Here is a 72,089-nt window from a genome sequence, read left to right on the forward strand (position 1 = left end):
AAATACTGATCAGCTACTTGGAACAAAAACCTAAAGAGATTAACTGGAATATCAGTTGATATGCATGCAGCGTGTAGGCGCATGTTCTCACTGGCCACTAAACAGACAAAACCTACGATAAAAACAAAATAAGCAAATGCCCTGGAGTAAATAAATAAATAGCAATAGTGCATGAAACTAATATAGGGTACTTAGTTAACATAATTTTGATAAAAAAATGTAAAAGCCATCCCACCACGTCAAGGTGACCTTATTCGGGACAGTCCTATCCTCTAATATTAAGATCTTACAATATGTCAAGTGAAGTAATGTGAAAAAGGGCTGAGACCCGGCTAATGGACACCTAACCATGGGGAATTATGTGAATGTAATGTCCAGCTCAAGGAAAAGGAAAGTCACACCCTTATTTGCACAGAGCGCAAAAAATAGAAGTGTTAATAATTTATTTTTATTAATTAACAAAATGCAAAGTGAATCAATAAAAGAGAACTCTTAATCTAATCAAATTTGGTGTGACCACCCTGTGCATTCGAAACAGCATCAATTCTTCAAGGTACACTTGTACACAGTTTCTGAAGGAGCTTATTAGGGAAGTTGTTCCAAATAGGCATGGACTGACCCGGAAGGGAACTAGGGAATCCATCCAGTGCACTCCTGTGTAGGAGTAAGCCACTTATCCCCCAGCATGAGCAGTAGTTGGCCCAATACATGTGAATCACTATATACAGACAAAAGCAACAGGGTCAGCTGTGACATCACCTATTGTGAATGGTCAGTCCTTTGATACCATCTATGTATAGGTGTTACCTATCATTGTAATCCTGTCTCTGATGAAAGGGATCTTTGCTGAAAACTGTTCCTGGAAGAGTAGGAAGTACGAATATGGCCCTAGTAACCAGTGTGAAAATTGCAAGATTCCTTTTTCTTTTTAATAAAGAAAAAATGGCCAACATTCTTTTTAAATAAATGTAATACATAAAGGAGTTGTCCAGGCTTGGGCTTCAAGTCTGCAGTAACTCTATGTGACTGCAGACATGTGAGTCTTCTTAGAACGCACACTGTGTGCTGTCAGGATTCCTTGGTGTCGGCGCCTGGAGAGGGCGGTCATGTGACTGCAAGTATGCGATTTTCAAACTTCCAGTCACATTCCGAATAGACGTGTCTGGCCTCACTCAATTTATTTGTATTGATCGAGGCCATGCACGTCCAGTTGGCAGGTGACCGCATGTATACAAATTGGAACTAGAGCACTGGAGATTTCTGACAGCGCGCACTGTGCAGACTGTGAGGATTCACAAGTCTGCAGTCACATAGAGTCACGGCTGAACAACCTCTTTAAACCTGATTTAAACTATAGGTCATTTTCTCATAATAGCTGCCCCTTAAATTGGTTTCTCATTTAATCTAATTAATTTGTAGCCAACAATGTATTCTTACAAGAACTGTAGTGAGTTTTATTAGACTTGCAGCTTTGCATTGTCAATTGTGACTCCCAGACGTCAGCAGTGGATATGCTTTTCAGAAAGACAAACCAAATGCTGAGACTTTCCCAGTCCACAGAAACAATAAAGCTGTGAGTAAAAAATAGACAGTCCTCGTTTTATTATCCAACACAAGCGTCTAATGCAGCCAGATTCCTCCTGAGTGCTTAAATGGTATTTTTTCATCAGCCACTGCATAGATCCAGGGTTTTACCATTGATTTATTTTTAAATTGCTTATTTTTGAGAATTTTGTTATGAAAATGTTCTCCTCTGTTCCCATGAGAAGGGGTGTGCAGCCAAAACACATGTTCGTACGAGAATGCATCTTTCATTGATAGCCAGACAAGGCCTAATGCATAAAGGGCTTATTAAATAAATCGTTTATGAAACGCACGTCAATATAGAAAAAAAAAAAATGACTCGACTGTTTCACCTAAGCTTGGTTCTCTGTTCATTCTTTTGCACAAATGGCAACCATTGGCAATGCTATCTCAGGGGTCTAGTTATAGTTTATGATGATGAGGCGTGGATGAAAATATGAAACTAGTATGGATGAAACTTGTGCTTCTATTTATATAGGAGCTTTAGATTTTATTGCAAAATATAAGAGGGTTAGGATACACATTTCTATTGCAAGTATATACACTGTAGGTATGTGTAATACAGCCACAGATATGATTTAAAAGGGTTGTCAGCTTTATCTTTATTTTACCAAGTGTTTTGGAGACATTTGTGGCACTTATTAATAAATAAAAGGAAGTACCACTTTTTAGTGTCGCCTACCTCACAGACTGCACAGCTTACCAGACCTTTCCATCAGACTCCTCTGATCAGAACATTGCACATGAGAAAGCTGTTTTTTAACTGGAAAAAGATGATAAATCAGTCTGGTGACATCAACTGCCATTAAAAGAAGAGGAGAACTGTATAAATTATTAAGGGAGAACGAGAACCTGTATAAATTATATATTAATAAGTGCCACAAAATCATGTCCAATGCACATTTGGTAAAATATAGATAAAGTAGATGACTCTTTTACCAAAATTGTTAGAAGTAATAGGAAAGCAGTAGGAGAAGTAGCAAAGTACGAGCGTTGGAAAGGAGTGAAGCAATCTGGCTAGTCCATCCATCACAGTCCCTACAAGGACCATGTTTCACAGATGTCTGAATGAGGATTTATATATCCTCTTTTTTTTGCACCAGTATTCATAAATGTCCTCCATAGTTTTGTCACCAGTTGAAATATCTTATTTATAGGTCCTGTGTATTTCTGTGCTGAATGCTTGAATTGGTTTTCTGGTAATAACTTTTCCCTCCCCATCAACTTCCGGCAAGTTAAAATAAAAGTCTCAGGTGTTACTCATTGGCCTTTGGTCCTGTGCTGAGTCTCGGCTGCTGCTTGGTCTTTGTTGACAGGCTGCAAGAGGGATGTCATCACTACAGCTCACGTGGCTGCTGCAGCCAATCACTGAATTCAGGGGATCGTACCGTCTACACCAGCAGAGCAAATAAGTTTATTATTTTAACCTAGAGGAAGCTGATGAGGAGGGAAACGTTTTTCTTGGAAAACCTCTTTAAATTACTTGTCCCACATTTACATATTCCATTTCTCTATTACAATGGGCGACAATAACACATTTTTCATCACTTCCAGTACCGATATGGACCACTGCAATAGCAGTGTTGCAGTGGGTAAATTAAAAGTTAGGTAATGCTTTTTTATTTCATAACATTCCCTACTGTTTGTCATGGTTGTAACTCGCATACCTCCTCAGTGCCACCTTACTCACTGTGGTCACTGCTCTGCTTCTCTTTGTGTCAGGCCGACTCGCTGAGTTTGTCTCTTACAGCACTCCTCAGCATTGCTGCCTCTATTTGCTTTTTTCCACATGGCTATAGGAGGGTCAGGCCAGATCCTGCAGGAATTTAATCCTGCTGTGTCCTGTAGGGTTTCTATTTCCCAGCAAATCACCAACCAGCAGGTGCTATATCAGCAGCGCCGCCCTTCACACCTTTGCCTGAGCTTAGCTTCTAGTTGGCGTTTGCATCTAGTTCCTGTTAAGGTGTTCTGTTGTTTATCCCTCCCATTACTGACCCAGCTTGTCTTCTCATCCTGTCTGTTCTCTCCACTCCTGACCTCGACTACAGATCCTGAACCTGTGCTGCCCGCCCTGACCTCACACCATCTGACTACATTTCTGTCTTGCCCCTTTGTACCTCATATACCTACTCTGACCTGTGGGTCAGCTACTGCAGTCCCGGGGACTGCACTGGGGTGATGCCTAGTGTCTACTGGCAGCCCAGCCTATCCTCACCATCAAAGGTTCTAGTGAAGACCCTGTAGACACTTAGTCATGCCCCTCCAGGGTAAGCCCAGCCCGCAGTGGGTCCACACCCACCAGCATTACACTGTTGGTACACTTTTAATAATTCTTAGAAAACTGCTTAAAAAGGATTTTATGTTACTCCTGGCATGTAAAGTAAATACTTGTATTTCTCCTAAAAATCACCAACAAGAGCAATTGATTTAAAATTGTAAATTGTGCTTTTTCTTTGTTATTCCTCCTAAAAATGTAAAAATAAATTGACAATCTGTTATTATCAGTTCAGGGCATGTCGTTGCATACTCTCATACTTCCCAGTTGGTGTTCACAGTGCTAGACTTTGTAGGAACACGCCCCTGTAATAAGGGGAATAGTGATACCCAATTGTCAATTTATTCCTAAAAATGAATACAAATAACTGAGGAACATAATAATAATAATATTTTTAATATAGCGCTTACATATTCTGCCTCACTTTACAAATCATCAGATCATTATAGAGTAACACATAATTCAAAAATTCAAACAAGAGGAGTGAGGATTCTGCTCACAAAAGTTTGCAATCTATGGTGACATAGGGGTGGCACAAAAGGTAAAAGTGCTTGTGCTGTATGTTCCAGCCATCGTTGATAATAAATAAACTTAAAGCTGCATGAACTGGTCATGAGCCTGTATCTGTCTAAATATGAAGATTGGGACTAGATTCCATTAATAAATGTAAAAAGAGAAAATGGGTAAAAAAAAATGGGCACTGAAAATGAACCTGATTGTCTGGCGTAGTGCATTCCAGAGACCTCGTGCAGCACAAGAAAAATAAAGGAGATTAAATTGGGATGTTTGGACTATGGAAGACACTCGACTTGAATCATTAGCAGCATCGTGAGCATAGGTGAGTTGGTAGACGGAGATGATAGAGGAGATGTAGCTTGGTGCAGGACTGTGGAGAGTTTTTTGGGTGACTATTGTATGTTTAAATTGCATTCTGAAGCGGGTGCAGAGTTATGAGAAAATATGCTCTGGAACTGTTATTAAATCAGGAAATTGATTACTTATTAAAACATACACATATAATAGTAGACATGACAACTCCTCTTCAAATGAGGTTCTGTAGTTGTGTAAGTTTGGTTCAATACAATTGCTGGAGGTCTGGGTGTTACTGCCAAAATATGGATACTAAAATGTTATGGCCTACATATACAGTGGTGTGAAAAAGTGTTTGCCCCCTTCCTGATTTCTTATTCTTTTCCATGCTTGTCACACTTAAATGTTTCAGCTCACAAAACAAATATAAATATAAGACAGAGATAACACAAGTAATCACAAAATGCAGTTTTTAAACGAAGATCTTTGTTATTAAGGGAAAAATAAATCCAAAGATACAGGGCCCTGTGTGAAAAAGTGATTGTCCCCTAAATCTAATAACTTGCTGGGCGACCCTTAGCAGAAACAACTGCTATTGAAGTGTTTGCGATAACTGGCAATGAGTCTTTTACAATGCTCTTGAGGAATTTTGGTTCACTCATCTTTGCAAAATTGTTGTAATTCAGCCCCATTCGAGGGCTTTTGAACATGATCCTTTTTAAGGTCATTCCACAGCATCTCAATCGGATTAAGGTCAGGACTTTGACCAAGCCACTCCAAAGTCTTAACTTTGTTTTTCTTAAGCCATTCAAATGTGGACTTGCTGGTGTGTTCTGGATCATTGTCCTGCTGCGTAACCCATGTGCACTTCAGCTTGAGGTCACAAACAGATGGCCGGACACTCTCCTTCAGGATTTTTTGGTAGACAGCAGAATTCATGGTTATCATGGCAAGTCTTCCAGGTCCTGAAGCAGCAAAACAGCCCCAGACCATCACACTACCACCACCATATTTTACTGTTGGTGAGATGTTCCTTTTCTGAAATGCTGTGCTACTTCTATGCCAGATGTAATGGGACAGTCCACTGAGTATTCTCCCAAAAGTCTTGGCAATCATCAAGAAGTTTTCTGGCAAAACAGAGATGAGCTTTAATGTTCTTTTTGCTCAACAGTGCTTTTCATCTTGGAACTTTGCAATGAATGCCATTTTTACCCAGTCTTTTTCTTATAGTGGAGTCATGAACACTGACCTTAACTGAGGTAAGTGAGGCCTGCAGTTCTTTGGATATTGTTGTGGGGTATTTTTTGACCTCTTGGATGAGTCATCGCTGCGCTCTTGGGGTAATTTTGGTCAGCCAGCCACTCCTGGGAAGGTTCACCACTGTTCCATGTTTTTACCATTTATGGATAACGGCTCTCACTGTGGTTCGCTGGAGCCCCAAAGCTTTAGAAATGGCTTTATAACCTTTTCCAGACTGATAGATCTCAATTACTTTGTTTCTCATTTGTTCTTGAATTTCTTTGGATTGCAGCATGATGTCTAGCTTTTGAGGGTCTTTTGATCTATTTCACTTTTTCAGGCAGGTCTTATTTAAGTGATTTCTTGACTGAGAACAGGTCTGATAGTAATCAGGCCTGTGTGTGACTAGGGAAATTGAACTCAGCTTCCCAAAGATGTGATAAACCACAGTTAGTTTTTGTTTTAAGGAAGGAGGGGGGCAATCACTTTCTCACACAGGGCCCTGTAGGTTTGGATTTCTTTTTCCCTTACTAATAACGACCTTCACTTAAAAACTTCATTTTTTGTTTACTTGTGTTATCTTTGTCTAATATTTACATTTTTTTGTGATCTGAAACAATTAAGTGAGACAAATATGCAAAAAAAAAGAAATCAGGAAGGGGCCAAACACTTTTTCACACCACTGTATGTTGAGCGCTACATTTTAAATATTTTTTAGCACAGTAATACTTTTCCCCTGATGTCCTGGTGAGACTCCAAGCATCTGAAAACGCATTGCTTAAGTACGTGAAGTCTGGATACCATCTGAATTGGGCTTTACCAGATCGGACTGCTCACCAGCTTTTAGCACCGCATGTGTACGTCTGTTACAACGTTTCATTAGCCCTTTTTTTCCAGACTGAAAGGAGCTTAATTAAAAGCAGGCGATGCAGTCAGTGCTGCCTAATCACATGGTTCATAATATTTATTTATCATGGCTGCCAAATACCTCTCTGTGTGAAGGCTGGTGTTTATATTTGCCAAGAGAGGCATTGCTTCCTTTTCATAAGTCTTGTTTCTTATTGGCATGGTGAATTCTCAGCTTTCTATAATCTGGTTTTGATGCACACTTTAACTTATTGGTGACATGTCATGCAATCTTGCTTGGTTATCTAGTACAATGTATATGTAGCACCCCGAGGGCTCGGCTGCTACAGGGGTATTGCACCTCAAACCAGAGGTGTGATATTCCACTCCCGGGTAAGGATGGAGTATGGACCAGGGCTCGGTAGGCTGCATGCACCACACACACCCCATTTCCGAGGAACAGACCAACGGTGCTCCTACTAGACAGAGTGCAGGCACGACAGCTTCTGTTCCTGGCTGGAGTGGGGAGGGGAAAGTACACCCAGTGGTGTAGGAGCAGATAGGGGTGGGTTTCTGAGCATAGGTAGGAGCCCATTGGTTGCTAGTCACCTGGGCTCACACATAGAGGGAGGTATATAAGGTGGGCACCATCTTAGAACAGGGTTCAGTTCAGGCAGGAGGAGAAGAGGAGAGGAGCTCAGCCAGAGAGGGCTGACAGGGAGCTGTGGCTCAGTCTGGGCCCAGCTCCGGAGGCAGGCCTGGAGTGGAGGCCAGAAGCAGCAGAAAGAGAGAGGAGAAGGAACAGAAAGGAAAGTAAGAAAGGAACTGGAACAGAGGAGGAAGGAAGCAAGGAACACAGAGAAAGGCCCAGAGACACGAAGGCAGAAGGAACCCCATATGCCCAGGAGATACAGGGTGAAGGGTTGGCAGAGCAGGGTACCGGAACCCGAATTGGTGGAGGCGACTAATCCTCAGCCAAAACCGGAGGTTGTGACCACATCTTGGTGCGACCCCTCACTACATCCACCAGAAAGGCATACCGTATAGGGTCAGGGAAACCGGAGAGAGGTTTCGCCAACAGAAGGCCCGAGGAAGCTGGACAAAGGTGGGTCACTGGTGGGGACGGCCAGTAGAAAGGAGGAGAGGGGAGCTCTGAACCACACTCTGGAATTGCCTGGGAGTTGACTGAGTCCCTCACCTGGTGGACGCAGCACGGCTTGGGCAGTCATCGCCTGCAGCATTGACCTGAATAACAACCGTGAGTAAAGCTTTGGAAACTGCAATTACAAGTCTCTGTGTTTCATCGCCGCACCAGCACCATCAGTACTGGGACACTCACACCATCACTCCCATCATTATCCACACTAGCTGCCCTGAGGCAATACTCCTCCCGTGGGGAGTTATCCCATACTCGGCTGCGCAACCAACATCAGCCTCAGCGGTCGGCAGCGCAGCGGCGGTCCCCACTGACCGCAATCCACGGGTGGCGTAGTCGGACATTTGCTATAACTTAAGACTGCCACTGGTTTGACCACCCTGGGCACGGACCGGGTCACCGCCACACGGAGACTACAACCCCCCAGCATCCTACAGCGATCCGGCTCCGGGTATCCCCTGTACAACACAGGCCCAGGGGGCGCATCATATAATGTATTATTATTATTATTTTTTTTCATTTTAAAAGGAATCCTTCATGTTGAGTATGGTGTCTGATATGCTAGCAGAAGGTTATAAAGCAGGAGAATCTGAGCAGATTGATATATTGTTTTGTGAGAAAAGATTATGTACAGGTGCTTTTCACAAAATTAGAATATCATCAAAAAGTTAACTTATTTCAGTTATTCAATACAAAAAGTGACACTCATATATTATATAGAGTCATTACACACAGATTGATCTATTGCAAGTGTTTATTTCTGTTAATGTTGATGATTTTGGCTTACAGCCAATGAAAACACAAAAGTTATTATCTCAGTACATTAGAATACTTTATAACACCAGCTTGAAAAATAATTTTAAAATCCAAAATGTTTTGGCAGTGTGGACAGGTGCCAAGTCCTGCTGGAGAATGACATTTACATCTCCATAAAGCTTGTTGGCAGAGGGAAGCATGAAGTGCTCTAAAATTTGCTGGTAGACGGCTGCGTTGACTTTGATCTTGATAAAACACAGTGGACCTACACCAGCAGATGACATGACTCCCCAAACAATCACTGATTGTGGAAACTTCACACTAGACCTCAAGCAGCTTGGATTGTGGCCTCTCTACTCTTCCTCCAGACTCTGGGACCTTGATTTCCAAATAAAATGTAAAATTTACTTTTCATCTGAAAACAACACTTTGGACCACTGAGCAACAGTCCAGGTCTTTTTCTCCTTGGCCCAGGTAAGATGCTTCTGTCATTGTCTATTGGCCATGAGTGGCTTGACACAAGAAATGCGACACTTGTAGCCCATGTCCTGGATACGTCTATGTGTGGTGGCTCTTGAAGCAATGACTCCAGCAGCAGTCCACTCCTTGTAAATCTCCCCCAAATTTTTGAATGGCCTTTTCTTAACCATCCTTTCAAGGATGCGTTTTTTTCGGTTGCTTGTGCACCTTTTTCTACCACACTTTTTCCTTCCACTCAACTTTCCATTAATATGCTTGGATACAGGAATCTGAACAGCCAGCTTCTTTAGCAATGACCTTTTGTGGCTTACCCTTCTTGTGGAGTGTGTCAATGACTGCCTTCTGTCAGCAGTCTTCCCCATGATTGTGGAGCCTACTGAAACAGACTAAGGGACCTTTTTAAACACGTAGGAAGCCTTTGCAGGTGTTTTTTGTTAATTATTGTATTTTACTGAGATAATGACTTTTGTGTTTCATTGGCTGTAAGCCATAATCATCAACATTAATAGAAATAAACACTTGAAATAGATCACTCTGTTTGTATTGACTCTATATAATATATGATTTTCACTTTTTGTATTGAAGAACTGAAATAAATTAACTTTTTGATGATATTCTAATTTTGTGAGACAAACCTGTATATCTTGCATTTTGATCATGTAAATCCATGCATTTTCTATGATTAGGAGTCCAGTAGACTGTCCTATTCAGTAACTAACAGCCTTATCTGTCAATCATGAAGTAGGACGACTCAATGTCAATTATACTAATTTTGGCTGTATAGAATAGGGCAACTATTAAAATAATAATAATTTTTATTTCTATAGTTCCAACATATTCCGCAGCACTTTACATTATAGAGGGAACTTGCACAAACAATAAAGACATAACAGAGTAACGCTGTCAAGCAGGGTGTGGGAAAGACTTAGTGCAACACAGAGGGAAGAAGGAAAGGGAGCCCAGACACTCGGGAAAGGGGGAGTGGAGACCTCCTAGTCTGGTCTAGTGTCACCCTGTCTCAAGTACTGTCCCTATATTGGCTCTTCACCAATCACCGCACGCGTGCCTCGCCCTGACTTCCCCTGGCGTATGGCTAAGGCTAGGGAATGGAGGAGATGAGCACTAATCAATCTCAACTAAATTCTATAGACAACAAGGGTAGACAAACAGGAGGGGATTGCTTAGCTTTAGATGACTCCAGCCAAAGGCGCACATGGGCTCAAGCTCCAGAGAGGACAAAGTACTGCTCTTGCTAAAGCCTCACAAGTAGTAATGAATATCGCCGGCACTTCCCTCTCAGACACACCAGGTATTTATACACTCAGGGCAGGGAGCTAATTAGCCAAAGGAGGTAGCCGCTGGGTCCTAGAGACAGACAGCCTCTAAGAAGATGTCTGTAATACCAAACGTAGAGATCTCCTGCAACCAACTGCAGGGCAACTGTCTGTCACCTCTGACACACCCGTGACAAACACATAGTTGAACACATACCAAGAAGAGTGAAGGCTCTGCTCACGAGCTTGCAATCTATGAGGAAATAGGGGTGACAAAAGGTAAAAATATAAAGTGTTTGTCATGTACGATCCAGCAATCAGTATAATAAATAGGGACATTCAAATAACGATGCATGAACCAGTCACCAGCCAGTATGTTTACAAATACAGATACAAAGTGCTACTGAGTGCATGGAAGAGAGAAAAGGGGATAGTTACAGTTAGGTCCATATATATTTGGACAGAGACAACATTTTTCTAATTTTGGTTCTAGACATTACCACAATGAATTTTAAACAAAACAATTCAGATTCAGTTGAAGTTCAGACTTTCAGCTTTCATTTGAGGGTATCCACATTAAAATTGGAGGAAGGGCTTGGGAGTTTCAGTTCCTTAACATGTGCCACCCTGTTTTTAAAGTGACCAAAAGTAATTGGACAATTGACTCCAAGGCTATTTCATGGACAGGTGTGGGCAATCCCTTCGTTATGTCATTCTCAATTAAGCAGATAAAAGGCCTGGAGTTGATTTGAGGTGTGGTGCTTGCATTTGGAAGGTTTTGCTGTGAAGTAAACATGCGGTCAAAGGAGCTCTCCATGCAGGTGAAACAAGCCATCCTTAAGCTGCAAAAACAGAAAAAACCCATCCGAGAAGTTGTTACAATATTAGGAGTGGCAGAATCTACAGTTTGGTACATCATGAGAAAGAAAGAAAGCACTGGTGAACTCATCAATGCAAAAAGACCTCGGCGCCCACGGAAGACAACAGTTTTGGATGAGCACAGAATAATCTCCATGGTGAAGAGAAACCCCTTCACAACAGCCAACCAAGTGAACAACACTCTCCAGGAGGTAGGCGTATCAATATCCAAATCTACCATAAAGAGAAGACTGCATGAAAGTAAATACAGAGAGTTCACTGCACGGTGCAAGCCACTCATAAGCATCAAGAATAAAAAGGCTAGACTGGACTTTGCTAAAAAAACATCTGAAAAAGCCAGCACAGTTCTGGAAGAACATTCTTTGGACAGATGAAACCAAGATCAACCTCTACCAGAATGATGGAAAGAGAAAAGTATGGCGAAGGCGTGGTACAGCTCATGATCCAAAGCATAGCACATCATCTGTAAAACACGGCAGAGGCAGTGTGATGGCTTGGGCATGCATGGCTGCCAGTGGCACTGGGTTACTAGTGTTTATTGATGATGTGACACAGGACAGAAGCAGCTGAATGAATTCTGATGTATTCAGAGCCATACTGTGTGCTCAGATCCAGCCAAATGCAGCCAAACTGATTGGTCGTCGTTTCATACTACAGATGGACAATGACCCAAAAGATAAAGCCAAAGCAACCCAGGAGTTTATTAAAGCAAAGAAGTGGAATATTCTTGAATGGCCAAGTCAGTCACCTGATCTCAACCCAATAGAGCATGCATTTCACTTTTTAAAGACTAAACTTCAGACAGAAAGGCCCACAAGCAAACAGCAACTGAAAACCACCGCAGTGAAGGCCTGGCAGAGCATCAAAAAGGAGGAAACACAGCGTCTGTTGATGTCCATTAGTTCAAGACTTCAGGCAGTCATTGCCAACAAAGGGTTTTCAACCAAGTACTAGAAATGAACATTTTATTTACAATTATTTAATCTGTCCAATTACTTTTGGTCCCTTTAAAAACAGGGTGGCACATTTTAAGGAGTTGAAACTCCTAAACCTTTCATCCAATTTTAATGTGGAAACCCTCAAATGAAAGCTGAACGTCTGAACTTCAACTGCATCTGAATTGTTTTGTTTAAAATTCATTGTGGTAATGTCTAGAACCAAAATTAGAAAAATGTTGTCTCTGTCCAAATATACAGTACAGACCAAAAGTTTGGACACACCTTCTCATTTAAAGATTTTTCTGTATTTTCATGACTATGAAAATTGTACATTCACATTGAAGGCATCAAAACTATGAATTAACACATGTGGAATTATATACTTAACAAAAAAGTGTAAAACAACTGAAAATATGTCTTCTATTCTAGGTTCTTCAAAGTAGCCAACTTTTGCTTTGATGACTGCTTTGCACACTCTTGGCATTCTCTTCATGAGCTTCAAGAGGTAGTCACTGGAAATGGTCTTCCAACAATCTTGAAGGAGTTCTCAGAGATCCTTATCACTTGTTGGCCCTTTTGCCTTCACTCTGCGGTCCAGCTCACCCCAAACCATCTCGATTGGGTTCAGGTCTGGTGACTGTGGAGGCCAGGTCATCTGGCGTAGCACCCCATCACTCTCCTTCTTGGGCAAATAGCCCTTACACAGCCTGGAGGTGTGTTTGGGGTCATTGTCCTGTTGAAAAATAAATGATGATCCAACTAAACGCAAACCAGATGGAATAGCATGCCACTGCAAGATGCTGTGGTAGCCATGCTGGTTCAGTATGCCTTCAATTTTGAATAAATTCCCAACAGTGTCACCAGCAAAGCACCCCCACACCATCACACCTCCTCCTCCATGCTTCACGGTGGGAACCTGGCATGTAGAGTCCATCCGTTCACCTTTTCTGTATCGCACAAAGACACGGTGGTTGGAACCAAAGATCTCAAATTTGGACTCATCAGACCAAAGCACAGATTTCCACTGGTCTATTGTCCATTCCTTGTGTTCTTTAGCCCAAACAAGTCTCTGCTGCTTGTTGCCTGTCCTTAGCAGTGGTTTCCTAGCAGCTATTTTACCATGCAGGCCTGCTGCACAAAGTCTCCTCTTAACAGTTGTTGTAGGGATGTGTCTGCTGCTAGAACTCTGTGTGGCATTGACCTGGTCTCTAATCTGAGCTGCTGTTAACCGGCGATTTCTGAGGCTGGTGACTCGGATAAACTTATCCTCAGAAGCGGAGGTGACTCTTGGTCTTCCTTTCCTGGGGCGGTCCTCATGTGAGCCAGTTTCTTTGTAGCGCTTGATGGCTTTTGCAACTGCACTTGGGGACACTATCAAAGTTTGCCCAATTTTTCGCACTGACTGACCTTCATTTCTTAAAGTAATGATGGCCACTCATTTTTCTTCACTTAGCTGCTTTTTTCTTGCCATAATACAAATTCTAACAGTCTATTCAGTAGGACTATCAGCTGTGTATCCACCAGACATCTGCACAACACAACTGATGGTCCCAAACCCCATTTATAAGGCAAGAAATCCCACTTATTAAACCTGACAGGGCACACCTGTGAAGTGAAGACCATTTCCGGTGACTACCTCTTGAAGCTCATGAAAAGAATGCCAAGAGTGTGCAAAGCAGTCATCAAACCAAAAGGTGGCTACTTTGAAGAACCTAGCATATAAGACATATTTTCAGTTGTTTCACACTTTTTTGTTAAGTATATAATTCCACAGGTGTTAATTCATAGTTTGATGCATTCAGTGTGAATGTACAATTTTCATAGTCATGAAAATACAGAAAAATCTAAGAATGAGAAGGTGTGTCCAAACTTTTGGTCTGTACTGTATATGGACCTAACTGTAGTTTGATTAGTGAGGTGAGGTGATAGGCTAATCTGAGGAAATGTGTTTTTAGGGCACAATAAAAACTGGATACTGGGAATAAACTGGATTGTCTGAGATAGTGCATTCCAGAAAACTAGTGAGGATGAGAGAAGTCCTGGAGTGTGGGAAGTTTGTATTTTAGAGGATGTTAGTCTTAGTTCATTACTGGAATGGAGAGAAGGGATTGGCTGGTAGACAGAGATGCGAGAGGAGATGTAGGACGGTGCAGACCTGTGGAGAGCTTTGTGGGTAAGAGTAATAAGTTTATGTTTTACTCTGTAGTGGATAGGTAACCAGTGCAAAGACTGGCACAAGGTGGAGGCATCAGTGTAGCAGCTGGGAAGAAATATGATACTGGCTGCTGAATTCAGGATAGATATGAAAGGGACAGTTTAGTGAAAGGGACACCAATTAGTAGAAAGTTTCAGTAGTCCAGGCGAGACTGAATCAGAGCCACCGTAAGAGTTTTTGCAGAGTCAAAGTAAGAAAAGGTCGAATTCTAGAGATGTTTTTGAAATGTAGATGACATGAGCAAGCAAGTGATCAGATATAGGGAATGAATAAAAGATCTAAATTAAATATGACCTCAAGACAGCGGGCGTGCTGCTGTTGAGTTATGATAGTACCACACATGTAAATAGCAATTTCAGGTATAGGAAGGTTAGTAGAGGGAGGAAAGACAAGGAGTTCAGTTTTTGATGGGTACAGCTTTCAGATAGAGGGAGGACATCATGTTAGAGACAGCAGAAAGACAATCACTGGTATTTTGTAGTAATGCAGGGGTGATGTCTGGAGACAATGTGTATAATTGGGTGTCATCAGCATAGAGATGGTACTGAAAACCAAATCTACTCATGGTTTGTCCAATAGAGACAGTACACAGAGAAATGAGGAGGGGGCTTAGGACTGAACCCTGAGGAACCCTGACAGCAAGTGGAAGGAGAGCCGACAATGGATACACTGAAGTAGTGGCCAGAACCAAGAGAGAGCAGTATTCATGAGGCCGATAGAGCGGAGCATATTGAGGAGGAGCTGGTGATCCACAGTGTCAAATGCAGCAGAGAGATCCAGAAGAATCAGCAGGGAGTAGTGACCATTAGATTTTGCTGTTAGTAAATCATTAGAGACTGTAGTGTGTAATGAGCCAAAGTGTGTCAATAGATTAAAATGGAAGCCTAGCTGTGCAGCTAACGACAAATGCCACTGTGTACCTAGACATAGACAGAAGTAGGCCCCTGTGCAGGAACAGTATGAGGGCCCTTTGCAGTCCAATCATATGTTTCTGACAGAAGCCACTTGCTGTATTGGATGTGAAAGTTGGCCTCCTTACCTGCTAGACCTCTGTGGGGCTACACTGGTTGCACCGATGGTATGTGCACCCAAGCTGTGACATACTTTGGAGGAGTAGGTCAGGAATTCCTCCCAAGAGATGCCTCCAACACTGAGAAACTTTAATACACCGTGGACCTTCAAATGCAGCCCATATCTTCATCAAATGGCCTCCACTAAGCTGGGTTTGGGTGAAGATATGAGCACACTCACATACGACTTCTATATGGTTGAGTGAAGAACTCAGGTCATGGCCACAAATAGAGGCTTATATGATGCCTCCAATAACTGCACTATGACTGAATATCATCTTTTTATATTTATTAATGGCCCCACAAAACTGTAAAGCCATTTCTACACGCTTGTCAACTATAGGAGGTAGGCTTGCAAGACTACACTGTGTATAACCATGTCCGTTTACAGGCCATTCTCCTGTTTTCACCCTCTAAATGTGTATCTGGATAGTGGGGCTCCCAAGATTATAAAGAGGAAAGTTTCTGGAAGGGTATATCCCAAAAAGTAGGCAAGTTTGGCTCCTGATAACCAACATTAAATACAGATGCATTTCACAAAAAGAATATCATCAAAAAGTTAATTTATTTCAGTTCTTCGATACAAAAAGTGAGACTCATATATTATATAGAGTCATTACAAACAGAGTGATCTATTTCAAGTGTTTATTTCTGTTAATGTTGATGATTATGGCTTACAGCTAAAGAAAACACAAAAGTCATTATCTCAGTAAATTAAAATAATTAAAAAAAACACCTGCAAAGGCTTCCTAAGCATTTAAAAAGGTCCCTTAGTCTGTTTCAGAAGGCTACACAATCATGGAGAAGACTTCTGACTTGACAGATGTCCAGAAGGCAGTCATTGACCCACTCCACAAGGTCCCAGATTTCCAATTTTCATTTGGAAATCAAGGTCCCAGAGTCTGGAGGAAGAGTGGAGAGGCCACAATCCAAGCTGCTTGAGGTCTACTGTGAAGTTTCCACAATCAATAATGGTTTGGGGAGCCATGTCATCTGCTGGTGTAGGTCCACTGTGTTTTATCAAGGCCAAAGTCAACGCAGCCGTCTACCGGGAAATTTTAGAGCACTTCATGCTTCCCTCTGCCAACAAGCTTATTGGAGATGGAAATTTCATTCTCCAGCAGGACTTGGCACCTGTCCACACTGCCAAAAGTACCAATACCAGGTTTACAAACAACAGTATCACTGTGCTTGATTGGCCAGCAAACTCGCCTGACCTTAACCAAGAGGAAGATGAGAGACACCAGACCCAACAATGCAGATGAGCTGAAGGCTGCTATCAAAGCAACCTGGGCTTCCATAACACCTCAGCAGTGCCACAGGCTGATCCCCTCCATGCCACGCCGCATTGATGCAGTAATTGATGCAAAAGGAGCCCCAACATATAATATATGAGTTTCACTTTTTGTATTGAAGAACTGAAATAAATTAACTTTTTGATGATATTCTAATTTAGTGAGATGCACCTGTATGTTGGAGTTGAAATACACCATTCTCAATCCTTTGTTCAACTAAGAAACAAGTTCATATAAGTAACTTTTTCCACTGAAATAAAGAAAGCTTCATGGTAGAGATGAGCAGATCAGGCAAAATTAAAATTTGCCTGTTCACTCGTTTTATTCCCAGAAAACTTGATTTGCTGAGAAGTTATTCTCCGCAAACTAAATGTCCCTTATTACGCTATGTGGTCTCTCTCCAGATCTCAGAATATAATAAATGTAAAATGTAAAAGGTAAAAATAATCCTTATACTCACCTTACCCCTCACCTCTCCTGCCCCCCCTCTCCTCACTGTCACCCGCCAGTCCTCATGACATCCCCTAAACCTCGCCGCGAGAGCTGAAAACCCTGGGCCAGGAATGGTTCTGCATAAGCGCACAAAAGTCATGACGTCATTATGTCACAACAAGCTCTGTGACTTGTACGTGCAGAACCATGGCAGGCCTCATCAGAAGCAGAAGTCCCAACTCAGTGTGAGAGGCCTGGGGATTTCAGCGACGAAAATCAGAAGAAGCTAGGAGGATGAGATGATTGACGGTGAGGAGCGGAGTGGCCGGAGAGGTGAGTGGTAAGGTGAGTATAATTTTTTTTTTTTTTTTTTTTTATCCTTTTGATGGATCATAAAAATGTTAGCCAGTGGTTGCCAATTTGATGAATATGTGCATTTTTGAAAATGTAAGCAGAATTCAGTTCCACTCTAATTTATTCCCTCATCTCTACTTCTTGGCCTTGGAGGAGAGAGATTAAAGTTGGCAGAGGCAGCATCTGGGTCCAATGCAAAATCCGTAACATGGCCTCCACTTACCATTTGGTTTTTATGAAACTAATGTCTTCCTATATGGCAATGGGTACCATTGAACTCTCCTAGACACCAGGACCTGTAGCTGTTGCATCTGCTCCCCTGCACTGCTACACCTCCGGATATTGGAAAATGAACTTGTTAATGGTCAGCTTTGCAGTCAGTTCCTTCCTAGCTATGTGCATTTGTAGCGCCCCGAGGGTTCGGTCGCTACAGAGGTATTGCACCTCAACCAGAGGTGTGATATCCCACTCCCGGGTAAGGATGGTGTGTGGACCGGGACTCAGTTAGCTGCATGCATCACACACACCCCATTTCCGGGGGACAGCTCACCAGTACAGTACAGTAATTCAGGCACGACAGAACATGTCCCTGGCTGGAGTGGGGAGGGGGGAGGAAAACCCAGTGATGTAGGAGCAGAAGGGGACGGTTTCTAGGCATAGGTAGGAGCCCATTGGTTGCAAGTCACCTGGGCTCATACACAGAGAGGGAGGTATAAGAGGTGGGCACCATCTTAGTTCAGTGAGTTCAGTTCAGCCAGGAGGAGAAGAGAAGAGGAGTTCAGCCAGAGAGCGCTGATGGGGAGCTGTGGCTCAGTCTGGGCCCAGCTCCACGAGGCAGGCCTAGGGTGAAGGCCAGAGCCAGCAGAAAGGAACAGAAACAGAAAGGAACAGAAACAGAAAGGAACAGCAAAGAAAGAGAAGCACCCAAAGAGTAGAAGGGCCCAGAGACACGAAAGCAGAAGGAACCCTAAGGACCCAGGAGATTACGAGTGACGGGTTGGCAGAACAGGGTACCGGATCCCAAGTTGTTGGAGGTGACTAATCCTTAACCAAGAACCGGTGGTCGTGATCATTTACTGGTGCGACCCCTCACGACACCTACTAGGAAGGCACACCACATAGGGTCAGGGAAGTGGACACCCAGTCCTCCCAGGAGAAGACCCGAGGCAGCTGGACAGAAGTAGTGTCACTGGAGGGGCACGGCTGACGAAAGGATAGAAGGGAGTCCTGTGCCACACTCCGGAATTGCCTGGGGGTTGATCGAGCCCCCTGCCTGGTGGACGCAGCACGGCTCAGGTGGTCCTATCTGTGCACAAGTGACCTGGATGAGAACTGTGAGTAAAGAACCTGAACTGCAACACCTTGTCTCTGTGCTTTCTCACCGCGTCAGCACTACTAGTACTGGGACGCCCCGCACCACAACCACCATCATCGCTCCACATTGCCGTGGGTTGTCATACCACACTCTGCTGCCCTTACAACATCAGCCTCAGAGGTCGGTTTGGCAGCGGCGGTTCTTATTGACCGCAATCCACGGGTGGCGTAGTCGGACATTAAACCACAAAAACCCTATAAAGACTGCCACTGGTTTGACCACCCTGAGCCACGGGAGCGGGTCGCCGCCACGGAGACTACAACCCCCAGAGACCCGGCTCCGGGTTACCCACACACGTGCACACACGGCCCAGGGGGCGTGTCACATTCTACCTATGTTAAGGTATATGTAAGAAAACTGTTAGGGCGGCAATAGTCAGTAAAACTGGTTGATGATGCGATCCCCAGACCCTGAATTGAGAGTAATAAATCAGAGCCAAATACAATCACTTAAACCTGTTTTTTTTCATCCTACTACAGATTTAATTTCCAAGCCAGCTACTATCTTCAGCTATGTACAGAAAGCCTCATCAATTTAGTCTTATTGTCCAGGTGTCTTGCTCTATATGAGCATTTTCATAGAGGAAGTCTGTCTGAGGCTGTCAGCTCAAAAAGGCTACTTCTAACAGACCGCTTTAGATACTCTGTCAAGCAGATTCCTGAGGAACCCCTGGCCTTCACCCTTTAACCCATATACAGGGGATCTGGGCTTCCTAAGGGGCCCCCTGGATGGAATCCACAGAGTAGCTGCTTTCTGGAAGAGTGAGCCTGAGGAAAAAAAAATTAGTCTACCTAGGTAGGTTAGTAACTGGAGGGACGAAGCAGAGGATGAATCAGGAGGCAATCTGATAGTCAAGGAGATAGTTTTAGTCAGATACCAGGTAATCAATCAAAGCATAGTCACACAGGCCGAAGTAATGTAGGGCGGCGTGGTGCGGTAGTCGCGGCAAGGCACTTGTCTTCTCCTGTGACGCCCCAGCGTGCTGCATGAAAGAGTGGGTCCTGGCTGGGTGTTGGTGTTAGTGCCCTGAGGGCCTTGAGCCCGTGCAGGCCACCTGTAGCTGGTCGTATTGGCTGGCTAGGACCAAAGGTTTCAGAGGTTAATAAAGGAGACTCCCGTTCTAAAACACAGTCTTTACTGAATGGTAACTTGATAAAGGTTATGTACTAGGGATAGTGGGTACAAAGTTTTATGGACGTTTCCTTCACAGTGTAAAGTATTTTCACAGACAGGGTTTCCTTTAACTGTAGTTTACTCCAGGGTCAGTGAAGTACACTGTTTCGCCCTACTTAGTCACAACGCAGCTCGTCGCCACAGTCCTGATCAGCAAGTCTCTCTACCTGCTCAGCGATTCCTCGTCCTATTTCTTCTATTACTGGATCTACCGCTCAGGACCCTCACTAGTCCCACAAACTCAGTCCTGTTACCTTCGTCGTTCACCAAGCTCAGTGCTTCTTAAGAAGCCAGGCCACTTTGCCTCTTCAGTCTCCTTTGCTGTAGTTCACCCTCAACAGCAGCACTGCTCACAGAGACTTCCTACCTGAATATCAACTTGTCCCTATTTCCTTAATTACAGGAAGTCATCTCTTTCCCTAACACTTATCCCCTCCCACTATGGGCTAGCCCCAAACATTAACATTTTAACATTATCTTATACTACCTGTCTTATGTCCTAAGCCCTAAAGTATGTCTTACCGTATGTTGTACACTATGTCCTATACATTATACAGGAACACAGGCAAACATCACAATACAATACAATTCACATGACACAGTATATACAAAAGACGCATGACACATTACACACAACGCAATTGGTTTCTTCAGGGATAGGAACGTGACAGTCCAGTCCACACCCCTGACAGTCAAGATCAGGGTGGATCACAGAGGCAGACGTAGTGAAGGTAAAAAACTGGGTCAAGATCTCGGTGCCAAAACAAGAAAAAGCACCAGAATCCAGGGAGTAATCCAGGCACAAAATCTGGCAACTACCAGCAGTATGCTGGGAGTTTTAGAAGGGTGTTGTACTACCCAATCAGCCCTAATAGGGAACTGATTACACCTACTGGGCTGCTGGACTGGCCGTGACATCTCTTCCATACCCAGCGTAGCCCACAGAGTAATCACAGCGACAACTGAAGCAGACTTTAAGGTAGAAAGCTTACTTACATGTGTCCTTTTATACTTCTTCTCATGTCTAGACTTATCATGAAATGATCAGCTTTAAAGAGAAAAATTATTTTGTGATACTCTGTTGGGGAATGTTTTTGCAAAATGTGTCTACACGTGGCCACCCAATGGCTGTGATGTGAATTGCAATTTGTTGATGGTCTTGCTAGCATGTTGAAATAATGTATTGAATCTGTATTTTGAGAAATTGGAGTCCTTAACCAGACTCATGAACAGGTAAAGCTAATGGACACACTTGATCTGACACGTTGAGGGAGTATAGTGCTTATCAAGTGTTACATAGAGTTACACCATTTTTCAGTGACAGTTTTGCAGAAAAGCTAATGGCAAATGTCAAAAAAGATAAGGCCCATGCCTCCATGATGCCTCCCCTAATTGAATTCACTTAGGGTGGTGTACTCGTTATCAGCATCATGTCTTGTGAGCGGTCTGTTTCTGATAAGTCCTCCGGTCTGGTGCCATTTTTGCCGGTAAGCCTTCTTGTAAACAATACTCGGGAGACAATCAGAGTTATGTAATCAGCTTTTTGATCGTTTCTTCACATTCCTCGTCTCTGGACGCTTTGTTACAGGTCCTCTGTCTCTCTAATTGCTTTGGATGTATCCGTGTATAAGCTTGAAGCAAGAAGAAAGGAAACTTGCAACTGTTTAGATTTTCAACCATTTAACTTTGTGGGAAGCGGCCTCCATCTCGGAGCGCTACGAACACTCTCTCTTCACTTATTGTTATTCATCTGTACAGTACAAGACAATGTGATACTCTCAGAGGGAGGAAGCATTTCGACATCCAAAGGGTTACCAGATGTCCCAGTTCTTTCAAAAGTTTCAGCTTACTACCAAGCTAAATGCTCTTTTCTGCCATTTACCATGCAAATCAATGCTTCTCTGACTGTCCCAAAATAAATATAGGCAAGGCATGAGCCGGCTGTCGTAATGATGATGGTAATAACAATAAATAATACTTTCATTAATTCACTGCAGTACTAATATTAGTACTAATAAAACAATTATTATTAAATCATTCACACATCTGTGTTTGAAAGTCCAAGTACAGGGCGCGATGCAATGACCGACTACTGATCTCTTCCCCCTAAACTTGACTACTTTGTACATGAGGCTTTCAGTTAGGAGACCAGCGGCCGGTCAGTGCATTGTGGTTCTCGAAACTCAGGTCTGTGAATCCAGCCTTATGCCTAATGCACATGGTATTATAACTAGTGTTGAGCCACCCCCGTAGTGTTCGAGTTCGGTTCGGTTCGTCGAACACCCGTGTGTTCGCCGAACTGTTCGTCGAACTGTTCGTCGAACACCTTCGAACACCGTTAAAACCAATGGCAGGCAAACAAAAACACATAGAAACACATAGAAAACACCTTCAAAGGTGTCCAAAAGCTGACAAACTGCTCAGAAGACATAACTAACACATGGAAAAGTGACAAGTACATATAGTCATGCGAAAATAAAAGAGGTGGAGGAGTAAAAGGAGGGGGAGACACAGATATAGGCATGTCATGCCCTTCTAAAATCCAAAAAGTGAGAAGCCGACACGGCCAGTCCGCTCCTGCCCGTGCCACCTCCGTGTCGCCGGGTTTGTGCCAGAGCTGCGGTGAACCCTGACGGCCAGCCCCCCTCTCCCAATACTGGTGCCTGTCCGCTGGTGGGTCGAGCGAGCTCCCCTGTGGTGGAGGCAGCTCTAAGCTTTTTAATTTAAATTGTCTCTCTAATTTGAATGAATACACTTTAAATCAATTTACAAGGATCTATTGGAGGGCAAGTCTCATGCCAGCAGCCGCGGTAATTCCAGCTCCAGTAGCGTCCACTAAAGCTGCTGCAGTTAAAAAGCTTTTATAAGGATCGAGCTCGGCTGTCCACCGCAAGGCATCCTACTGCCAGTCCCAGCCCCTATGCCTTGGGGTGCCTCCTGATGCTCTTCACTAAGTATCCCATGGTCCCGAAGCATTTCCTTTGAAAAAATTAAGTGTCTAAACTACAGGTGGTGTAGCTTGCTTAACATCCGGGATAATCCGCTGACTAGCAGACACTGCTACTAGGCACAAAGTATTTCCTGGGCTAGATGCAGTTAAAAATTTGTAATTAGATACTCTCGTTGGATGCTGAGAAAGCATTCCATAGAGTCTCCTGGCACGCCATATATGATTCTCTTAAAAAGCTTGGGGTAGGGGTCTAGGGGACCCTTTTATAGCCAAAATCACGGCCCTGTATCGCAATACGTCACCTAGGCTGAAGATAAATGGAACTGTAGCACCCTGAGGGCTCGGTTGCTACAGACGTATTGCACTTCACCCAGAGGTGTGATATCTCACTCTCAGGTAAGGATGGAGTGTGGATCAGGACCCGACACCTGCATGCATTACACCACATTGCCGTGGGGCAGGGCGACCAATATGCCCCTGAGATGGGCACGACAGTCCCTGTCCCTGGCTGGAGTGGGGGGAGGGAACACTGAGGAAGGGGAACCCTGTAGTGCAGGAGCAGGGAGGAAGCAGTTCCTGGGTGCATTGAGAAGGGAGTATAAAAGGTGGGCACCATCTTAGTTCAGTGCAGAGAAGTCTGAGCAGAAGTGGCAGGGAGCAGGGGCTCTGCATGAGCTCTGCTCCGGAGGCGGGCCTAGTAACAGAGGCCCAGGCCTGGAAGAGGGAGAAGGAAGGAAGAGGAGCGGAGAAGGCTCCAGGAACGAGGAATGAAGGGATCCCAGGGGTGCGGACGGGCGAGTCGCCACCGCACGCCCGAATCCACCTGCGTGGAGGGGTCAGGCCAAAGGGGGAGACCGGTCCCCGAACTAGTGGAGGCAGGAAACGACCCTCAGCTAGAAACCGGAGGCTCTGACATTTTATGTGGCGCAGCCCCTCGCTACACCCGCTAGGAAGGCACCACATAGGGTCAGGGAAACTGGCGCCAAGTTTACCAAGAGGAGGCCCGAGGCAGCCGGACAGAAGTGTTGGTAAGAAAGGCCAGACAAAGGACACACAAAGGGGGTCCTGTGAAGTGCTCCAAAGTTATCTGGGAGTTGTCTGAGCCCCTCACCTGGTGAGCACAGTACGACGTGGGCAGCCGTTACCTGCAGACGTGGTCTGGATAATAAGAACTGTGAGTAAAGGCCCTGGACTGCATCACTGACTCCGTGTCGTTACTGCTGCTGCCCTGCACCATCACCCCCATCCTCCGCATACACTGCCCTGAGGCTATACTCCTCCCGTGGGGAGTTATGCTACGCTCTGCTGCACCCACAACACCAGCCTCAGCGGTCTGCCCTGTAGCGGCGGTTCACTCTGACCGCAATCCACGGGTGGCGTAGTCGGACATTTAAACATCAAAACCACATAAATAGTTCCGCCACTGGTTTGACCGCCCTGAGCCACGGAACCGGGTCGCCGCCACGAAGACTACAACCACCAGCATCCACCAAAAAGGGTCCGGCTCCGGGTGTCCCAAGGTCCAGGGGGTGCGTCAGAACATTTTCATCACCTTTCACAATCACCAATGGGACAAGGCAGGGATGTCCTCTGTCCCCTCTCTTATACATCCTAGTGACGGAGCACCTGCTCTCATCAATTCGCCATAACCCCAATATTAGGTGGATTGAGGTGGGAGGCACCGAGTACAAGTGCTCTCTATTTGCTGATGATGTCCTAGTATATATCACTCAATCACATATATCCATCCCTGCTGTTATGGCTGAAATAGATCACTTTGTTACATGGTAAAATTTTAAAATCAATGCAGCGAAGTCTGAGGCCCTCGATGTCTCCCTCCCCAAATCCATATAGGATTCCATCCAGTCCAACTTTCCCTTTGCCTGCCCCTCACAGGGTATCAAATACTTAGGAATTCCTATTCATAGAGACCTCTCCCATCTATGTTATCTTAATTTTGGGCCCTTTATTGAACAATTCCATACAGACCACGGTTGGCAAGTTAGAACTGTAAGATTCACTACGTGAACCACTGGTGTTTTGTGGAAAAGCACATGTACACTGCGTTCCAAATTATTATGCAAAAAGTGTTTAGGAGTGATAAGGGAAGAATTTGTTTGTTTGTCAGTTAAACTCATTGATGGTGATGTGTGTCAGGGCTCTTTATATCACTGTAAGCAATTGCAGACACCTGTGCTAATTAGTTTGGCAGGTGTGTCCAATGAAAGGCACTACTTAAGAAGGCTCTCTCACATTATTAAGCAGCCTACATTTTCTGCCAAAATGGGAAAGAAAAAGGATGTGTCGGCTGCTGAGAAGCAACAAATTGTGGAGTGTTTAGGTCAAGGCATGACTACAATCAACATTGTGCGATGATCAGGATGAAGTGTCTTGGCAATCAAGAAGTATGTAGCTGATTCACAGTACACACGTGTGCGTGCTGATAAGGGTAAATTGAGGACTCTTTCCTACAGGCAATTACGTCAGGTTGAAAGAGCAGCGGCAAAAAAGCCTTGTCATAGCAGCAGACAAGTTTTTGAAGCTGCTTGTGCCTCCAACGTCCCCCGAACAACAAGATGCAGGGTCCTTCAGAGGTTTGCAGCTGTGCATACGCCATCCTGTCGACCTCCTCTATCCACTTCACACAAGCAGAAACGGCTCCAGTGGGCCAAACATTACATGAAGACTGATTTCAAAACTGTTTTGTTCACGGATGAGTGCCGTGCAGCGCTCGATGGTCCAGATGGATGGAGTGGAGGATGGCTGGTTGATGGACACCCCACGCAAACACGGCTACAGCACCAACAAGGAGGAGGTGGAGTAATGTTTTGGGCTGGAATCATGGGGAGAGAGATTGTCGGCCCCTTTAGGATCCCTGAAGGCGCTAAAGATGAACTCCATAATGTATGTGGATTTTCTCAAACAGCACTTCCTGCCATGGTTCAAGAAGAAGAACCGTGTATTTCACAGCAAGATCATTTTTCTGCATGATAATGCACCATCTCATGCTGCACATAAAACATCTGCATCTCTGGCTGATATGGGCATAAAAGGGGACAAACTTATGGTGTGACCCCCATGCTCCCCTGACCTCTACCCCATTCAGAACCTTTGGAGCATCATTAAAAGGAGTGTCTATGATGGCGGGAGGCAGTTCACATCTAAGCAACAGCTCTGGGAGGGTATTCTGTCCTCATGCAAAACAATTGAAGCAGAAACCATCCAAAACCTGACAAATTCAATGGACGAGAGAGTTCAGAAGCTCCTTTCGAACAAGGGGTCCTATGTGAAAATGTAACATCACCTAGAATAAAGTTTTGAGTTGAAAACTGTTTGATTTCAGTTTCTAACAACCTGCTAATGCTTATAATTTCAAAAATGACCATTTTTTTGGTCTTTATTAAAATGAAAAGGTTGATCGAAAAGTTTGAGGGATCTAAGAGTGTGGCAACCCAGTAGTCATGATTACTTCGAATTCTGACAATATGAGGGTCATGCTGCAGGTAGTGCAGCAAGAAGGCACTTATGTGTCTTGCGCATCTCGGAGCCCCAAAATTATTTTCCGGGCTAGATGCAGCTAAAAATTATTTTTAATTTTAAATCTGGTGGAGCTTATTATAGATGGCCTAATAGGATCAGTGCTGCACACTGCTACAAAGCCCAAATTATTTTCCAGTCAAGATACAGATAAACATGATTAGTAATTTGAAAGCTTAAAATGGTTGGTAGGGTGATTTTAACCAATCATCAAGTTTTTACTCTCCCCAGGATGACACAGGGGTAGAAAAGTCGTTTCGGATCCATGATTTGTTCATCTTTATGAACGTGAGTCTGTCTACTAGTGTTGAGCCACCCCCGTAGTGTTCGAGTTCGGTTCGGTTCGTCGAACACCCGTGTGTTCGCCGAACTGTTCGTCGAACTGTTCGTCGAACACCTTCGAACACCGTTAAAACCAATGGCAGGCAAACAAAAACACATAGAAACACATAGAAAACACCTTCAAAGGTGTCCAAAAGCTGACAAACTGCTCAGAAGACACAACTAACACATGGAAAAGTGACAAGTACATATAGTCATGCGAAAAGAAAAGAGGTGGAGGAGTAAAAGGAGGGGGAGACACAGATATAGGCATGTCATGCCCTTCTAAAATCCAAAAAGTGAGAAGCCGAGACGGCCAGTCCGCTCCTGCCCGTGCCACCTCCGTGTCGCCGGGTTTGTGCCAGAGCCGCGGTGAACCCTGACGGCCAGCCCCCCTCTCCCAATACTGGTGCCTGTCCGCTGGTGGGTCGAGAGAGCCCCCCTGTGGTGGAGGCAGCTCTAAGCTTTTTAATTTAAATTGTCCCTCTAATTTGAATGAATACACTTTAAATCCATTTACAAGGATCTATTGGAGGGCAAGTCTCATGCCAGCAGCCGCGTAATTCCAGCTCCAGTAGCGTCCACTAAAGCTGCTGCAGTTAAAAAGCTTTTATAAGGATCGAGCTCGGCTGTCCACCGCAAGGCATCCTAGTGCCAGTCCCAGCCCCTATGCCTTGGGGTGCCTCCTGATGCTCTTCACTGAGTATCCCGTGGTCCCGAAGCATTTCCTTTGAAAAAATTAAGTGTCCAAACTACAGGTGGTGTAGCTTGCTTAACAGCCGGGATAATCCGCTGACTAGCAGACACTGCTACTAGGCACAAAGTATTTCCTGGGCTAGATGCAGTTAAAAATTTGTAAGTAGATACTCTCGTTGGATGCTGAGAAAGCATTCCATAGAGTCTCCTGGCACGCCATATATGATTCTCTTAAAAAGCTTGGGGTAGGGGTCTAGGGGACCCTTTTATAGCCAAAATCACGGCCCTGTATCACAATACGTCACCTAGGCTGAAGATAAATGGAACTGTAGCACCGAGGGCTCGGTTGCTACAGACGTATTGCACCTCACCCAGAGGTGTGATATCTCACTCTCAGATAAGGATGGAGTGTGGATCAGGACCCGACACCTGCATGCATTACACCACATTGCCGTGGGGCAGGGCGACCAATATGCCCCTGAGATGGGCACGACAGTCCCTGTCCCTGGCTGGAGTGGGGGGAGGGAACACTGAGGAAGGGGAACCCTGCAGTGCAGGAGCAGGGAGGAAGCAGTTCCTGGGTGCATTGAGAAGGGAGTATAAAAGGTGGGCACCATCTTATTTCAGTGCAGAGAAGTCTGAGCAGAAGTGGCAGGGAGCAGGGGCTCTGCATGAGCTCTGCTCCGGAGGCGGGCCTAGTAACAGAGGCCCAGGCCTGCAAGAGGGAGAAGGAAGGAAGAGGAGCGGAGAAGGCTCCAGGAATGAGGAATGAAGGGATCCCAGGGGTGCGGACGGGCGAGTCGCCACCGCACGCCCGAATCCACCTGCGTGGAGGGGTCAGGCCAAAGGGGGAGACCGGTCCCCGAACTAGTGGAGGCAGGAAACGACCCTCAGCTAGAAACCGGAGGCTCTGACATTTTATGTGGCGCAGCCCCTTGCTCCACCCGCTAGGAAGGCACCACATAGGGTCAGGGAAACTGGCGCCAAGTTTACCAAGAGGAGGCCCGAGGCAGCCGGACAGAAGTGTTGGTAAGAAAGGCCAGACAAAGGACACACAAAGGGGGTCCTGTGAAGCGCTCCAAAGTTATCTGGGAGTTGTCTGAGCCCCTCACCTGGTGAGCACAGTACGACGTGGGCAGCCGTTACCTGCAGACGTGGTCTGGATAATAAGAACTGTGAGTAAAGGCCCTGAACTGCATTACTGACTCCGTGTCGTTACTGCTGCTGCCCTGCACCATCACCCCCATCCTCCGCATACACTGCCCTGAGGCTATACTCCTCCCGTGGGGAGTTATGCTACGCTCTGCTGCACCCACAACACCAGCCTTAGCGGTCTGCCCTGTAGCGGCGGTTCACTCTGACCGCAATCCACGGGTGGCGTAGTCGGACATTTAAACATCAAAACCACATAAATAGTTCCGCCACTGGTTTGACCGCCCTGAGCCACGGAACCGGATCGCCGCCACGAAGACTACAACCACCAGCATCCACCAAAAAGGGTCCGGCTCCAGGTGTCCCAAGGCCCAGGGGGTGCGTCAGAACATTTTCATCACCTTTCACAATCACCAATGGGACAAGGCAGGGATGTCCTCTGTCCCGTCTCTTATACATCCTAGTGACGGAGCACCTGCTCTCATCAATTCGCCATAACCCCAATATTAGGTGGATTGAGGTGGGAGGCACCGAGTACAAGTGCTCTCTATTTGCTGATGATGTCCTAGTATATATCACTCAATCACATATATCCATCCCTGCTGTTATGGCTGAAATAGATCACTTTGTTACATGGTAAAATTTTAAAATCAATGCAGCGAAGTCTGAGGCCCTCGATGTCTCCCTCCCTAAATCCATATAGGATTCCATCCAGTCCAACTTTCCCTTTGCCTGGCCCTCACAGGGTATCAAATACTTAGGAATTCCTATTCATAGAGACCTCTCCCATCTATGTTATCTTAATTTTGGGCCCTTTATTGAACAATTCCATACAGACCACGGTTGGCAAGTTAGAACTGTAAGATTCACTACGTGAACCACTGGTGTTTTGTGGAAAAGCACATGTACACCGCGTTCCAAATTATTATGCAAAAAGTGTTTAGGAGTGATAAGGGAAGAATTTGTTTGTTTGTCAGTTAAACTCATTGATGGTGATGTGTGTCAGGGCTCTTTATATCACTGTAAGCAATTGCAGACACCTGTGCTAATTAGTTTGGCAGGTGTGTCCAATGAAAGGCAAGACTACTTAAGAAGGCTCTCTCACATTATTAAGCAGCCTACATTTTCTGCCAAAATGGGAAAGAAAAAGGATGTGTCGGCTGCTGAGAAGCAACAAATTGTGGAGTGTTTAGGTCAAGGCATGACTACAATCAACATTGTGCGATGATCAGGATGAAGTGTCTTGGCAATCAAGAAGTATGTAGCTGATTCACAGTACACACGTGTGCGTGCTGATAAGGGCAAATTGAGGACTCTTTCCTACAGGCAATTACGTCAGGTTGAAAGAGCAGCGGCAAAAAAGCCTTGTCATAGCAGCAGACAAGTTTTTGAAGCTGCTTGTGCCTCCAACGTCCCCCGAACAACAAGATGCAGGGTCCTTCAGAGGTTTGCAGCTGTGCATACGCCATCCTGTCGACCTCCTCTATCCACTTCACACAAGCAGAAACGGCTCCAGTGGGCCAAACATTACATGAAGACTGATTTCAAAACTGTTTTGTTCACGGATGAGTGCCGTGCAGCGCTCGATGGTCCAGATGAATGGAGTGGAGGATGGCTGGTTGATGGACACCCCACGCAAACACGGCTACAGCGCCAACAAGGAGGAGGTGGAGTAATGTTTTGGGCTGGAATCATGGGGAGAGAGATTGTCGGCCCCTTTAGGATCCCTGAAGGCGCTAAAGATGAACTCCATAATGTATGTGGATTTTCTCAAACAGCACTTCCTGCCATGGTTCAAGAAGAAGAACCGTGTATTTCACAGCAAGATCATTTTTCTGCATGATAATGCACCATCTCATGCTGCACATAAAACATCTGCATCTCTGGCTGATATGGGCATAAAAGGGGACAAACTTATGGTGTGACCCCCATGCTCCCCTGACCTCTACCCCATTCAGAACCTTTGGAGCATCATTAAAAGGAGTGTCTATGATGGCGGGAGGCAGTTCACATCTAAGCAACAGCTCTGGGAGGGTATTCTGTCCTCATGCAAAACAATTGAAGCAGAAACCATCCAAAACCTGACAAATTCAATGGACGAGAGAGTTCAGAAGCTCCTTTCGAACAAGGGGTCCTATGTGAAAATGTAACATCACCTAGAATAAAGTTTTGAGTTGAAAACTGTTTGATTTCAGTTTCTAACAACCTGCTAATGCTTATAATTTCAAAAATGACCATTTTTTTGGTCTTTATTAAAATGAAAAGGTTGATCGAAAAGTTTGGGGGATCTAAGAGTGTGGCAACCCAGTAGTCATGATTACTTCGAATTCTGACAATATGAGGGTCATGCTGCAGGTAGTGCAGCAAGAAGGCACTTATGTGTCTTGCGCATCTCGGAGCCCCAAAATTATTTTCTGGGCTAGATGCAGCTAAAAATTATTTTTAATTTTAAATCTGGTGAAGCTTATTATAGATGGCCTAATAGGATCAGTGCTGCACACTGCTACAAAGCCCAAATTATTTTCCAGTCAAGATACAGATAAACATGATTAGTAATTTGAAAGCTTAAAACGGTTGGTAGGGTGATTTTAACCAATCATCAAGCTTTTACTCTCCCCAGGATGACACAGGGGTAGAAAAGTCGTTTCGGATCCATGATTTGTTCATCTTTATGAACGTGAGTCTGTCTACATTATCAGTGGAGAGCCGCGTGCGCTTATCTGTCAGCACACCACCAGCAGCGCTGAACACACGTTCAGACAGAACGCTGGCTGCGGGGCGTGACAAGATCTCCAAGGCGTAAGTGGCTAGCTCCGGCCATTTATCCAGATTGGAAGCCCAAAAAGAGCAAGGGTCCAGTGACACATTCGTGGCTTCAATGTTTACTTGGAGATACTTCTGTACCATCGTCTCTAGGCGTTGACTATGTGTCAGACTTCTTGTCTCCTGTGGCCTTGCAAAGGATGGGCTAAAAAAGTGGTGAAATGATTCCGCAAAATTGATGTTACCAGCAGATACTGTGGTTCTGTTACGGTTTGAGTGCTGAACACTTGACGGTCCCACGGTTGGCAAGTTGGAACTGTGAGATTCACTACGTGCACCACTGGTATTTTGTGGAAAAGCACATGTAAGATTCTGCAACAGTCTCTGCTGATACTCCTGCATGCGTGCATCCCTTTCTTTGGCAGGAATAATTTCTGCAAATTTACTTTTGTACCGGGGATCTAACAGTGTGGCAACCCAGTAGTCAGGATTATTTCTAATTCTCACAATTCGAGGGTCATGTTGCAGGTAGTGCAGCAAGAAGGCACTCATGTGTGTTGCGCATCCAGGAGCACCAAGTCCCTGTTGTGTTGGTGGCGAGGTAACAATCATGCTTCCTTCCTCTGTCCTCTCCCCCCAACCTCGCACAACAGAAATGTGATCAAGGTCTCCCTCATCTGATGAGTCTTCCATCAGTTCGTCCTCCACTTCTTCCTGGGCTCCTGCACCTTCCTCACTAGTTTGGCTGCTACCATGCGCCCTGGTAAAATCATCTCCCCCACCCTCACATGCCTGCCGCCTTGGTGCTGCCGACCGTCTGGACCTTGCAGATGTTAGCCCTTCCGCATACAACTCCTCCTCCTCTACTTCCTCCACCTCCTCTTGTGCCACCACCTGACTCCGAATTCTGTTTAACATGTGCTCCAGCATGTAAATCACCGGAATAGTCATGCTGATAATGGCATCGTCAGCACTAAACATCTTCGTCGCCATTTCAAAACTGTGCAGAAGGGTGCATAGGTCCCTGATCTGAGACCACTCCTCCAGCGTGATTTGCCCCACCTCTGAATCTCGTTGGCCCAGGCTATACGTCAGAACGTATTGCACCAGGGCTTGTCGGTGCTGCCACAGTCGCTGCAACATGTGCAGAGTTGAATTCCACCGGGTAGGCACATCGCATTTTAGCCGGTGAAGTGGCAGGCCCAACGACTTCTGTAGAGATGTAAGTCGCTGAGCTGCGGGATGCGAACGGCGGAAGTGAGCACACAGCGACCGTGCCCTCTGCAGAAGGCCATCTAGTCTGGGATAGTGGGCTAAAAATTGCTGGACAACCAGGTTCAACACGTGAGCCATACAAGGCACGTGTGTGACATTGCCCCGGCGAAGGGCCGCACCCAGGTTTGCAGCATTGTCGCACACGGCCTTCCCTGGTTTCAGGTCCAGTGGAGACAACCATTCATGAAATTGGTTCTCCAGAGCTGACCACAACTCCTCAGCTGTGTGACTCACATTTCCCAGACATTTCAATGTAAAAACCGCCTGATGACGTTGAGCCCTACTGCCAGCATAGTAAGGAGGTGTGCAGGATCCCTTCTGCGCAGTTAGAAAGCTTGTGGCATGACCAGACAGGCTTTGGGTGCAGGTGGAAGACCGAGAGGAGGTTGAGGAGGCAGAAGCAGTGGAGGAAAAATGACATAAAGAGGATTGACGCACAACTCGTGGGGACGGCAAGACTTGGACAGCAGCCCCTTGTCCTGCTGTCACCATAGTTACCCAGTGCCCAGTCAGCGACATGTAACGCCCCTGTCCATGCCTACTCGTCCAAGTGTCTGTGGTGAAATGCACCCTGTCACACACAGAGTTTCTCAAAGAAGCGGTGATGTTGTGTGCGACATGCTGGTGGAGCGCAGGCACACCTTTCTTTGAGAAGTAGTGCCGACTGGGCATCTGGTACTGGGGCACTGCGACGGACATAAGGTCTCGAAAATCCTCTGTGTCCACCAGGCGGAAAGGCAGCATTTCTGTAGCCAAGAGCTTGCAGATGGTGAAATTCAACCTCTTAGCTTTCTCATGGCTAGGAGGAAATGGTCTTTTACTTGTCCACATCTGAGGGACCGAGGGCTGGCTATTGTGCTTAGACGGGGTTGATAAGGGTGTCCCCGGCAAACTGCCGGTCTGTGAGGAAGATGCAGGCGGACATGTTAGGTTGCCTTGATCCAAAGGTGGTGCTATCGATGTCGGACAGCGCTCAAGATCAGCTGGTGTTACCACCTCCAAAGAAAATGATGACCTGCCAATCACGCTGGCTGTTGCGGGTAAAGAGGTGGCAGGTCTGCGCCCCAAAACAGGTGTGACTGCTGTCCCCCCAGTCACAGAGGATGAAGAGGCCGCGGATGCACAAGATATGGCAGACGGTGGTTGGCCCGGCCGGCTAGGCCGCATTGTAGCACACTGAGCTTCCCACTGCAACTTATGCTTCATGTCCATGTGCCGGTTCATGCATGAAGTACTCAAACTATGTATTTTTTGGCCTCTACTTAGCTTTTGCTGACAAATGTTACAGATAACACGAGTTGGGTCATCTTTATCGATCTGAAAAAATGCCCAGGCTATGCAAGGCTTAGCACCCATGCGACCTGAAGAGCCACCACGACTTGTGGTGAGAGGCAGAGTTGTGTTTGAGGATGCAGTTGTTGACGTGCTTCCAGTACTACGTCTCTGTCCAGGAAGGCGCAACCTCACCTCGTCGTCACTAGCATCTTCCTCCACCTCCTCTGCTGACCTCATCTCTTGGCTGACTGTGGGTTGACAGTAAGTGGGATCTCCGACCTCATCATCATCACCCTGTGCGTTATCACACCCGTCGTCCTCAGAGCCAACCTGTTCCTGCCCTGACAAAAAACTAAAGTTGTCGCTCCAATCAGGTATTTGAGTCTTATCATCGTCTTCCTCATTGTCTCCACCAACAGGAGTTACAGTTTGGGAATGAGGGTCTACATTATGGTCAGAACCTTCTGCGTCTTGTCCTGGATCCGACTCATAAAGATTCTGGGCATCAGTGCAGATCATTTCCTCGTCTGGATTCACAGAAGCGCTGGAGTCGACCTCTGATTACCAGGCTATAGTATGAGTAAACAGCTCTGCAGACTCAACCATCTGTTCTACCTCATACTCAGACGGGCAGCTGGAGATTTGGGAGCTGTGAGGAAGCAAGTGCGATTTGGGTGACACCTTTGAGGACTGGAGTATTTGTGATGTTGAAGTTGATGTGGAGGAGAGCCCACTTAAAGGAGCACTTGATATCCGTTGAAGCACCTGCTGTTTTTGTGCCTCATCTGGAATTTGTAGCGATTGGCGTGGCCGTAAGAAAGGGATCTTATCACATTGTCCGCTAAAAGAAGTAGACATTTTAGTTTGGCTGGAAGATGGTCTTTCTTCTGCACCTACCCCACGGACACAACCTTTTTTCCCCTTCCCAACACGCCTATTCCCCTTTCCACCAGCAGCAGGCCTTTTTCCACTCATTTTGGTGGTTAACTAATTCACAACTCTGGAGTTGTTTGCACAAAAAAACAATGGATGGTAACCGAGCAGAGCTGAGTGGCCAAACTGTGGTATTAGGCCAAAACTATTGGCTGGGTTAGATGCAGAAAAAAATTATATTCAATTTGCAACCTGATGGAGGTCAGTATAGATGGACTAATAGACCAAGTCCCACACACCGCTAGAAGCCCAAATATTTTTTCAGAGCTAGATGCAGAAAATTTTTTTATTCAATTTGCAACCTGATGGAGGTCAGTATAGATGGACTAATAGACCAAGTCCCACACACTGCTAGAAGCCCAAATATTTTTTCAGAGCTAGATGCAGAAAAAAATTATTTTTAATTTGCAACCTGATGGAGGTCAGTATAGATGGACTAATAGACCAAGTCCCACACACCGCTGGAAGCCCAAATATTTTTTCAGAGCTAGATGCAGAAAAAAATTATATTCAATTTGCAACCTGCTGGAGGTCAGTATAGAAGGACTAATAGAACAAGTCCCACACACTGCTAGAAGCCCAAATATTTTTTCAGAGCTAAATGAAGAAAAAAATTATTTTTAATTTGCAACCTGATGGAGGTCAGTATAGATGGACTAATAGACCAAGTCCCACACACTGCTAGAAGCCCAAATATTTTTTCAGAGCTAGATGCAGAAAAAAATTATTTTTAATTTGCAACCTGATGGAGGTCAGTATAGATGGACTAATAGACCAAGTCCCACACACTGCTAGAAGCCCAAATATTTTTTCAGAGCTAGATGCAGAAAAAAATTATTTTTAATTTGCAACCTGATGGAGGTCAGTATAGATGGACTAATAGACCAAGTCCCACACACCGCTAGAAGCCCAAATATTTTTTCAGAGCTAGATGCAGAAATTTTTTTTATTCAATTTGCAACCTGATGGAGGTCAGTATAGATGGACTAATAGACCAAGTCCCTCACACTGCTAGAAGCCCAAATATTTTTTCAGAGCTAGATGCAGAAAAAAATTATTTTTAATTTGCAACCTGATGGAGGTCAGTATAGATGGACTAATAGACCAAGTCCCACACACTGCTAGAAGCCCAAATATTTTTTCAGAGCTAGATGCAGAAAAAAATTATTTTTAATTTGCAACCTGATGGAGGTCAGTATAGATGGACTAATAGAACAAGTCCCACACGCTGCTAGAAGCCCAAATATTTTTTCAGAGATAAATGAAGAAAAAAATTATTTTTAATTTGCAACCTGATGGAGGTCAGTATAGATGGACTAATAGACCAAGTCCCACACACTGCTAGAAGCCCAAATATTTTTTCAGAGCTAGATGCAGAAAAAAATTATTTTTAATTTGCAACCTGATGGAGGTCAGTATAGATGGACTAATAGACCAAGTCCCACACACCGCTAGAAGCCCAAATATTTTTTCAGAGCTAGATGCAGAAAAAAATTATATTCAATTTGCAACCTGCTGGAGGTCAGTATAGAAGGACTAATAGAACAAGTCCCACACACTGCTAGAAGCCCAAATATTTTTTCAGAGCTAAATGAAGAAAAAAATTATTTTTAATTTGCAACCTGATGGAGGTCAGTATAGATGGACTAATAGACCAAGTCCCACACACTGCTAGAAGCCCAAATATTTTTTCAGAGCTAGATGCAGAAAAAAATTATATTCAGTTTGCAACTTGATGGAGGTCAGTATAGATGGACTAATAGAATGATGCTATGCCCAAAAGATTTTACTTCACTAGGTGCAGTAAAAAATTGGTATTCCATACACAGGTGGTATATCTTGCAACACAGATAGGCTACTCCACTGACTAACACACTCTGCAATAGGCCAAAAAGGATTAGCTTTGCTAGATTCAGCCAAATGCTGTGAAAAAAACTTGCACAGCACTGGCACAGATCTACCTGGCAAAAACTGATAGGAACTGATGTAACCTAGTCCTGAAAAGGACTCCAATTACAATTAGTCTTTACTCCCACAATCTATCTATTTAAGAGCACAGACCTGCTTGATAAAAGTCGTAGGAAATGCTGTAACCTAGTCCTTAAAAGGACTGCAATCACAACTATTCCCTACTCCCAAGCTATCTGTATATTTGTGCGAAAATTGGCTTGAAATTAACAAGGTATAGCGCACACAGCAACAGCGGTGCCGTCTAACACGCAGCTGCAGCAGTGAGAAAATGGTGGCGACGGGGAAAATGGCTTGGTCTTATAGGGCAAGGACATGTGACATACACTGCCAATCACACATGCCCTTGCTTGTGTGAAAAAAAGCACTTCGCTCCGTGTGTGCGCTGCTGATAGGCTGACAGATTGCACCTCCCCACTGCAAATGCGGGAAAGAGAAAAAAAAATGGAGATCTTCATTGTTCCTGCAGAGATCCATCCCCTGCCCCTCCCCCCGCCCCGCTGTACACTCAAACTGCGTATTAACATTAATTTTCATCATTACTGAGAAAAAATCCAGTTATGATTTTGGTGCACGAACAGTTATCGAACATAACCTCGAACAGCCGAATTTTTCTCAAATTGTTCGTGTTCGCCGACCGGCTCGAACACCGCCCAAAACAGCTCGAATTTGAGATTGGCGAACAGTTCGAGTAGAACAACGCTCATCTCTACTGTCTACATTATCAGTGGAGAGCCGCGTGCGCTTATCTGTCAGCACACCACCAGCAGCGCTGAACACACGTTCAGACAGAACGCTGGCTGCGGGGCATGACAAGATCTCCAAGGCGTAAGTGGCTAGCTCCGGCCATTTATCCAGATTGGAAGCCCAAAAAGAGCAAGGGTCCAGTGACACAGTCGTGGCTTCAATGTTTACTTGGAGATACTTCTGTACCATCGTCTCTAGGCGTTGACTATGTGTCAGACTTCTTGTCTCCTGTGGCCTTGCAAAGGATGGGCTAAAAAAGTGGTGAAATGATTCCGCAAAATTGATGTTACCAGCAGATACTGTGGTTCTGTTACGGTTTGAGTACTGAACACTTGACGGTCCCACGGTTGGCAAGTTGGAACTGTGAGATTCACTACGTGCACCACTGGTGTTTTGTGGAAAAGCACATGTAAGATTCTGCAACAGTCTCTGCTGATACTCCTGCATGCGTGCATCCCTTTCTATGGCAGGAATAATTTCGGCAAATTTACTTTTGTACCGGGGATCTAACAGTGTGGCAACCCAGTAGTCAGGATTATTTCTAATTCTCACAATTCGAGGGTCATGTTGCAGGTAGTGCAGCAAGAAGGCACTCATGTGTGTTGCGCATCCAGGAGCACCAAGTCCCTGTTGTGTTGGTGGCGAGGTAACAATCATGCTTCCTTCCTCTGTCCTCTCCCCCCAACCTCGCACAACAGAAATGTGATCAAGGTCTCCCTCATCTGATGAGTCTTCCATCAGTTCGTCCTCCACTTCTTCCTGGGCTCCTGCACCTTCCTCACTAGTTTGGCTGCTACCTTGCGCCCTGGTAAAACCATCTCCCCCACCCTCACATGCCTGCCGCCTTGGTGCTGCCGACCGTCTGGACCTTGCAGATGTTAGCCCTTCCGCATACAACTCCTCCTCCTCTACTTCCTCCACCTCCTCTTGTGCCACCACCTGACTCCGAATTCTGTTTAACATGTGCTCCAGCATATAAATCACCGGAATAGTCATGCTGATAATGGCATCATCAGCACTAAACATCTTCGTCGCCATTTCAAAACTGTGCAGAAGGGTGCATAGGTCCCTGATCTGAGACCACTCCTCCAGCGTGATTTGCCCCACCTCTGGATCTCGTTGGCCCAGGCTATACGTCAGAACGTATTGCACCAGGGCTTGTCGGTGCTGCCACAGTCGCTGCAACATGTGCAGAGTTGAATTTCACCGGGTAGGCACATCGCATTTTAGCCGGTGAAGTGGCAGGCCCAACGACTTCTGTAGAGATGTAAGTCGCTGAGCTGCGGGATGCGAACGGCGGAAGTGAGCACACAGCGACCGTGCCCTCTGCAGAAGGCCATCTAGTCTGGGATAGTGGGCTAAAAATTGCTGGACAACCAGGTTCAACACGTGAGCCATACAAGGCACGTGTGTGACATTGCCCCGGCGAAGGGCCGCACCCAGGTTTGCAGCATTGTCGCACACGGCCTTCCCTGGTTTCAGGTCCAGTGGAGACAGCCATTCATGAAATTGGTTCTCCAGAGCTGACCACAACTCCTCAGCTGTGTGACTCACATTTCCCAGACATTTCAAAGTAAAAACCGCCTGATGACGTTGAGCCCTACTGCCAGCATAGTAAGGAGGTGTGCAGGATCCCTTCTGCGCAGTTAGAAAGCTTGTGGCATGACCAGACAGGCTTTGGGTGCAGGTGGAAGACCGAGAGGAGGTTGAGGAGGCAGAAGCAGTGGAGGAACTTTGACATAAAGAGGATTGACGCACAACTCGTGGGGACGGCAAGACTTGGACAGCAGCCCCTTGTCCTGCCACTTCACCGGTGCCCAGTCAGCGACATGTAACGCCCCTGTCCATGCCTACTCGTCCAAGTGTCTGTGGTGAAATGCACCCTGTCACACACAGAGTTTCTCAAAGAAGCGGTGATGTTGTGTGCGACATGCTGGTGGAGCGCAGGCACACCTTTCTTTGAGAAGTAGTGCCGACTGGGCATCTGGTACTGGGGCACTGCGACGGACATAAGGTCTCGAAAATCCTCTGTGTCCACCAGGCGGAAAGGCAGCATTTCTGTAGCCAAGAGCTTGCAGATGGTGAAATTCAACCTCTTAGCTTTCTCATGGCTAGGAGGAAATGGTCTTTTACTTGTCCACATCTGAGGGACCGAGGGCTGGCTATTGTGCTTAGACGGGGTTGATAAGGGTGTCCCCGGCAAACTGCCGGTCTGTGAGGAAGATGCAGGCGGACATGTTAGGTTGCCTTGATCCAAAGGTGGTGCTATCGATGTCGGAGAGCGCTCAACACCAGCTGGTGTTCCCACCTCCAAAGAAAATGATGACCTGCCAATCACGCTGGCTGTTGCGGGTAAAGAGGTGGCAGGTCTGCGCCCCAAAACAGGTGTGACTGCTGTCCCCCCAGTCACAGAGGATGAAGAGGCCGCGGATGCACAAGATATGGCAGACGGTGGTTGGCCCGGCCGGCTAGGCCGCATTGTAGCACACTGAGCTTCCCACTGCAACTTATGCTTCATGTCCATGTGCCGGTTCATGCATGAAGTACTCAAACTATGTATTTTTTGGCCTCTACTTAGCTTTTGCTGACAAATGTTACAGATAACACGAGTTGGGTCATCTTTATCGATCTGAAAAAATGCCCAGGCTATGCAAGGCTTAGCACCCATGCGACCTGAAGAGCCACCACGACTTGTGGTGAGAGGCAGAGTTGTGTTTGAGGATGCAGTTGTTGACGTGCTTCCAGTACTACGTCTCTCTCCAGGAAGGCGCAACCTGACCTCATCGTCACTAGCATCTTCCTCCACCTCCTCTGCTGACCTCATCTCTTGGCTGACTGTGGGTTGACAGTAAGTGGGATCTCCAACCTCATCATCATCACCCTGTGTGTTATCACACCCGTCGTCCTCAGAGCCAACCTGTTCCTGCCCTGACAAAAAACTAAAGTTGTCGCTCCAATCAGGTATTTGAGTCTTATCATCGTCTTCCTCATTGTCTCCACCAACAGGAGTTACAGTTTGGGAATGAGGGTCTACATTATGGTCAGAACCTTCTGCGTCTGGTCCTGGATCCGACTCATAAAGATTCTGGGCATCAGTGCAGATCATTTCCTCGTCTGGATTCACAGAAGCGCTGGAGTCGACCTCTGATTCCCAGGCTATAGTATGAGTAAACAGCTCTGCAGACTCAACCATCTGTTCTACCTCATACTCAGACGGGCAGCTGGAGATTTGGGAGCTGTGAGGAAGCAAGTGCGATTTGGGTGACACCTTTGAGGACTGGAGTATTTGTGATGTTGAAGTTGATGTGGAGGAGAGCCCACTTAAAGGAGCACTTGATATCCGTTGAAGCACCTGCTGTTTTTGTGCCTCATCTGGAATTTGTAGCGATTGGCGTGGCCGTAAGAAAGGGATCTTATCACATTGTCCGCTAAAAGAAGTAGACATTTTAGTTTGGCTGGAAGATGGTCTTTCTTCTGCACATGTTACTGTTGCTTTAACACCTAACCCACGGACACAACCTTTTTTCCCCTTCCCAACACACTTATTCCCCTTTCCACCAGCAGCAGGCCTTTTTCCACTCATTTTGGTGGTTAACTAATTCACAACTCTGGAGTTGTTTGCACAAAAAAACAATGGATGGTAACCGAGCAGAGCTGAGTGGCCAAACTGTGGTATTAGTCCAAAATTATTGGCTGGGTTAGATGCAGAAAAAAATTATATTCAATTTGCAACCTGATGGAGGTCAGTATAGATGGACTAATACAACAAGTCCCACAAACAGCTAGAAGCCCAATATTTTTTCAGAGGTAGATGCAGAAAAAAATATATTCAGTTTGCAACCTGATGGAGGTCTGTATAGATGGATTAATAGAACAAGACCCACACACAGCTAGAAGCCCAATATTTTTTCAGAGGTAGATGCAGAAAAAAATATATTCAGTTTGCAACCTGATGGAGGTCAGTATAGATGGACTAATACAACAAGTCCCACACACAGCTAGAAGCCCAAATATTTTTTCAGAGGTACTGTAGATGCAGATAAAAATTATTTTTAATTTGCAACCTGATGGAGGTCAGTATAGATGGACTAACAGAGAAAGTCCCACACACTGCTAGAAGGCCAAATATTTTTTCAGAGCTAGATGCATACAAAAAATTATTTTGAATTTGCAACCTGATGGAGGTCAGTGTAAGTGGACTAATAGAACAAGTCCCACACACTGCTAGAAGGCCAAATATTTTTTCAGAGCTAGATGCAGAAAAAATTATATTCAGTTTGCAACCTGATGGAGGTCTGTATAGATGGATTAATAGAACAAGACCCACACACAGCTAGAAGCCCAATATTTTTTCAGAGGTAGATGCAGAAAAAAATATATTCAGTTTGCAACCTGATGGAGGTCAGTATAGATGGACTAATACAACAAGTCCCACACTCAGCTAGAAGCCCAAATATTTTTTCAGAGGTAGATGCAGAAAAAAATATATTCAGTTTGCAACCTGATGGAGGTCAGTATAGATGGACTAATACAACAAGTCCCACACACAGCTAGAAGCCCAATATTTTTTCAGAGGTAGATGCAGAAAAAAATATATTCAGTTTGCAACCTGATGGAGGTCAGTATAGATGGACTAATACAACAAGTCCCACACACAGCTAGAAGCCCAATATTTTTTCAGAGGTAGATGCAGAAAAAAATATATTCAGTTTGCAACCTGATGGAGGTCAGTATAGGTGGACTAATAGAACAAGTCCCACACACTGCTAGAAGGCCAAATATTTTTTCAGAGCTAGATGCAGAAAAAAATTAGATTCAGTTTGCAACCTGATGGAGGTCAGTATAGATGGACTAATAGAATGATGCTATGCCCAAAAGATTTTACTTCACTAGGTGCAGTAAAAAAATTGGTATTCTATACACAGGTGGTATATCTTGCAACACAGATAGGCTACTCCACTGACTAACACACTCTGCAATAGGCCAAAAAGGATTAGCTTTGCTAGATTCAGCCAAATGCTGTGAAAAAAACTTGCACAGCACTGGCACAGACCTGCCTGGCAAAAACTGATAGGAACTGATGTAACCTAGTCCTGAAAAGGACTCCAATTACAATTAGTCTTTACTCCCACAACCTATCTATTTAAGAGCACAGACCTGCCTGATAAAAGTCGTAGGAAATGCTGTAACCTAGTCCTTAAAAGGACTGCAATCACAACTATTCCCTACTCCCAAGCTATCTGTATATTTGTGCGAAAATTGGCTTGAAATTAACAAGGTATAGCGCACACAGCAACAGCGGTGCCGTCTAACACGCAGCTGCAGCAGTGAGAAAATGGTGGCGACGGGGAAAATGGCTTGGTCTTATAGGGCAAGGACATGTGACATACACTGCCAATCACACATGCCCTTGCTTGTGTGAAAAAAAGCACTTCGCTCCGTGTGTGCGCTGCTGATAGGCTGACAGATTGCACCTCCCCACTGTAAATGCGGGAAAGAGAAAAAAAAAATGGAGATCTTCATTATTCCTGCAGAGATCCATCCCCTGCCCCTCCCCCCACCCCGCTGTACACTCAAACTGCGTATTAACATTAATTTTCATCATTACTGAGAAAAAATCCAGTTATGATTTTGGTGCACGAACAGTTATCGAACATAACCTCGAACAGCCGAATTTTTCTCAAATTGTTCGTGTTCGCCGAACGGCTCGAACACCACCCAAAACAGCTCGAATTTGAGATTGGCGAACAGTTCGAGTAGAACAACGCTCATCTCTAATTATAACTCTATATAATACTATGGCCAAAAGGTTTTTATGGGAACTTTCTGCTGTCGTGTATGCCTCTTGTTTGATGTAGAAACAAGCAGAGGTGCATTTTGAAGGATTACAGGCTCTTATACCTTAAAAGCGTTGCTGCTACAACTACTTATAATAATAATAATAATCTTTTGTTTATATAGCACCAACATATTCTGAAGGACTTTACAATCCAGACAATTTACATACATGATCAGCACTGTCCCCATCGGGGCTCACAATCTACATTCCCTATCAGTATGTTTTTGTAGTGTAGGAGGAAACCGGAAAACCTGGAGGAAACCCATGCAAACACAGGGAGAACATACAAACTCCTTGCAGATGTTGTCCTTGGTGGGATTTGAACCCAGGATCCCAGCGCTGCAAGGCTGCAGTGCTAACCACTGAGCCACCTCTCTGCCCTTAATTAATAATAATATTAATTAAGAATGAGTAAAGATGAATGGATAGATTTGTGGATGATTGTGCGAGTTCAATTTTCTGAAATCTGCGGTTTCATGCAAATTAAAAAATGTTAAGATTTGAGTCACGGTTAAAAAAAAAATATAAAGTATATTGCCTTGCAGCTATGATATCTACCTAAGCCATCACAGATCAGTGGCTCCCAGCAGAAAACTGTTTGTACAATAGAGTCGTTTTTCATCTCTAGAATCACTGGATAAGTCTCCCTCTTCTGTAGAGTGTAAGCTCTTATGGTCAGTGTGGTCCTCTCTCCCTCTCTCTCTTGTAGAGTGTAAGCTCTTATGGTCAGCGGGGTCCTTCTCTCCTGTAGAGTGTAAGCTCTTATGGTCAGCAGGGTCCTCTTTCTCTCTTTTGTTGAGTTTAAGCTCTTATGGTGATCGGGGTCCTCTCTCTCTCCTGTACAGTGTAAGCTCTTATGGTCAGCGGGGTCCTCTCTCTCTTCTGTAGAGTGTAACCTCTTATGGTCAGTGGGGGTCCTCTCTCCTGTAGAGTGTATGCTCTTATGGTAAGCGAGGTCTTCTTTCTCTCTCTCTCCTGTAGAGTGTAAGCTCTTATGGTCAGTGAGGTCCTCTCTCTCTCTCCTGTAGAGTGTAAGCTCTTATGGTTAGCGGGGTCCTCCCTCTCTCTCCTGTAGAATGCAAGCTCTTAAAGTCAGTGAGGTCCTCTCTGTCCTGTAGAGTGTAATCTCTTATTGTCAGCAGGGTCCTCTCTCTCCTGTAGAGTGTAAGCTCATATGGTCAGTGCGGTCCTCTCTTTCTCCTGTAGAGTGTAAGCTCTTATGGTCAGCGGGGTCCTCTCTCTCCTGCAGAGTGTAAGCTCTTATGGTCATTAGGGTCCTCCCTCTCTCTCTTTCCCCCCTTTACACATGTATTTTATGAGCAATTACAAAATTCCCAGTACCGAGATTTGCACATATTTATCTGCCGGAAATTAAATTTTGGGGGAAAATTAGGTAAAGTTGGTGAATTTGAATTTCAAAAGATCCGCTCATCTCTAATAATAAGCATTATTATTACTAAAGATGAGCGAATCTGTCAAAAACCAATTCATCAAATTCACTTGAACCTGGCTGGGAAATTAAATTTGTGGCAAATTTATTTGGTGCGAATTGTGTTTCTGATAAAGGCTTATTATTATGAGGTCTCTCCAGAGTTCTAAAGCAAATTCAAGAAAAGGTAGAGAAGGACACATCTGTATACATTTATTTATTTCTTTTCTCTTTTCTCATGTTTGCACTAAATTTCAGAATATGATATAAATACACACTGCTGCCCATATGCAATAGATTAATGTAAGACGATGTAGACAATTTTGGTTGGAAAGGTCAACAATCTCATGTAAATGCTGCTCTCGCAACTGTGCCCTCATAGCAGATATCAGGGACATGAGGATTTCAACTGGCCATATAGTGTTGAAGCACTGCCATATCATAAATCTTTGCTTCTCAACATCTCATCAATCTGCTTGAATGTTAATCCGCCTGCCTCACACTTGCCAATAAATCTGGAAGACCAGTGCCCATAGTGTCCCCATTGGCTTTACTCTGCATATGCCAAAAAAATGTCCCTTTGATATATGCCAGGCTAGTTTGAGTTAGTATGCATAATGGACTATTCTAGTTCATACATAGGCATAATGAAAAAAGTATATTAATACATAAGGAATAGGGATAAGTGGACCCGTAGAAGTTCGAGTTCTGGTATCCGACCTGAACTTTAGTCCAAAGTTTGGTTCGGGTACCAGAATTTTGTCTGAAGTTGAACCTTAACCGAACCCCATTGAAATGTATGTCGATCCGAACTTTTAAGCTGGAAATCTCTCTCTCTTCTCCCGGACTACCCTGGAACTCCGAACATTAAAACGGACTTTCAGGAGAAGTCCGTATTCGGTGTTCAGCACCTGACACTAATCGTCCGGTATGAACCCCAAACTTTAAAGTTCAAGTTCGTTCATAATTAATAATGAATTGTTTATTGACAATAAGACCTAAAGGCTATGTGCATCGAGTTTTTGGGGGACCTTAGAAAACTCAGTGGGTGCCGGTGTCTACACCATGTGCACATTACCTAGAGGAGTTTCTCTTTTCCTAAAGCATTTCTTTAAGTGGTTTTGAAGAGCTTTGGATGAGTTTCTTTTTCCTGAATATGCAAATTGCCTCTTTAGAAAGAAAGAGTGCTAGAACTCTAGCGTCTCCCATTGGAAGTAGCAATCCTAAAAGTTAATATGCTGGGGAGCGTTTCTGCATCTCCCTGGCAGAAAAAACGCATGCGGATTTTACATGCGTTTTTTCTGCCAGGTAGAAGCGTTTGTGAAGCGTCTTGATCATGCGATTTCGCATGCGGGTTGTCAATCGCTTTTCAATGCAATTTTAGCATCACTTGGAAAAGTGCTTGACTACTTGTTCACACTATATAAATCCATGCAACCAGCATAGATTTATGTTGTGTGACCAAGTTACGATGCTGCAAATGCAACATCAATAGTAAAAAAAATAATAAAAATGTTGAAAAATAAAAAAAAACATATACTCAGCTTCCGATGGCCCCCGATCTCCACTACGGTGCGTCCAGTGTCTTGGGCGGCTTGCGGTGCTCTAAAAAGGACCTTCCATGACGTCATTTAGTCATGTGACAAATGACATCATGGAAGGTCCTTTTACACCACCGCGAGCAGACGAAGAGCCAGCAGCGCCGCCGGGAGCAGACAGGGGGCCATCAGAAGGTAAGTATATGTTTTTTTTTTTATTTTAATTCTTTTTTAACTACAGGTACTATGGTACCCGGGTCTGGAGGAGAGTCTCCTCTTCTCCAGACCCGTGTACCATCCGCACATTGAATCGCTTAATATCCGCATGTGTACGTGTAGTCATGCGGATGTTATGCGGTCCAATGCAAGTCAATGACGGCGATTTTGCCGCAATTCCGCAAAATTAATGATTGTGCTGTGAATTTTTCCGCAATGATAATCTGTAGCGGAAATTTCCGCAGCATGTGCACAGCACATGCGGATTATCATTGGGAAACATGGCAGATAACTTAACAAGCATTTTTAATGCATTTTTGCAGCGGAAATGGCACTGAGGAAATGCATTAAATCCGCATTGTGGGCACGCAGCCTTAATGAACCTTGCCATATGACTTAGGATAAAAGCTGAATCAGAAACTCAATTTACAGACATGGTACATGGCTTATACGCCTCCTTACATTGGCATGCCAGTTATGTTACTCTCCACAAGGAGAAGTGTTACCCTTTTTTTCTGAAGTGATTTTTGCAGCCTTATGATTGGGCAATGCCTAGTTTGGAGCAGATTCCATTACGAACCATTTTTTTCAGAGTCTGATCAGAGTCTGATCAGCAAAAATGGTGGCATGACCCTACCCTAAAGTTGTATACCACTGTATACCTATATACCAGGTGTCTGAACAGTCGGGCCCTAGTCCTGCTCTGATCTTATCTAAATTGACGTAATTTTTGTTGACGTCAATTTACCAACCCTATTGGGTACACCCTGTCGTGGTGGAATGGCTTTTACGCTTTATTGATCAAAATAGTGTTAACTAAGTACCCTATGTTATTTACCATAACTATTTACTTATTTACTTACTATAGGGTATATGCTCATTTAGTTTTTTTCTTGGGTTTTGTCTGTGAAATGGCCACAGTGTGAACTTTCTCTTACTCATTGCATGTATACCAACTTATGCTTATTTTTTTTATTTTGCTATATACCAACTAGTTGAGGGAACCAAGTATTTTTTTATCTTTTTGCACCAGGGCTCGAAGAGACATGATGTACTTTGTTTTCTCCATTAGTTCATTCTGTTGTCATCTTCATCATTCCTTTTCCTATCATTAACAAATAATCCTTCCACTATTATCAGTGAACTTTGCATGTATATGTCTCAGATCCTCAGCTTTATCTATTAGACAGGTCTTTCATCATTGTTTTATGAAAAGAAGAGATTTAAGGAGCCATTAAGTAGTGGATAACCCCTCAAAAGTCTTTGGTGACACAATTGTTCTGATACTGTATCTGTCATTTAGCTGAAGTGCTCAAGAAACCAAATATTTGTATTTACTGATACATCACTAAAGGAAAGATATCGGCTCCTGGGCGCTGGGTGACCTACTTAATCAATGGTTAATGGGTCCACAAAAATTGCTGTCGCTAATGATGAGCTCAATGATCTGTTTGCTAACATTAGTTTCCACTCCTTCTAGTATGACCTATGGTTCCCTGGTCATTAGTGATATTTGATACAATCCATCCACACTATAGTTTACGAGTCACTCATAACATCGGTAACCCTGTGAGTGTACCTTGACCTCTTGTACTTAGTTTTCCCCCATCGCAGCCAATTTTCATTTTTTTTGCCTTTTGTTTCTTCCTTACTTTCTTCCATCAGCCATAATTTTTTTTTTCCCCCATCGACCCATCTGTATGACGGATTGTTTTTGTGACATGAGTGGTAGCTTCGATTGAGACTATTCACTTTACCATATAATGTACTGAAAATGTGGGGAAAAAATTCCAAATGGGATGAAGTGGTGAAAAAAAAAAATCTAAATTTCGCCATTGTTTTGGGGGTTCTGCTTTTATATCGTTCGTTGTGCTGTAAAAATTTCCTGGTAACTTGATTCTGAAGTCAGCATGATTATATTAATTCAAAATTCAAAGTTTTTTTTAAACTTCACACTTCTTGAAAAATTGTGAACTGCTGAAAAAAAAGTTGGTTTGTATCGCCATTTTTTGAGATCAAGGTGTGGAAAAAATGCTGTAGAATAAGAATGCTTTTTTAAAAAAAAAGTGTTAATAGTTTGTATTTTATTAATTGATAAAAAATAAAGTGAATGAACAAAAGAGAAATTTGAATCACATCAATATTTGCTGTGAATGCCCTTTGCTTTCAAAACAGTATCAGTTTTTCTAGCTACACTAGAACTTGCACACAGGTTTTGAAGGAACTCGGTAGAGAGGTTTTTCAAAACATCTTGGAGAACTAACCACAGATCTTCTATGAATTTCACTTGTACAAATTCTTCTTTTTCATCATGTAATCCCACACAGACTTGATGTTGAGATCAGGGCTCTGTGGGGACCGTATCATCACTTCCAGGACTCCTTGTTCTTCTTTACTCTGATGATAGTTCCTAATGACATTGGCTGTATCTTTGGGGTTGTTGTCCTGATGCAGAATAAATTTAGAGTCAATCAGACGCCTCCCTCATGGTATTACATGATGGATAAGTATCTGCTTGTATTTCTTACCATTGAGGACCCCATTAATCCTAACCAATTTTGAACTCCAGTTGAGAAATGCAGCCTCAACAAGGACCCTCCACCATGCTTTATCATTACTGCAGACACTCATTATTGTGCTGCTCTCCAGCACTTCTTTGAACGATCTGCCTTTTGTTACAGCCAAAAATTTTGCATTTTTACTCATCAGTCCAGAGCACCTGCTGCCATACTTCTTCACCCCAGTTTCTGTGTTGTTGTGCATAGTTCAGGCACTAGATCCTTGTTTCCATGTCTAAGGTATTGTTTTTGGATGCATTTCTTCCATGAAGACCATTTCTGGACAGACTTCTCTGAACAGTAGAAGGGTGTAGCTGGATTCCACTGGTTGCTGCCAGTTCTCAACTGATAGCACTGCTGGACATATTCCACTTTGAAACAGAAATAAGCATGATGTGTCTTTCATTTGCCGCATTAAGTTTCCTTGTCTGACCACTACATTTACGGTCCTCAATGTTGTCTATTTCTTGGTGTCCTCAATGCTGAGAAAACAGGCAGATACTTATCCATCATGGAATACATTCAGTGAGGCGTCTTATTGGCTCCAAATTTATTCTGCAGCAGGACAACGAACACAAATGTCCAACCAATGTAAGTAACAATGATCTTCATAATAAAAAACAAAGAGTCCTGGAAGTGATGAAATGGCCTCCACAGAGCCCCGATCTCAACATCATCGAGTCTGTCTGCGGTTACATGAAGAGACTAAAGGATTTGCACAAGTGACATCACAGAAGATCTATGGTTAGTTTTCCAGGATGTTTGGAACAATCTTTCAGTTCCTCCAAAAACTATATGTAAGTTTACCTAGAAGAAATGAAGACGGCAAATGATGGTCAGAACAAATATCAATTTGAGATAGAGTTCTCCTTTTTCTTTTGTTTTTTCACTTTGCATTTTGTTAATTGCTAAAAATTATCTATTAATCACTTCTATTGTTTAAAGCATTCTTACTTTGCAGCATTTCTTGCACACCTGCCTAAAACCTTTGCTTAGCAATATATATACAGCTCTGGCAAAAATTAAGAGAACAGTTTTCTATTGGAAAGCATGGAAAGACTGATGGAAAACATGCCAAGATGCATGAAAGCTGTGATTAAAAATCATGGTTATTCCACCAAATATTGATTTCTGAACTGTTGTTGAGTTAAAACATGAGTAATTTGTGGTCTGAAAGCACGGTTTCTTTTTTAGTATTTTGACGCTTTATCATGCAAATAAACACAACATTTTTAGCTTTGAATTTCGGAGACATGTTGTCAGTAGTTTATAGACTAAAACAACAATGTACATTTTACTCAAAAATACACTTATAAAGAGAAAAATCAGAGAAAATTAAAATTTTGCAGTGGTCTCTTAATTTTTGCCAGAGCTGTATCTATACAGTACAGACCAAAAGTTTGGACACACCTTCTCATTTAAAGATTTTTCTGTATTTTCATGACTATGAAAATTGTACATTCACACTGAAGGCATCAAAACTATGAATTAAGACATGTGGAATTATATACTTAACAAAAAAGTGTGAAAGAACTGAAAATATGTCTTATATTCTAGGTTCTTCAAAGTAGCTACCTTTTGCTTTGATCACTGCTTTGCACACTCTTGGCATTCTCTTGATGAGCTTCAAGAGGTAGTCACCGGAAATTGTCTTCCAACAATCTTGAAGAAGTTCCCAGAGACGCTTAGCACTTGTTGGCCCTTTTGCCTTCACTCTGCGGTCCAGCTCACCCCAAACCATCTCGATTGGGTTCAGGTCTGGTGACTGTGGAGGCCAGATCATCTGGCGTAGCACCCCATCACTCTCCTTCTTGGTCAAATAGCCCTTACACAGCCTGGAGGTGTGTTTGGGGTCATTGTCCTGTTGAAAAATAAATGATGGTCCAGCTAAACACAAACCAGATGGAATAGCATGCCGCTGCAAGACGCTGTGGTAGCCATGCTGGTTCAGTATGCCTTAAATTTTGAATAAATCCTCAACAGTGTCACCAGCAAAGCACCCCCACACCATCAGACCTCCTCCTCCATGCTTCATGGTGGGAACCAGGCATGTAGAGTCCATCCGTTCACCTTTTCTGCGTCGCACAAAGACACGGTGGTTGGAACCAAAGATCTCAAATTTGGACTCATCAGACCAAAGCACAGATTTCCACTGGTCTAATGTCCATTCCTTGTGTTCTTTAGCCCAAACAAGTCTCTTCTGCTTGTTGCCTGTCCTTAGCAGTGGTTTCCTAGCAGCTATTTTACCATGAAGGCCTGCTGCACAAAGTCTCCTCTTAACAGTTTTTGTAGAGATGTCTCTGCTGCTAGAACTCTGTGTGGCATTAACCTGGTCTCTAATCTGAGCTGCTGTTAACCTGCGATTTCTGAGGCTGGTGACTCGGATAAACTTATCCTCAGAAGCAGAGGTGACTCTTGGTCTTCCTTTCCTGGGGCGGTCCTCATGTGAGCCAGTTTCTTTGTAGCACTTGATGGTTTTTGCAACTGCAGTTGGGGACACTTTCAAAGTTTGCCCAATTTTTCGCACTGACTGACCTTCATTTCTTAAAGTAATGATGGCCACTCGTTTTTCTTTACTTAGCTGCTTTTTTCTTGCCATAATACAAATTCTAACAGTCTATTCAGTAGGACTATCAGCTGTGTATTCACCAGACTTCTGCACAACACAACTGATGGTCCCAACCCCATTTATAAGGCAAGAAATCCCACTTATTAAACCTGACAGGGCACACCTATGAAGTGAAAACCATTTCTGGTGACTACCTCTTGAAGCTCATGAAGAGAATGCCAAGAGTGTGCAAAGCAGTCATCAAAGCAAAAGGTGGCTACTTTGAAGAACCTAGAATATACGACATATTTTCAGTTCTTTCTCACTTTTTTGCTAACTATATATTTCCACATGTGTTAATTCATAGTTTTGATGCCTTCATTGTGAATGTACAATTTTCAAAGTCATGAAAATACAGAAAAATCTTTAAATGAGAAGATGTGTCCAAAATTTTGGTCTGTACTGTATATATATATATATATATATATATATATATATATATATATATATATATATACACTGCTCAAAAAAATAAAGGGAACACTCAAATAACACATCCTAGATCTGAATGAATGAAATATTCTCATTGAATAATTTGTTCTGTACAAAGTTGAATGTGCTGACAACAAAATCACACAAAAATCATCAATGGAAATCAAATTTATTAACCAATGGAGGCCTGGATTTGGAGTCACACCCAAAATTAAAGTGGAAAAACACACTAGAGGCTGATCCAACTTTGATGTAATGCCCTTAAAACAAGTCAAAATGAGGCTCAGTATTGTGTGTGGCCTCCACGTGCCTGTATGACCTCCCTACAATGCCTGGGCATGCTCCTGATGAGGTTGCGGATGGTCTCCAGTGGGATCTCCTCCCAGACCTGGACTAAAGCATCCGCCAACTCCTGGACAGTCTGTGGTGCAATGTGACGTTGGTGGATGGAGTGAGACATGATGTCCCAGATGTGCTCAATCGGATTCAGGTCTGGGGAATGGGCGGGCCAGTCCATAGCTTCAATGCCTTCATCTTGCAGGAACTGCTGACACACTCCAGCCACATGAGGTCTGGCATTGTCCTGCATTAGGAGGAACCCAGGGCCAACCACACCAGCATATGGTCTCACAAGGGGTCTGAGGATCTCATCTCGGTACCTAATGGCAGTCAGGCTACCTCTGGCGAGCGCATTGAGGGCTGTGCGGCCCTCCAAAGAAATGCCACCCCACACCATTACTGACCTACTGCCACACCGGTCATGCTGAAGGATGTTGCAGGCAGATCGCTCTCCACGGCATCTCCAAACTCTGTCACATCTGTCACATGTGCTCAGTGTGAACCTGCTTTCATCTGTGAAGAGCACAGGGCGCCAGTGGTGACTTTGCCAATCCTGGTGTTCTGTGGCAAATGCCAAGTGTCCTGCACGGTGTTGGGCTGTGGGCACAACCCCCATCTGTGGACGTTGGGCCATCATACCACCCTCATGGAGTCGGTTTCTAACCGTTTGTGCAGACACATGCACATTTGTGGCCTGCTGGAGGTCATTTTGCAGGGCTCTGCAAGCTCCTCCTGTTCCTCCTTGCACAAAGGCGAAGGTAGCGGTCCTGCTGCTGGGTTGTTGCCCTCCTATGGCCCTGTCCACATCTCCTGTTGCACTGGCCTGTCTCCTGGTAGTGCCTCCAGCCTCTGGACACTACGCTGACAGACACAGCAAACCTTCTTGCCACAGCTCGCATTGATGTGCTATCCTGGATGAGCTGCACTAACTGAGCAACTTCTGTGGGTTGTAGAGTCTGTCTCATGCTACCACGAGTGTGAAAGCACAACCAACATTCAAAAGTGACCAAAACATCAGCCAGAAAGTATTGGTACTGAGATGTGGTCTGTGGTCCCCACTTGCAGAACCACTCCTTTATTGAGGGTGTCTTGATAATTGCCAATAATTTCCATCTATTGTCTATTCCATTTGCACAACAGCATGTGAAATTGATTGTCAATCAGTGATGCTTCCTAAGTGGACAGTTTGATTTCACAGAAGTTTGATCTACTTGGAGTTATATTCTGTTGTTTAAGTGTTCTCTTTATTTTTTTGAGAAGTGTACATATATATATATATATATATATATATATATATATATATATATATATATATATATACGAGGGTCAGTCAAGAAGTAATGCCTCCTTTTTTTTTCTCCTTAAATAAGGTAGTTGTGTTAAATATTTGAATTTGGCACAATTCCTCAAACCTTCTTCTCCAATCCACAGCAATTGCAACTTCCTGCACCAACAGGTGGCAGGACTGTATCCGTTTGCAAAATGGCTGACTTCGATGTTCGTATTTGACAACGTTCTGTGATTGAATTCTTGCATGCAGAAGGTGAAACGCCCATTCAAATTCATGAGAGACTGAAAAATGTGTACGGTGATGCAACAGTGGATGTCAGTACTGTTAGACGATGGGTTCGTCGCTGTAACACAGCTGAAGGGCCATCACCGTTGGCTGACAAAATGCGGAGTGGCAGGCCAGTAACCGCAGTGACTCCAAGCAACATTCAGCGAGTCGATGACATCATTCGTGGTGACCGCCGGGTGACTGCAGATGAATTGTGTGGCATTATCTGCCTCAGTAAAGGCAGTGTGATGAAAATTATTGGACAACTGGGATACAGAAAAGTTTGTGCACGGTGGGTCCCAAGAATGCTTTTTACCATGCTGGCATACATTATTCCCATTATTAGGAAGTGGATCTTCCATATTGATTACCTATCCAGTGAAGCAACGGTTGCCAAAAATTTGGAGGAACTCCAATGCCCCTTGCAAGAGACGTAGAGGTCGGAGAGCCTCCCAAAAACAATGTTTCCATTATTAGGAAGTGAGTCTCCCATAGTGTTTGCCTATGCAGTGAAGCAACGGCTGCCAAAAATTTGGAGGAACTCCAATGCCCATTGGAAGAAATGTAGAGGGCCTCATGAAAAAATGTTCGCATTATTAGGAAATGGTTCTCCCATAGTGTTTGCCTATGCAGTGAATGCAAAAGCTGCCAAAAATTTGGAGGAACTCCAATGCTCCTTGCAAGACACGTAGACTAGGTGATATGGTAGATATGGTGGTGAATGATATTGCGATGGAGGATGAGGAGAAGGACAAGAGCAAATAGACAAAATCAGGAGGTGTATACCCATATCTGGGTGTGAAGACAGAGGTGCATGGGAATAGAGTTAGACCTCCCCAAAAAAGACACTGTTTTGAGTTTGTTACGCTGCTATCATTCAGTGGTGTTGAGAAGTCTGGCCTAATCCAGCCCTTGTTCATTTTTATAAGAGTCAGCCTATTAGCATTTTCAGTTGACAGGCTGATGCGCTTATCAGTTATAATTCCACCAGCGGCACTAAAAACCTACTCTGACAAAACACTAGTGGCAGGGCAGGCCAGGACCTCCAAGGCATAGAGAGACAGTTCATGCCACGTGTCCAGCTTGGATACCCAATAATTATAAGGCACAAAGGAATCACGGAGGACGTTGGTGCGGCCGGCAAGGTACTCCCTTACCAACTTCCCAAACTTTGCACTCCTTGTGAGAGTACCCCGCGTCTCAGGGCCTGTAAGATGGGAGGGTCTGAGAAAACTGTCCCAGAACTTTGACAGTGATCCCCTGCCTCTGCTGTATTGGAGTTGTGTCTCTCTCACCTGTAGTCTTTGGTTGTCCAACAAACTGTGACCTCTGCCGCCAGCGTTTTCAGATGGAATTTTATGTAATAATTCTGCAACAAGGTACAGCCCCATTTTAGTAGACATGTCCGCCTCGAGAATAAGAGATAGAAGTGTCACTAACCAGTAATGACTGTCACCCAAAATTTGGGGAACACGAGGGTCACGGGAAAGGCAGCGTAACATAAACTCAGCCATGCGTGCCAGACTGCTAACAGGCAAGACTTCTGTGTCCTCACCAAGAGAACGACTGACCATGCTCTTCTCCTCCTCCTCCTTCTCCCTGTCCTCAGGCAATCCACGCTGAAAATACGGTATGACAGTTGTTCAGTTAGTACCGTTAGCACCCTGTATGGTTCCTTGCTCCATCTCATCGTGCTCGGCCTGCAATGCATCCTCTTTGATTGTGACCAGAGAGTGTTTCAGAAGACAGAGAAGTGGGATGGTGATGCTAATTATGGCATCATCACCGCTCACCATCTTGGGGGAGTCCTCAAAGTTTTAGAGGATGGTACATATGTCTGTCATCCATGTCCTCTCCTGAGGTCTTATGTGTGGAGTCTGAACTGAATACCAATGGCCTTTTTGATGCTGGTAGTCAACAACTGCCCTCTTCTGCTCACAAATCCTTCCCAACATCTGCAATGAATAGTTCCAATGCGTGGGGACATCACACACTAATCAGTGAGCCGGAAGCTGCAAACACTGCAGAAACACAGCAAGGGCGCGCGGAAGCTGTAGTTGACTTTCTAAAATGGGCACACAGGCAGCGTACTTTGACAAGCAAATCCAGCAGCTCCAGGTAGGTTTTAAGAAACTGCTGAACCACGAGGTTAAGCACATGGGCCAGGCATGGTACGTGTGTGAGCTCACCTCACCACAGAGCCGCCACCAGGTTCCAGCCATTGTCACACATGACCATGCCTGGCTGTAGGTTCAGCAGTATCAGATACAGATCTGCCTGCTCTTTCAGAGCTGTCCACCACTCTTCAGTGTTGTGTGGTTTGTCACCTAAGCATTTAGTTTCAGCACAGCCTGTTGCCTCTTGGCCGAAGCAGTGCTGCAGTGCTTCCAGCTTGCGACTGATGTGGTCATTTTGGAGATGGATGCTGAAGAGGAGGAGGAGATGCAGGAGCTGTGGAATGTGGAGGCAACCCTGATTGACCCAGGGCCCGCAATCCTTGGCGTCGGGAGGATGTGTTCTGTCCCAAGGTCTGACTGGGTCACCACACTGCTTCTTCCTGCCTGTTGTGGTGCTATGCCTCCCTCACTTTGTGTGCTGCTGTCCTCGCTCTGTATGTTCCCCTGCCAGGTTGGGTCAGTTACTATATCATCCACCACCTCGTCTTCCACTTCCGCACCCTGGTCCTCCTCCTGACTTTCTGGCAATTGTGTTTCATCATCGTCCACCTCTTGTGACAGTTTCCCACCGTCACCTTCACCGTCACCTTCATGTGACCGTGGCTGCTCAAATATTTGGGCATCGCTACATGCGATCTCCTCTTGCTCCGCTTCCAGTGAACCGGGTGAGAGGCCCGAATCTATAAAAGGAAAAGTGAACAGCTCTTCAGCATTATGATAGGAAGGAGGATCAGGGTTAGGAATATGTGGTCCAGACTCACGGCTACTGAGACTTGACCGTGTGGAAGACAGGGTGGTGGTGGCTAAGTGACTGGAAGCATTATCTGCTATCCAATAACCTTTTCACACTGCTCTGTGTTCAATAGTGGTGTTCTCTGGTCCCCTATTAATTGGGACATGAAGGTAGAGCGAGAAGATGTGGGTGTTTCTTGTGGCAAAATTTCAGCTAGCCCACGACCTCGACCTCGTCCTCTGCATGCACCATCATCACCATCACGTCCACTTCCCCATCCCTTACCACGTGCCTTGCCCATTTTAAATGGACAATATTTTCCACGTTCACTACAAATGGATGGATTTGAACCGCAGTGATATGTGATACGTGTGACGGAAAACCACAGTTTTAAATAGCTGGCATGTAGGCAACTAATTTTAACAGCGATCTCGTGTCAATAACTTCACTGACACACTGCAACAAAATTTCAATGGAGGCCAGAAATAGCAGAATTTTCAGCGCACTTATATTTGATCCGTGTGACGGACAAACCACAGTTTTAAATAGCTGGCCTGTAGGTAACTATTTTTAACAGCGAACTGGTGTCAATAACTTCGCTAACACACTGCAACAAAATTTCAATGGAGGCCTGAAATGGCAGAATTTTCAGCGCACTTTTATGTGATCCGTGTGATGGACAAGCCACAGTTTTAAATAGTTGGCCTGTAGGTAACTATTTTTAACAGTGAACTGGTGTCAATAACTTCACTAACACACTGCAACAAAATTTCAATGCAGGCCAGAAATGGCAGAATTTTCAGCTTACTTATATGTGATACGTGTGACGGACAGACCACAGTTTTAAATAGCTGGCCTGTAGGTAAATATTTTTAACTGTGAACTGGTGTCAATAACTTTGCTAACACACTGCAACAAAATTTCAATGGAGGCCAGAAATGGCAGAATTTTAAGCTTACTTATATGTGATCCGTGTGACGGATAAACCACAGTTTTACATAGCTAACCTGTAGGTAACTATTGTTAACAGCGAACTGATGTCAATAACTTCGCTAACACACTGCAAAAAAATTTCAATAGAGGCCAGAAATGGCAGAATTTTCAGCGCACTTATATGTGATCCATGTGACGGACAAACCACAGTTTTAAATAGATGGATTTTTAGCTCTGTAATATGGAAAGGATCTGGCTGTATTCTGCAGTGCCAAAAAGCAAATGGAGCAGAAAAACGGTGTTTTCTGGATTGCTTTATAAGCAAATAATCAGGATGAAGATCCAAAAAATAATTATTCCTGGCTCCTGATACCTGGGGCTATTTCTAGAAATATCTGTAAAAGCACCAGCAGCAGACAGAACTGGAATGGACCCTCTTGCTATGTGCACTGCAGTCTACCTAGCACTGATATCTATGCAGCTGAATTAGTCCTCAGAAGGACTGCTAGTTGAGATGGATATATGAATAATATATGGTGGTATACCTACAATAACTAAGAAACAAGCAAATCTCTCCCTAGCTCAGCAGGACCTCTGCCTACACTGCCTGATTCCGGAGTGACTGTGACGAGCATGGCGGCGCCAGGTCTGATATAGACCTGATGACGCTATGCAGCCAGCCAATCACTGTAATGCCACAACTAACATGGCTGCAGCATTACAGTGTGTGGCAGACAATCCCTGCATGCTCATTGGTGCTCTAAAGAGCGCCAAACATGCTGGGAGGGGACCCGAGCTCCCGTCGAGCAACCCCGGAAATCTGGAGTAGTGAGATGCTCGGGCGAGTTCCGAGCAGTAGCGAGAATGCTCGCTCATCACTACTGATAACCCTTTCAGTTAAAGGTACATTATCACTGATTGCCGTTCACCCTTTGGCATTTTTGAAGATTTGCGTCACCTCTTTCACTTTTAACGGTTTATAAAATCTTAAATTTAAAGGAATCTATAAACTTGACTGAAATTTGGCACACTCGTTTATTAAGATATTAAATATATTTTTCCACAATTTATAAGGCCAATTTATGGTACCGTTATTTAGGCATCATACTTTGTGACACATATTTAGGTACAGTATATAACCATAAATCATATTGGGGTCTCCCGCACAGACATCATTCAGTGTAAGGATTGGAATATTTACATTCGACTTGATAGAATTTGAGTGCATAATCTCACCCTTCCAAACACCGCAGGTGCACTTGAATAATAAAAGCGCACTGCCCTGTATGAAATTTCATTAACGGCGTACACGCGTCATTCCCAGGTGTTGTGAAATCTCGTCTCCTGCATAGTGTTCCAGAAGAGAGATGGGTTCATGCTCCTGCGATTCTGGAATGATAGCAGGATCCACAAGCGGCGTACAACTTTAGGAGTTACATGCTGAGCAGAGAGGAAGAGAATTTAATGGGAAGCTGACAAGTGTAAAGTCCACATGTCAGGACGGGATTGCAGTTCGTTATAGAGAAATAACATTGTACAAAACAAATATGTAGTGGAAAGGAATGCCGAAAACGTAAAATCCAGCAGATTTCTAGGTTCAGATTTTAAACCGCACCTGCATAAAGCAATTTATGTCATGTCTCTATGGTGAATCTAACATTTATATTATATATTGTAGGGTTTGGTAGTCACTCAGCTGCTTGAAGTAGTCACAGGATACAGTTTGTTTAAAAATGTCCACCACCGGTTTATTGTGACTTCATAAACTGCACTTGAAACGAAAACAAAACCCAGCCATGTCCGGCACAGAGTAACAAAACAGAAAAACAGACAGTCAGCGCAGTACTGCGGGTTCGCCCGCTCACAGGCAGTGTTCTTCAGTACAAACATGGTGGAGGTCTACACACCTCCAGTCACAGACACTGAATGAGACACTTGGTCTCCATTTTATACACACGCCCTGGGGTGGGGATATATGAGCAGCCAATACTGACTGCTCGTAAAAAACGGCCCTGATTTATAATAATAATAATAATAATAATTTTTATTTATATAGCGCCAACTTATTCCGCAGCACTTTACAATTAAGCGGGGACATGTACAGACAATAAATTCAATACAAGGTGAGACAGTGTAACAGTTACATCAGGAGTGAGGTCCCTGCTCGCAAGCTTACATTCTACACGGAAATGGGGGGACACAATAGGTGGAAAGTGCTTGTTATTTCAGGTCAGGCAATTATAATAAGTCGGGATTATCATATAAAGCTGTATGATCCGGTCATCAGCCTGTATGTTAAAGTGCAATACTCAATTACCGAGTGCAGTTATCGTGTGCATGGAGGGTGTAGAAACAGATGAACAGTAGGGGGCAGATTCTGAGTAGTATTTAGGAGGGAACAGGGGAAAGTTAATTTACTGAGTAGTTAAGGTGGTAGGCTTGTTTAAAGAGATGGGTTTTTAAAGCGCGCTTGAAGACATCGGGGCTAGGCTTCAATCGGATCGTCTGGGGTAGAGCATTCCAGAGAACTGGCGCAGCACGAGAGTAGTCTTGGAGACGGAGGTGCGAGGTTCGGATTATGGGGGATGTTAGCCTTAGGTCATTTGTGGAACGGAGGGCACGTGTAGGACGATAGACTGAGATGAGAGAGGAGATATAAGGTGGTGCAGAACTGTGGAGAGCTTTGTGGGTGAGAGCAATGAGTTTATATTGGACCCTGTAGCGAATGGGTAACCAGTGTAATGACTGGCACAAGGTAGAGCGGCTGGACAGAAATACGACCCTGGCTGCAGCATTCAGGACAGATTGGAGAGGGGAAATTTTGGTAAGAGGGAGACCGATCAGAAGAGAGTTGCAGTAGTCCAGACGAGAGTGAATAAGAGCGACAGTAAGAGTTTTAGCAGTTTCCAAAGTGAGAAAAGATCGGATTCTGGAGATGTTTTTAAGATGCAGGTGACAAGAGCGAGTGAGTGATCGGATATAGGGAGTAAAGGAAAGGTTAGTGTCGAATATGACCCGAAGGCAGCGGCCATGCTGCTTGGGAGTTATGGTTGACCCCTCCAAGGTAATTTCGATGTTAGGTAGAGTTCGGTTAGTAGATGGGGGAAACACAAGAAGCTCAGTTTTGGAGAGATTCAGTTTGAGATAGAGGGAGGACATGATGCTAGACACAGCAGACAAACAATCCTTGGTATTTTGTATTAGGGGAGGGGTGATGTCAGGGGAAGAAGTGTATAGTTGGGTGTCGTCAGCATAGAGATGATACTGGAACCCAAATCTGCTGATTGTTTGTCCAATAGGGGCAGTGTATAGAGAGAAGAGGAGGGGGCCTAGGACTGAGCCCTGCGGATTTGCCCTATTAATCCTCTCAGCACTATGTGTGCTGGAGCATGCTTTCCCGGTTTTACATCACTGAAGCTACCAACTTCAGCGATACATATCTCCCCACAAGGACATGTCCGGAGGCCATCTTACAATATACACAGTATATTATAGATATATAGATATATATATATACAGTACAGACCAAAAGTTTGGACACACCTTCTCATTTAAAGATTTTTCTGTATTTTCATGACTATGAAAATTGGACATTCACACTGAAGGCATCAAAACTATGAATTAACACATGTGGAATTATATACGTAACAAAAAAGTGTGAAACAACTGAAAATATGTCATATATTCGAGGTTCTTCAAAGTAGCCACCTTTTGCTTTGATGACTGCTTTGCACAATCTTGGCATTCTCTTGAGCTTCAAGAGATAGTCACAGGAAATGGTTTTCACTTCACAGGTGTGCCCTGTCAGGTTTAATAAGTTGGATTTCTTGCCTTATAAATGGGGTTGGGACCATCAGTTGTGTTGTGCAGAAGTCAGGTGGATACAAAGCTGATAGTCCTACTGAATAGACTGTTAGAATTTATATTATGGCAAGAAAAAAGCAGCTAAGTAAAGAAAAACGAGTGGCCATCATTACTTTAAGAAATGTAGGTCAGTCAGTGTGAAAAATTGGGAAAACTTTGAAAGTGTCCCCAAGTGCAGTTGCAAAAACCATCAAGCGCTGCAAAGAAACTGGCTCACATGAGGACCGCCCCAAGAAAGGAAGACCAAGAGTCACCTCTGCTTCTGAGGATAAGTTTCTCCGAGTCACCAGCCTCAGAAATCGCAAGTTAACAGCAGCTAAGAGTTCTAGCAGCAGACACATCTCTTCAATAACTGTTAAGAGGAGACTTTGTGCAGCAGGCCTTCATGGTAAAATGGCTGCTAGGAAACCACTGCTAAGGACAGGCAACAAGCAGAAGAGACTTGTTTGGACTAAAGAACACAAGGAATGGACATTAGACCAGTGGAAATCTGTGCTTTGGTCTGATGAGTCCAAATTTGAGATCTTTGGTTGCAACCACCTTCTTTTTGTGCGACGCAGAAAAGGTGAACGGATGGACTCTACATGCCTGGTTCCCACCGTGAAGCATGGAGGAGGAGGTGTGATGGTGTGGGGGTGCTTTGCTGGTGACACTGTTGGGGATTTATTCAAAACTGAAGGCATACTGAACCAGCATGGCTACCACAGCATCTTGCAGCGGCATGCTATTCCATCCGGTTTGCGTTTAGTTGGACCATCATTTATTTTTCAACAGGACAATGTCCCCAAACACACCTCCAGGCTGTGTAAGGGCTATTTGACCAAGTAGGAGAGTGATGGGGTGCTACGCCAGATGACCTGGCCTCCACAGTCACCTGACCTGAACCCAATCGACATGGTTTGGGGTGAGCTGGACTGCAGAGTGAAGGCAAAAGGGCCAACAAGTGCTAAGCATCTCTGGGAACTCCTTCAAGATTGTTGGAAGACCATTTCCGGTGACTACCTCTTGAAGCTCATCAAGAGAATGCCAAGAGTGTGCAAAGCAGTCATCAAAGCAAAAGGTGGCTACTTTGAAGAACCTAGAATATAAGACATATTTTCAGTTGTTTCATACTTTTTTGTTAAGTATATAATTCCACATGTGTTCAGTCATAGTTTTGATGCCTTCAGTGTGAATGTACAATTTTCATGGTTCTGAAAATACAGAAAAATCTTTAAATGAGAAGGTGTGTCCAAACAATGGTCTGTACTGTATATATATATACACAGTGGTGTGTCTCACCTTTTGGGTTAATTTTGGTTGGCCAGCCACTCCCTGGAAGGTTCACCACTGTTCCATATTTCGCCATTTGTAGATAATGGCTCTCACTGTTGTTCGCTGGAGTCCCAAAGCTTTAATAATTGCTTTATAATCTTTCCAGACTAATAGATCTCAATTACTTTATTTCTCATTTGTTCCTGAATTTCTTTGGATTGCAGCATGATGTCTAGCTTTTGTGGCTCCTTTGGTTCACTTCTCTTTGTTAGACAGGTCCTATTTACGTGATTTCTTGATTGAGAATAGGTGTGGCAGTAATCAGACCTGTGTGTGACTAGGGAAATTGAACTCAGCTTCCCACAGATGTGATAAACCACAGTTAATTTATGTTTTAAGGAAGGGGGGGGACAATCACTTTTTCACACAGGGCCCTGTAGGTTTGGATTTCTTTTTCCCTTAATAATAAAGACCTTCATTTAAAAGCTGCATTTTTGTGTATATTTGTGTTATCTTTGTATAATTTTTTAAAAAATGTTGTGATCTGAAACATTTAAGTGTGACAAACATGCAAAAGAATAAGAAATCGGGAAGGGGGCAAATACTTTTTCACACCACTGTATATGTACTGTATATATATTTCATCAGTATATGTGTGACTATTACCTTACAATTCTCTATTTATCACTGGTAGTTTAGTAATTTGTACTTTACAATAATTTTTTTCTTGTTTTAGAAATGTATACAGCAGCCAAGCTGGGGAGGCCGAGTTGCAGCGGTCTGAACCAATGATAAAACAGGGAGTGTGTCTCAGACTACTGAACAATCCTTGTAGGGTATGTAGATAAGCTGTAGCAGTCACTCATCACATCATGGCCTAAAATAGCAGGTCATCATCCTGTTCACACGTACATTTTTTTTCAAGAGACACCCTAAAGTGTTGCCCACAAGCAGACAAAATTTTATGCAAATCTGTTTCAAAACATGGGACGCCAACTTCTATGATATTTATGTTACTTTTTTATCTTACTGACTATTATTAAGATAACTTTGTCATTTCAGAAGAATTTTCTGAATAAACTGTTATGTGTATCCTGCATTTTCACCAGTTTTTCCCTCTGCACGCACAATCTTTAATTTTCAGCTCTCTCTGAGCTAGTGAGTGGAGACCAGCTGTTATGATTTCTCAATACACAACACACACAGAAAGAGGGATTCCAGCTATTTTGTCGCTATATAGCACATGTTAAGAAGCAGCAGGATGGAGGACATTATACAGCAGCATGGAGTAGTGTAACTGAATCCAGCACAGATTTGGATTTACAGTGTGTCTTTGCTTCTACCTCCTACTCCCCTCTTCCTTGTTCATAGTCTTCAGTAAGCAGCTGTAATCTGATCTCTCAGTGAGTTGGCATTCCATCTTTCTTAGTGATCAGTTTAAGCAGGGGGAAGATACTAAATGACTTATACGTGAAGCCTATTTCTCTAATCAGATGTATTACTAGGTTTTTCTTATTTGCTTGTACTATTGTGTTAAACCAAGTTTGAAACAAAAGTGATCATTTAAGAAAAAAGGTGTCACATGCCTTATTAGATACATTAATTACAAACTAAATAGATTATCACCTCCCAGCAAAATGAAATAAATGTTCAGCTACCGACAAATGCAAACATTGAAATTATGAATTTTGAATTACTGTTACATAGACTATGGGCCTAATTCATCATTTGCATTTTGTTGACTTTTTTTGCTCCAAATTTTTCAACGTGGAGCATGTGGCTCATGAATTTTGTGCAAATTAAAAAATGCTATTTATTTTTGTCTTTTTGCTAAATGGTGAAAGAATTGTGCCAAGATATCTGGCTTATATAACATCACTTAAGAGGGAAACTGGATTACATTTGTACCAAACTTTTTAAAAAGTTGCAATTGATGTATCAGCGGTAAACATCTGGAAACTCCACACCCAACCCACAATGGTGAACATGGAAAAAAAACAGGCAAACACTTAAAATAGACTTTACAGAACGGTGGCTCAGTGGTTAGCACTGTTGCTTTACAGCGCCGGGGTCTTGGGTTTAAGTCTCACCAAGTACAACATCTGCAAGGCGTCTGTATGTTCTCCCCATGTTTGTGTGGGTATCCCCCGGGTTCTCTGGTTTCTTCCCACACTCCAAAGACATACTGATAGGGAATCTAGATTGTGAGCACCAATGGGGACAGTGATAAAGACTTCTGTAATGCACTGAGGAACATGATGGTGCCATATAAACGAGTAAAGTAAATAATACATTAAACGAAGAATTAGATGCAAATAAAAAAAGGTGAAAAACACCAAAACTGGATAAAAAAAAGTGATGAATTGAGCTCTAGGTTTATAAATTTAAATGAGTTGTCCACTACTTGGTCAACCCCTATGTTTCCCCCTTGTAAATTAATAACACTTATTCTCATCCCTGGTGCAGGCACCATTCCAGCGTTTACAGCACTGGCTCTCTCTGCAGCCAATCAACGCTGCCTTCACTCTCCCCGCCTTCAGACAAATCACATACATTCGGGAGAAGTAACAGCTGCAGCTCAGTTCCTCCAGATGTATGTGATTCATCCGAAGGTGGGGAGAGTGAAACCACCGCTGATTGGCCGCAGGGATTGCATGACATAACAATGTTACACGAGATCAAGTGCCAACACGGTTGGAATGGCGCCAGCGCCGGTGTTGAGTATATATGTTATTATTTTATAAGGGAGCAAACATAGAGATTAAGAAGTGGCTGTCCGAATAGTGGACAATCCCTTTAAGGTTTTAGCACACAGTTTGATGAGATTGTGTGGTTGCATCTGTTTGTATGCCAGTGCAATATAGTTACAGCAACCTGCACTTGTACATTTATTTCATTTTGCTAGGATGTGCTGTTAAATTTCGGTTTTGCAAGTGACATTTGGGTATGTTGACCACTTCCATATTGATTGAGTAATCCTTCCCTCTTTCCAAAGCTTTTTTACATTATAGCTCTATCCTACATGACCTCTAATGTTGTATGCTTAGGTCCAGGTGAAGTAAATCTGTTAGTTTAGGTTCTTATCTGAGCAGAAGATCTTGTTGCTGACAGATGGGCTCATACAATTTGATCAAAATAAGTGTAGGCTATACAACCCCAATGCAATTGAAAACTCATGTATTCATGTATTTCATGTTCATATATACCAGTACCTTCTTGTGTATGCCTCATATCTATGGATGAGAAGACCCGTGGAAGTTCGGGTTCTGGTACCCGACCCAAACTTTATTCCAAAGTTCGGTTCGGGTACCAGAACTGTACCCAAACTTTAACCAGAACTGAAACCCCATTGAACACAATGAGCACCTGAACTTTTGAGCTGGAAAATTCTCTATGCTCTCTCTTTTTCTCTCCTCCCGGACTTCCCCCGGAACTTCAAACATTGCAAAGAACTTCCGGGAAAAGTCCATGTTCGGCGTTTATCAACGGACACTAACTGTCTGGTACGAATCCCGAACTTTTAAGGTTGGTTTCCCTCATCTCTATTCATATCTTAATAGTACAATTGAATGTTATATAGGGATGAGATCTCCTGCTCCGGAAGAAAGCGGCAAAGAAAAGCAAACCCTAATCAGTTTGACGCCCACTGCAGAAAATTAATTCCAACAGTCGAGTTATGTAATGATAACGTAAAATAAATTCATTGTGAATATTTATTTTAATAGCGATAGTAATAGTACAGTAGGATGTATAGGTAGTATATATAATATACATAGTAATATATATATATATATATACAGTGGGGGAAATAAGTATTTGATCCCTTGCTATTTTTGTAAGTTTTCCCACTGACAAACACATGAACAGTCTATAATTTTAAGGGTAGGTTAATTTTAACATTGAGAGATAGAATATCCAAAAAAAATCAAGAAAATCACATTGTATAAATTAGATTTTTTTTTGTATTTTGTAGTGAGAAATAAGTATTTGATCCCCTACAAACCATTATGAGTTCTGGCTCCAACAGACCAGTTAGACGCTCCTAATCAACTCGTTACCTGCATTAAAGACAGCTGTCTTACATAGTCACCTGTATAAAAGACTCCTGTCCACAGACTCAGTCAGACTCTAACCTCTACAACATGGGCAAGACCAAAGAGCTTTCTAAGGATGTCAGGGACAAGATCATAGACCTGCACAAAGCTGGAATGGGCTGCAAAACCATAAGTAAGACGCTGGGTGAGAAGGAGACAACTGTTGGTGCAATAGTAAGAAAATGGAAGAAATACAAAATGACTGTCAATTGACATCGATCTGGGGCTCCATGAAAAATCTCACCTTGTGGGGTATCCTTGATCATGAGGAAGGTGAGAGATTAGCCTAAAACTACACGGGGGAACTTGTTAATGATCTCAAGGCAGCTGGGACCACAGTCACCAAGAAAACCATTGGTAAAACATTACGCCTTAAAGGTTTAAAATCCTGCGGTGCCCGCTAGGTCCCCCTGTTCAAAAAGGCACATGTGAAGGCCCGTTTGAAGTTTGCCAATGAACACCTGGATGATTCTGTGAGTTAGTGGGAGAAGGTGCTGTGGTCAGATGAGACAAAAATTAAGCTCTTTTGCATTAACTCAACTTGCTGTGTTTGGAGGAAGAAGAAGGATGAGTACAACCCTAAGAACATTGTCCCAACCATGAAGCATGGTGGGGGAAACATTATACTTTGGGGGTGCTTTCCTGCAAAGGGGACATGACGACTGTGACTCACCTCCTGGGCCGTGGGGTACTCAAAACCGGGTCTTCTGGTGTACAGTGCTGATGGGGGTAGTAGTGGCAACCCGGTCCCGTGGCTCAGGGTGGTCAGACCAATGTTGTGGCAGTCTATTTATAGATTTGTGAAAGTGAAAGTCAGACTACGCCACGCGTGGATTGCGGTCAGGGATAACCGCCGCTGCAGGACAGACCGCTAGGGCTGGTGTTGGTGAGCAGCACAGGAATGGTATAACTCCCCACAGGAGTAGTGTAGCCCCAGGGCAGTGTAGGTGGATGGTGGGGGTGATAGTTCTGGCCGCGATGGTCAGAATGCAGAGTCCGCTTAAACAGTTCAGGGTCTTTATTGTAACAGATGGTAATGACCCAACAACAGTACCGGCTAGAAGAGGGCCTGGATGTCTGAGAACACTCGGGAAGCCCCTATGGTCAGGGTGAGGGTGTAGGCCTACCGTGCTCTCTAAGCTCTTTCTAACTATTTCCCCCTTTAGTGGTAAAATAGCCCACGTCCCTGAGCGTGCCGTGTATTCTCACCCGTATGGCTTGCAACTTGGGCTCCTTTTACCTCTGGCCTCTCTTGGCTTTGCTGGTCCCTTCTGTTGTGGCGGAGCCGCCGGGCTTCTTAGGCCAAAGGACAAGGAATCCCCCACAGAATGGTTCTCTGCTGCTGGACTTAGAGTCTTTACAGCCTCGGACCCCAATGTCCGGTTAGATTAATTCTTTGCCGGGACCGGCTCTCGTCACCTCTGTCCCTGGCCTGCAGTTCCTCCTCTGCCTCACGGACTCCTCAGCTGCTGCTGACCTGTCCCTTCCTCTAAGGAACCCTTCTGGTCACTTCAGTGGGTTCTGGTCTCTCTAACCCTGCCCCAGTTCCAGCTTTTATAGGGCAGCCTGCTCCCCCTACTGGCCTGCGACAGGAGGTGCTGCATGCTAATTGTCCCTAACCAGGGAACCTCCCTCCTGCTCTCAGACACAGCCTTTAATATTTGTGGCATCCAGGCCTGGGGTGACACAACTGCACCATACTGAAGGGAAGATGGATGGGGTTATGTATCGCAAGATTTTGACCAACAACCTCCTTCCCTCTGTAAGAGCATTGAAGATGGGTCATGGCTGGGTCTTCCAGCAAGACAATGACCCAAAACATACAGCCAAGGCAACAAAGGAGTAGCTCAAAAAGAAGCACAGTAAGGTCATGGAGTGGCCTAGCCAGTCTCCAGACCTTAATCCCATAGAAAACTTATGGAGGGAGTTGAAGCTCCGAGTTGCCAAGCGACAGCCTCAAAATCTTAATGATTTAGAGATGATCTGCAAAGAGGAGTGGACAAAAACTCCTCCTGACATGTGTGCAAACCCTCATCATCAACTACAAAAAACGTCTGACGGCTGTGCTTGCCAACAAGGGTTTTGCCACCAAGTATTAAGTGTTGTTTGTCAGAGGAATCAAATACTTATTTCTCACTGCAAAATGCAAAAAAAAATCTAATTTATACTATGTGATTTTCTTGATTTTTTTGGGGATATTCTATCTCTCAATGTTAAAATTAACCTGCCTTTAAAATTATAGACTTTTCATGTCTTTGTCAGTGGGCAAACTTACAAAAATAGCAAGGGATCAAATACTTATTTCCCCCACTGTATAGTATATATATAGGATAGTAACATTATTACTGAACTTCAAGGATGCAGACAGTTTATCCAGATCCAGCCAGTAGTATAGTAGATTCCCCACTGTGTAGCAGAGCAGAAAACAGCGTGGCTGCAAGCCTCATGAAATAGTCACTTTAATATAATTAGTAATAGTAAGTAGGAAAAACTTGGAGCGGAAGTTCAGGTTGCCAGTAGATTAGTTTTGCGATATCAAGTAAACAGGGATTGCAGAAGTAAATGAGCAGGTCAAGAGAGAGGTGAACAGATGCATCAATCCAAAGAGTCCATTCTAGACGGAAGCTAGAAGCACTGTAATGGGGTCAACGAACAAAGTCCAAGGAGGCGTTGACAGTTTCATCAGATGAAGAAGTCCATGCCTGGGGCTGATGTTCCAGCCAATTCAACAGTCATTTTGATCACAAAAAATAACAAAAAAAGCCAAATGTTTGTTCATTAGCTGCTACAAACTGCAATGTCTACTGACTCTACTGCTTTGCAATTGGAAATAGTTTACCCATATAATATGACAAGTGGAATGAAATAGAAAAAAAAAATCTGAATGTTCTATATATGGTTAAAATTTTACTGTTGTGGATACTTTAGGAATCCATTGTTAAGGGATTGTCCATTACTTGGACAACCCTTCTTAAATGCAATGGCCCCCAAGTAAAATAACATTTATTTAATCCCCGACAAGGAACTTTTATGTCTGTTACAGAATGGAATGACAGAATGGAATTACAATTTCAACATGGTGGCTCAGTGGTTAGCACAGTTACTTTGCAGGGCTTTGGTCCTGGGTTCAAATCCCACCAAAGGACAACATCTGCAAGGAGTTTGTATGTTCTCCTCGTGTTCGCGTGGGTTTTCTCCGGGTTCTCCGATTTCCTCCCACACTCCAAAGATATACTGATAGGGAATGTAGATTGTGAACCCCAATATGGACAGTGCTAATAATGTCTACAAAGTGCGAAATATAATGGCAGTATATAAGCAAAGCATAATAAATAATAGATAATTGCCAATCCATTCATTCTCTATGGGGCTGTTTTAGGAAAAAAGTTGCACGGATCGCTCGTCTGCCTTATAGGGAATAAATGGAGCAGCGGTCCCACTTGCTCATTGCCACTTAATTTAAACAGATAAAAGCTCCCTATTCTGCCGATTGGTGCAGGTTTCAGCATTCATCCACTCACCGATCAACAAGTTATCACCTATACTGTAGGTAGGTGATAACTTGTTTTCACCGGACAACCCTTTAAACTAATAGATTATCTAATTTAAAGAGATTGACTGCAGTGGTCAGATGACTGGAATGGGATGTCACCCAAGGCAAATCACTTATAATGCAAACTATCCATTTTCTTTAAGAAGACTAGCCCCTTGAAAACCTGCAATCTCATGCAATCAAAGCTGTTATTCAATGTGAGTGGTGGAAAAAAGGCTTTCTTTATGATTAAGCAGGGTAATGGGATGCACAGGTTTTCTGTGAATTCTACAAGCTGATCTCTTGAAAAACTTATACGATTTCCTTAGAGATGAAACAATTTTTATAAAATTCTGTTTTGGACAGATTAGATTAAATTCGCCATCAGATTTGCTTTGAATTAAAAGTGACCTGAAAGATGTTTATCGTGATCTGACTATCCAGACCTCAAAAAGTAATGAAAGGAGGGCAAGAAAAGGGTTAAAAAATAATGAAAGATTATACTCCCCTGTCCTAGGTCTGCCCCGATCTGTCCTGCCGGTGCTGCTCCCCGCTCAGTTCATCACTCGCTTCCTCTGGTGTTCAGATCAGTTTTCAGGTCTGTCTTCCTTCCTCTTTTGATGCTGACTAAAGCCCCCATCTCACATAGCGAGATCGCTAGCGAGATCGCTGCTGTGTCACGGTTTTGGTGACGCAACAGCGACCTCACCAGCGATGTCGCTATGTGTGACACTTTGCAACGATCAGGCCCCTTCTGTGAAGTCGCTGATCGCTGCAAAGTGTCCTGGACCATTTTTTGGTCATTGCTCTCCCACTGGTCAGCACACATCGCTGTGTGTGACCAGCGGGAGCAGCGATCAGACTGGTAACCATGATAAACATCGGGTTACTAGGGGCACACGCGCACCTAGTAACCCGTTGTTTATCATGGTTATGAGCCTGCTAAATTGAGCGGTAACCTCCCGCTCACCGTAGCAGAGTGGTAACCATAATAAACAACGGGTTACTAGGTGCGCGTGTGCCCCTAGTAACCCAATGTTTACCATGGTTACCAGCCTGCTCCTGCTTCAGCAGGCTGGTAACCAGGAGCAGGACATCGTGGAAAGATTCTTTCCACGATGTCGCTGCTCCCCTGATCGTTGGTGAGCCTGCCTGTTTGACAGCTCACCAGCGACCACATAGCGACGCAGCAACGATCCCTGACAGGTCGTATCGTT

Source organism: Phyllobates terribilis, unplaced genomic scaffold (genome assembly GCF_046119375.1).
Source record: "Phyllobates terribilis strain yellow unplaced genomic scaffold, ASM4611937v1 Scaffold_3__8_contigs__length_932513732, whole genome shotgun sequence".
Classification (NCBI taxonomy): Eukaryota; Metazoa; Chordata; class Amphibia; order Anura; family Dendrobatidae; genus Phyllobates; species Phyllobates terribilis.